This window comes from Oryza sativa, chromosome 12 (assembly GCF_034140825.1).
Source record: "Oryza sativa Japonica Group chromosome 12, ASM3414082v1".
In the NCBI taxonomy this organism is placed as follows: domain Eukaryota; kingdom Viridiplantae; phylum Streptophyta; class Magnoliopsida; order Poales; family Poaceae; genus Oryza; species Oryza sativa.
The window spans coordinates 6823986-6895261 of record NC_089046.1 but is presented as its reverse complement, the minus strand read 5'-3'; the positions used below and the strand labels follow the sequence as shown (position 1 = coordinate 6895261).

At 44.2% G+C, this 71276-nt stretch overlaps 3 protein-coding genes and 1 long non-coding RNA gene across 9 annotated transcripts; 3 read left to right on the top strand and 1 right to left on the bottom strand.

The window, feature by feature from the left end:
* Positions 1-31815: 31815 nt before the first annotated feature.
* Positions 31816-36046, top strand: LOC107279601 (uncharacterized). Of its 4 annotated transcripts, none has more exons than XR_010738479.1 (7): positions 31817-32071; positions 33470-33898; positions 34319-34774; positions 34863-35028; positions 35117-35394; positions 35482-35585; positions 35672-36046. It is a non-coding gene; the product is annotated as an uncharacterized lncRNA (long non-coding RNA). The 4 variants fall into 4 exon arrangements; XR_010738477.1 differs by having other exon boundaries at positions 33039-33898; XR_001541947.3 differs by having other exon boundaries at positions 31816-33898.
* Positions 36047-36619: 573 nt separating this feature from the next.
* LOC4351811 (protein FAR1-RELATED SEQUENCE 5) lies at positions 36620-41725 on the top strand. Of its 2 annotated transcripts, XM_066306345.1 has the most exons (5): positions 36620-36848; positions 36967-38733; positions 38831-39126; positions 39822-40016; positions 41162-41725. In XM_066306345.1, exons 2-3 carry the CDS (start codon positions 36990-36992, stop codon positions 39055-39057), a joined length of 1971 nt encoding a protein of 656 aa, XP_066162442.1. In that variant the 5' UTR covers positions 36620-36848; positions 36967-36989; the 3' UTR covers positions 39058-39126; positions 39822-40016; positions 41162-41725. The 2 variants fall into 2 exon arrangements, with proteins under 2 accessions (XP_066162442.1, XP_066162439.1); XM_066306342.1 differs by having other exon boundaries at positions 36967-39126.
* A 124-nt stretch (positions 41726-41849) lies between these two features.
* Positions 41850-45905, bottom strand: LOC4351810 (outer envelope pore protein 37, chloroplastic). 2 transcript variants are annotated; one of them, XM_015764860.3, is made up of 7 exons: positions 45387-45905; positions 44275-44421; positions 43464-43553; positions 43154-43324; positions 42939-43033; positions 42390-42510; positions 41850-42164 (listed from the first exon to the last, which is right to left on the bottom strand). In XM_015764860.3, exons 1-7 carry the CDS (start codon positions 45807-45809, stop codon positions 42033-42035), a joined length of 1179 nt encoding a protein of 392 aa, XP_015620346.1. In that variant the 5' UTR covers positions 45810-45905; the 3' UTR covers positions 41850-42032. The 2 variants fall into 2 exon arrangements, with proteins under 2 accessions (XP_015620346.1, XP_015620347.1); XM_015764861.3 differs by lacking the exon at positions 44275-44421.
* Positions 45906-50056: 4151 nt separating this feature from the next.
* Positions 50057-57427, top strand: LOC9269121 (la-related protein 6B). The gene is made up of 10 exons (XM_015764687.3): positions 50057-50572; positions 53114-53195; positions 53619-53713; positions 53878-53949; positions 54047-54126; positions 54212-54308; positions 55594-55641; positions 55723-55791; positions 56280-56420; positions 56736-57427. Exons 1-10 carry the CDS (start codon positions 50195-50197, stop codon positions 57108-57110), a joined length of 1437 nt encoding a protein of 478 aa, XP_015620173.1. The 5' UTR covers positions 50057-50194; the 3' UTR covers positions 57111-57427.
* The last annotated feature ends 13849 nt before the right edge of the window (positions 57428-71276 follow it).

Below are 71276 nucleotides of genomic sequence, written 5' to 3'. Positions count from 1 at the left end.
CCCCTCAAAATAACCTCCAATTCTCCCCGAACAAAAATCAAGAAGAAATTAAAGATTTTGAAAAAGACATCCAATTGCCAATGATATCACCAAGATTCTCATGAATTGACACATATCCATTTGAATTAACAAAAACTACAACTTCAAATACTAGCATATGAAAAAGCTAGTAATTAGAGAGTAGAACCACTTAAGCATCTAGGCCCCCGGTCTTAATTTTGGTAATTAATGACAAGCGCTAATTGTAGACTAACCGTTGTCTTTGAGCTATACATTTTAAGTTAGGTCCACGTCATATGTGCGCATGGATGATTATCGATGGATTAAAATTGACGGTGCAAAGCAAAGGGAAAGAAGACGGTAAAACTAGCGCTTTAATTTAGAATTGATCGAGGTGTAGGGCGATTAAATTTGCTAGTTTATTTTTAGTTTCGCCGTACTATTAAGAGGGGTAATGACCTAGCAAAGAGATGATTTTAATTGCCACATTAGGTCATTATGCATTTAGACTTGTGCTCACATTTCACACACACACACTTCACTGGGTTCGGCCTGATCAGGGGCGGTCAGACCGGCCACATAGTGGCGGTCTGACCGGCGTGCCCTGGCCGGTCTGACCGGCCGCAAGAAGGCGGTCTGACCGGCGGCACATGCGCGGTCAGACCGGCCCCCTGGAGGCCGGGATGGTGCTGCTCGGGATGGCCGATATAGAGCCGACGGAGCCGTATTCGGTCAGACCGAGCCGATGGCGGCCTGACCGAGCCGAGGCCGGTCTGACCGGCCACCCCATGTCGGTCTGACCGGCTAGGCCGATGGGGCCCTCTGTCAGGGCTACAACGGCTAGTTTTCTAGCCGTTGCAGAATAGCACGGTCTGACCGGCCACATACCTCCGGTCAGACCGGCAGAGCACAGAGTTGGGGGATTTCGCCCCCAACGGCTAGTTTTGGTGGGTGGGAGTATAAATACTCCCCCACCAGCGGCAAGGGGGCTCTCTTGGCACCCAATTCAATTGCATACACCCCTTGCACCTCTCTCACACTCACTTGAGCTTTGTGTTCATCCATCTAGTGTGTTAGAGGGTTGTTTAGCCAAGAGTCAAGTGCATTTGCTTCCATTGTAGAGCTAGTGTGGCACTTGATCATCTCCACGCCGGGTCATTGCTTGTTACTCTTGGAGGTTGCCGCCTCCTAGACGGCTTGTGGAAGAGTTGCCCGGTGACCTCTCCGAGAAGATTGTGGAGGAGGCCCGGCGCCGGTTTGTGAGTGGTTTGGAGTTCATCACCTTCGGAGTGAAGGAAGAACTACCCTAGTGATCGAGGCTTGGGTAGTCCTCTCCGTGGGCCGGCTCCCGCCTTGCCCACCCCTTGACGAAGAGGGCGTGCGGTGGCTTCGTGGTTGAACGGTGGAGTTGGGCTCGCCTCAACGGGGAGTAGGAAACCGGCGAGTTTCCGAACCTCGGTGAAAAATCTCTTGTCTCCTTGTCTCATTTGATTGTCGCATTTACATTTGTGCAATTTACATTTCTAGAGACATACTTGAGATCATTTCACCCTAGGATTGCAAAACTTTGACATAGGAGTGTGATTTACTTTCCTAGAGATATAATTGAGCCACTATCACCCTAGGTTTGCAAAACATAACTTAGTTGCTTAGTTAGAGTTTACCCTCACCAAGCCTAGCAACTTAGGTTAGTTTTTATTAGGTGTTATTTAGTTTTAAATAGCCTATTCACCCCCCTCTAGTCGACATCTCGATCCTACAAGTGGTATTAGAGCTTGGTCTCTCTTGATTGGGCTTCACCGCCTAGAGAGAAGATGTCGAACGAGGTGAACCATGTAGGGAAGGCTCCCATGTTTAATTGCACAAACTATTCCACTTGGAAAATTAAAATGTCTACTCACCTCAAAGCTATGAGCTTCCATATTTGGAGTATTGTGGATGTAGGCTTTGCTATCACCGGCACACCCTTGACGGAAATTGATCACCGCAACCTCCAACTCAATGCCCAAGCCATGAATGCCTTGTTCAACTCTTTGAGCCAAGAGGAGTTCGATAGAGTGAGCAACCTTGAGACCGCATATGAGATTTGGAACAAGTTGGCGGAGATCCATGAGGGTACAAGTGAGTACAAGGATGCCAAGCTTCATTTCCTCAAGATCCAATATGAGACATTCTCCATGTTGCCTCATGAGAGTGTGAATGACATGTATGGGAGGCTCAATATCATTGTGAATGATCTCAAGGGGCTTGGGGCAAACTACACCGATCTTGAGGTTGCCCAAAAGATGCTTAGGGCTCTACTAGAGAAGTATGAGACCCTTGTCACCATGCTCATCAACTCTAACATGTCAAGAATGACACCCGCAAGCCTCTTGGGGAAGATCAACACCGATGACATGTACAAGTTGAAGAAGAAGGAGATGGAGGAAGCCTCACCTTCCAAGAAGTGCATTGCTCTCCAAGCCGAAGTTGAAGACAAGAGCAAGAGCAAGGTGAATGAAGTTAATGAGGACTTGGAGGAAGAGATTGCCCTTCTTGCTAGAAGGTTCAATGATCTCTTGGGGAGGAGAAAGGAGAGAGGAAGGGGCTCCAACTCAAATAGGAGAAGAAATAGAAGACCCAACAAGACTCTCTCCAACTTGAGGTGCTTTGAGTGTGGTGAAAAGGGACACTTTGCTTCCAAGTGCCCTTCCAAGGATGACGATGGAGACAAGTCATCCAAGAAGAAGAGTGAAGGTTACAAGCTCATGAAGAAGCTCAAGAAGGAAGGGAAGAAGATTGAGGCTTTCATCGGGGAATGGGACTCAAATGAGGAAAGCTCCACCTCATCCGGGTCCGAGGAAGAAGGTGGTGGTGATGCAAGATCCAAGAAAAAGAAGATGGCTGTTGTTGCCATCAAAGAGGCTCCATCACTCTTCGCTCCACTTTATCTCATGGCAAAGGGCTCCACTAAGGTAACATCTCTTAGTGATAGTGAGAGTGATGATGATTGTGATGATGTTTCCTATGATGAGCTTGTGAGTATGTTTGAGGAGCTCCATGCTTATAGTGAGAAGGAGATTGTCAAGTTCAAGGCCCTAAAGAAGGATCATGCCTCTTTGGAGGTCTTGTATGAGGAGCTAAAGACCTCTCATGAGAGACTCACCATTTCCCATGAGAAGCTTAAGGAAACTCATGACAACCTCCTTTCCACTACTAAACATGGAGCTCACATTGATGTTGGCATATCCTGTGATTTGCTTGATGATAGTGCTACTTGCCATATTGCTCATGTTACATCATCTAGCATTTCTACCTCTTGTGATGATCTTGTGGATATGCCTAGCTCTAGCTCTAGTTCTTGTGTTTCTATGTGTGATGCCTCACTTGTTGTTGAGAACAATGAGCTTAAGGAGCAAGTGGTTAAGCTCAACAAGAGTTTGGAGAGATGCTTCAAGGGTAAGAACACTCTTGACAAGATTTTGAGTGAGCAACGGTGCATCCTTAACAAGAAGGGACTTGGATTCATTCCAAAGAAGGGTAAGAAACCTTCACACCGTGCCACTCGTTTTGTCAAGAGCAATGGTAAGTATTGCTCCAAGTGTCGTGAGGTTGGGCATTTGGTGAGTGATTGCCCCGGTGGTAAGCCTTCTAAGACATGCATGTTTGATTCTCATTATATGATTAGGAAGGCTCATGATGGTAGTATTGTTGCTAGATATGTGGGTTCCCCTATACTTGGTGGTAAAAAGAATGTCATTTGGGTGCCCAAAGCTTTGGTTTCTAACCTCCAAGGACCCAAACAAGTTTAGGTACCTAAAAGAGCTTGATCTTCTTTTGTAGGTGAACTACCGCACCGGTGGGAGCCATTGGGTGCTTGATAGTGGATGCACTCAACACATGACCGGTGATAGGGCTATGTTCACCACATTTGAAGTAGAAGGGAATGAATAAGAGAAAGTGACTTTTGGAGACAATAGCAAAGGAAAGGTAATTGGGTTAGGTAAAATTGCTATCTCCAATGATTTGTCAATTGATAATGTCTCTCTTGTTAAATCTCTAAATTTCAATTTGCATTCGGTTGCTCAAATTTGTGATCTTGGCTTGTCATGTGCTTTCTTCCCGCAAGAGGTTATTGTCTCTAGCCTTCTTGACAAGTCTTGTGTGTTCAAAGGTTTTAGATATGGAAATCTCTATTTGGTTGATTTCAATTCTAGTGAAGCAAATTTGAAAACTTGTTTAGTTGCAAAAACTTCATTTGGTTGGCTTTGGCATAGGAGGTTAGCCCATGTTGGCATGAATCAATTGAGCAAACTTTCAAAACGTGATCTAGTTGTGGGCTTGAAAGATGTGAAGTTTGAGAAAGATAAGCTTTGTAGTGCTTGTCAAGTCGGCAAGCAAGTTGCATGTTCTCATCCTACTAAGAGTATCATGTCCACATCTAGACCATTGGAGCTCTTGCATATGGATTTGTTTGGCCCAACAACCTATAAGAGCATTGATGGTAATAGTCATTGTCTTGTGATTGTTGATGATTATTCTCGCTATACTTGGGTGTTCTTTTTGCATGATAAGTCTATTGTTGCCGAGCTTTTCAAAAAGTTTGCAAAAAGGGCCCAAAATGAATTTAATTGTACTCTTGTGAAAATTAGAAGTGACAATAGTTCCGAGTTTAAGAATACCAATATCGAGGACTATTGTGATGATCTTGGTACTAAACACGAACTTTCCGCTACCTACCCTCCTCAACAAAATGGTGTAGTGGAGAGGAAAAATCGTACATTGATTGAGATGGCAAGGACTATGCTTGATGAATATGGTGTTTCCGATTCCTTTTGGGCGGAAGCCATAAACACCGCTTGCCATGCAACCAATAGGCTTTATTTGCATCGTCTCTTGAAAAAGACTTCCTATGAGCTAATTGTTGGGAGGAAGCCAAATGTTGCCTATTTTTGAGTTTTTGGTTGCAAGTGTTATATTCACCGAAAGGGTGTTAGACTAACCAAATTTGAAAGTCGGTGTGATGAAGGGTTTCTTCTAGGTTTTGCCTCAAATAGCAAGGCATACCGGGTCTACAACAAGAACAAAGGTATTGTGGAAGAAACCGCTGATGTTCAATTTGATGAGACTAATGGCTCCCAAGAGGGGCACGAGAATTTGGATGATGTAGGTGATGAAGGCTTGATGAGAGCTATGAAGAACATGTCTATTGGAGATGTCAAGCCTATTGAAGTGGAAGACAAGCCATCCACCTCCACTTAAGATGAGCCATCTGCTTCCGCTACGCCAAGTCAAGCTTAAGTTGAAGTGGAGGAGGAGAAGGCACAAGATCCACCTATGCCACCAAAGATACACACCGCTCTTTCCAAGGATCACCCAATTGACCAAGTGTTGGGTGACATTAGTAAGGGTGTTCAAACTCGATCTCGTGTCGCTTCGATTTGTGAACATTACTCGTTTGTTTCTTGTCTTGATCCAAAACATATAGATGAAGCTCTTTGTGATCCGGATTGGATGAATGCTATGCATGAAGAGCTCAACAACTTTGCAAGAAACAAGGTGTGGACTTTGGTTGAAAGACCTAGAGACCACAATGTCATAGGGACAAAGTGGGTCTTTAGGAACAAACAAGATGAGAACGGGTTGGTTGTCAGAAACAAGGCAAGACATGAGGCTATTCGCATCCTTCTTGCATTTGCATCATGCTTTGATATAAAACTATTTCAAATGGATGTGAAAAGTGCTTTTCTAAATGGTGAAATTGCCGAACTTGTCTTTGTTGAACAACCTCCCAGTTTTGAAGATCCTAAAAATCCTAACCATGTTTATAAACTCTCAAAAGCTCTTTATGGTTTAAAACAAGCTCCTAGGGCTTGGTATGAAAGATTGAGAAATTTTCTTTTGTCAAAGGATTTCAAAATTGGAAAAGTTGACACCACCATTTTCACAAAAATCATTGGTGATGATTTCTTTGTGTGTCAAATTTATGTTGATGACATCATATTCGGTTCTACTAATGAGGTATTTTGCAAAGAATTTGGTGATATGATGTCTAGGGAATTTAAGATGTCCATGATTGGAGAGTTGAGCTTCTTCCTTGGATTTCAAATCAAGCAACTCAAGGATAGGACGTTCGTGAGCCAAACCAAGTACATCAAGGATCTACTCAAGAGGTTTGGCTTGGAGGATGCAAAGCCCATCAAGACACCTATGGCAACCAATGGGCATCTCGACCTTGATGAGGGAGGTAAACCGGTAGATTTAAAGCTTTATTGTTCCATGATTGGTAGCTTGCTCTACCTTATTGCATCTAGGCCGGATATCATGTTTAGTGTTTGCATGTGTGCACGGTTTCAAGCCGCTCCTAAGGAGTGTCACTTAGTGGCCGTGAAAAGGATTCTAAGATATTTGAAGCATTCCTCTACTATTGGCTTGTGGTACCCAAAAGGTGCTAAGTTTAAGCTTGTTGGCTATTCCGATTCGAATTATTCCGGTTGCAAAGTGGATAGAAAGAGCACATCCGGTAGTTGCCAAATGCTTGGTAGATCCCTTGTGTCATGGTCATCCAAGAAACAAAACTCCGTAGCCCTCTCTACCGCCGAGGCGGAATATGTTTCAGCAGGTAGTTATTGTGCCCAATTGCTTTGGATGAAACAAACCGTGTTGGACTATGGCATATCCTTCACCAAAACACCACTCCTATGTGACAATGATAATGCCATAAAGATAGCCAATAACCCGGTCCAACATTCTAGAACCAAGTATATTGACATTCACCATCACTTCCTAAGAGACCATGTTGCCAAGTGTTACATAGTCATTAGCCACATAAGAACCGAGGATCAACTAGCCGACATCTTTACCAAGCCTATTGATGAAACCCGTTTTTGCAAATTGAGGAATGAGTTAAATGTCATAGACTTCTCTAATGTGGCTTGAGATGGTGTACCATGGTTGCTTCTTTTTGAATATTGTATATTTGCTCTCATTTGCTCTTATGTTTTGGATTTATTGCCATTTGATTCTTCATTGTGAAAATGGAGCATGTCACATTAAGGGGGAGTTTTGCACTCTTGCATGTGCTCTACCTCCCTTTATATGTGAGCAAATCAACTAGTGGTGCTAGTAGTATTTTCAAAATGCCCAAGTCAACATAAGTCAAAACTTTTGCAAAATCAATGTAATTTGAAAACTATCTCTTGGAAAATGTTTCAAAAGGTTCCCTATATGTTTTCTAAGCCTCACATTGCTAGAAAAATGATTTTTGAATGAAAATGCCATTTTGGCTCTCTTTTGAAGAAACTAGATTCTTGTTTTTGGCCAAAATGAGATTAAACCCCAAAATGAGTTTGAGAAGGAATTTGAGAAAAGTTTCAAAATAAAATTGGTAGAGAGGAGGATTTGAAATGTTTTTGGTATTCAAATCATATTCAAAAACCAAATATTTCAAAAGTTGTTTGAAAATCAAATTCGCCCAAAAATCCCTATAGACCATAAAATGTCACCTCCTAGCACTCAAGTGAGTTTTGTTGCAAATCTTCATAAATTTCAAATATTATGAATGGTTGGCAATATTTCAACTCACATATTTCAAAATTGCTCCAAAAAATCAAATTTTTGTTGAATTTTATTGAGTGAGGGTAGCCGAACTGTGCAAGGGCTGTGCACAGTCGGCTGGGGGGCCAGGCGGTCTGACCGGCGCTATATGCGCGGTCTGACCTGCCTGGTGGCTGCGGTCTGACCGGCCACTAGAGCCCGGTCTGACCGATGGCACCCCGGCGGTCTGACCGGCCGCTTATAGCCGGTCTGACCGGCCGGGGATGGTGGGCCCAGGAAACTTTCCTTTTCTTCCCTCCTCTTCTTCATCCCGCACCTACCTCTTCTCTTCTCATCCCCATTCATCCCCATCACGAAAAACACTCATCTCTCTCCTCTCCCAAACCCTAGCCACCTCCCTCCACCAAATCTATCCGGTTCAACCGTCAAAATCACTCCGGTTACACCGTAAGTGATTCTCCTCCGCTTCCTCTCTCTATTCCATGGATTGATTTGTGTTTTGATTGAGTTTTTGATCCATGGCATGGAACCCTAGGTGAAGGAAGAGGTGTTCTTCGATTTGCACCAATAGAGGGTAGTTTCTTGGTGTGATTCAACTCCTTCAACCGGTAAATCACTCTCCCTCTTGTGCACTGCTCTCAAATTCGGTCTATTTCAATCTCTAGGGTTTAGGGTAGTTTCCCCCTTGATTCCAATCTTGATGAAATAGGCCATACCCTTTGATGTTCAAGTTCAAAATTTGTGCAATATCGTTCTAGCAATATTTTAGACTCATTTGTGTGATTGTGGAAGGATTTGGTTGAGCTCCTGTCAGTGGCGGTCTGACCGGCAGGCGGTCTGACCGACACCAAAGCGGCGGTCTCACCGGCCTAGGGTAGGCGGTTTGACCGGCCAGGGGCCATTGCCGGCGGTCTGACCGGCCCTAGCCCCCGGTCTGACCACCCCTGACAGGCAGCACCCCCATTCCTCCCTCTTCACTATGTGGCTTCTAAAATTGTTGCTTATCCATCATTTGCTCCTTGTTTTTCAGCTATGCCTCCCCGCACTCGCCATGGTCGTCGTTAGCCCACGCCCGATCCCGTCAATGAGAATGAGGAATCAAACAGAGATGAATATGTTCAAAGTGATGATGAAAATATGAAAAATGTTCAAGATGATGAGATGGAAGTAAGTGATGATGGTGATGACAATGGGAGTGGCAATGGTGAAGATGATGAGGCAAGTGATGATGGGAGTCCTCTCGATTCCACCATCCAATTTGTGCTTAATTTGAGAAATGCTCAACAATACACTATCCTCCGTCATCATGATCAATTCCGGAGGCCTAACGATTGTAATGATCCAAGATTTCATACACGGTTCCAAAAGTCCGTGTATGAACAAGTGTATGCCAACAAAGCCTTCGCCGAACACAAGTGAATTTCTTGGAGGCATATTGGTGAGACACCGGAGTTTGAAGATTTGCAAGAGATGTTCCGGACCGTTGGGATTGATAGAATTGTCACCATGAAGCAACCTTTTGATGAAGATCTCATCCGGCAATTCTATGCCACCGTATGGGTGTCCGGCGATTGTGATGCAATGAAGTGGATGTCGAGGACCCTTCGATGCTCTATCAACCGCCGTGAATTCAAGGAGCTCTTGCACATTCGCTTCAACAACGGGGATGACCTTCATGATGAGCACACCCACAACCCCTTCTCCATTGATCACTTTTCTCAGTTTTATGAAGAAGGGGGAAGGCACACATATGGAAAGGTGGCAGGTTTGAGGGCTCTCCCAAGTGTAATCAACCGCATAGTAAGGGCCAACATCCTCCCAAGATGCGGAAACAATGATGACATACGCGGAGTTGCTTGGCATGTCATTGATGCCATTTTGGATGGTCGTCGGTTTGATGTTATCAACCTTATGATGAAGGAGATTGCCATCTCAAAGGGGACTATTGGACAAGGAATCTATTATGCTCCCTACATAATGAGGTTGATTCAAAGCAAGTTGGGACAAATTGGTCACAATTTAAAAGAACATAAGGAGTACAAGCCTCGTCTCCAACTCTACACTCCTAGAGCTCCTCGTGTGCGCCAACCAACTTTTGATCAAGGTGCAAGCTCAAGTGCAGCCCCTCCTCCTCCTCATGGGTATGATCCAAGTGCTTTTTTCCATCCACAATATGCATACTTTGGAATGCAACCCAACGAGTACTTCAACCCGGTACTTGGGGCTATTAATACCCTAAGTGAAAGCATTCAACGCTTGTCTACCGGACATGAAGCTTTGCATGAGGATGTTCGTGGCTTGCGCACCGATGTTGGCAACTTGAATACTTCGGTGGAAAGATTGCATACTAGGGTGGGTGTCTTGGATTCTCGAGTCCAAACTTTGGAGAGTACCCAAAACATTTGTGTATCATCGTCGTCGTGATGCTCATCATCCTTCCACTTAGGCGTGTCCTCCTTCTCCACCACAAGAATGAAGACCTTTTTGGTACTTGATGCCAAAAGGGGGAGAAAAGTGTGTTTCTATGTCTTGTGGGTTGGGACTAGTGGTAGTGAGGTTAGTCACCTCATATCTAATAGGTTAAGGAGGTTTGGGCTATATTATGTATGGGTATGGGCTATTACTCTATATTGTGTGTTCCTTTTCATTTTGTTGATCTCTATGTTATTTGGATCCTTCGTGGTCTTGTAATAGCCTATATTTATTTGTGAGCCCTTTATGTGGTCTTAATGTGAACTTGTGCTATGATGGATGGTTGGTGTGACATTGATATACTTGTGACCATCTTATGCATTCGGTTGATTCATATGTGAAGTTCACATTATAATTTGTCTATGTGTTATGCTATGTTGATTTGTGAAATTGAATTGTGCATTGGCTCCATATTTGCTATTTGTGATTGTTATGCACATGTTTAGGGGGAGCTTTTGCTTGTCAATGCAATATATGTCCATGTGCTCTATGTTTGATTATATATATTTGTGGTGTTTGTCATCAATTACCAAAAAGGGGGACATTGAAGCATCTAGACCCCCGGTGTTAATTCTGGTAATTAATGACAAGCGTTAATTGTGGACTAACCGTTGTCTTTGAGCTATACATTTTAAGTTAGGTCCACGTCATATGTGCGCATGGATGATTATCGATGGATTAAAATTGACGGCGCAAAGCAAAGGGAAAGAAGACAGTAAAACTAGCGCTTTAATTTAGAATTGATCGAGGTGTAGGGCGATCAAATTTGCTAGTTTATTTTTAGTTTCGCCGTACTATTAAGAGGGGTAATGACCTAGCAAAGAGATAATTTTAATTGCCACATTAGGTCATTATGCATTTAGACTTGTGCTCACATTTCACACACACACACTTCACTGGGTTCAGCCTGACCAGGGGCGGTCAGACCGGCCACATAGTGGCGGTCTGACCGGCGTGCCCTGGCCAGTCTGACCGGCCGCAAGAAGGCGGTCTGACCAGCCGCCCATCCGCACCTCTTCACCAGTTCCTCCGAATCTCGGGGCCGAGATTCCGTTTAAGGGGGGTAGGTTTGTCACACCCCGAAGTTTTCCTCCCTAGCTAAAATCGTAATTTACAAATGACCCCAAGAAAATGCAGGTGAAATCAGGAGAAAACCCTAAGAAAATAATGCAAATAATAATCGGACTTGACATGTGGGATTTTTCTTGAGTTCTACATGTCAAAATTCATTAACAGGATTTTTAGTGGAATTTTCAGAACTCTAGAAATAATTTTAACCAATTAAAAGTGAGCAAGCAATATTTTATTCCAGGGAAAATCCTTTTTCCTTTTTCTTTTTCTTTTTCCTCTCTTTTTCCTCCTTTTTGTCAAATGGGCCGTCGGCCCATTTCCCCTTTTTCCTTCCCTCCTCCTTGCTGGGCCGGCCGCAGGCCGAGGCCCAGACCGGCAGCCCAGGCCGCCCCGCCGCCTCCTCTCTCGGGGTCGCCGACAGGTGGGGCCCACCTGTCGGACCCGTCTCCCACCTCCCGCCGATTCCGGCGCGTCGCCGCGCCCGCAACCGTCGCCGCGCCCACGTCCCCGCCTTCCTCGGGCCACGTCGACCACGCCCGCGCGTGCGCCGCGCTCTCCGCGCCCATTCCCCTCTCTCTCCCGCTCGCGCCCGCGCCCGAGATGGCCGGGATTCGAAAACCGAATCCCGCCTCTCTCTCCTCCCCACTCCCCCGCGTCGGCCGGCGATTCCCGCCTCTCCCGGCCACGTCCGGCCCTCTCTCCCCCTATTTAAGCATCGCCGGCACTCCCTCTCACTTTTTCCCCATTGCGCCGACCTCTCCCGAGCTCCCCATCGCTCCCGCGCCGTGCAACCACCCGCCGCCGCCGTTTTTGCTACTTCGGCCGCCGCTAGCCGCCGCTAGGCTCGCCGCCGTCTTGCGCCGTCGTCGCCGTTAGCTTCGCGCGGTCGAGATCTACCTCGTCCACCCCTCCTCCGCTGAGGTTCGCCGCCGGAGACCCAACCCCGTCGTGCGCCGGTGAGTGACGCCATGGCCGCCGCCTTCGGCCGGCGCCCTCGCCCTCTCGCGCCTTTCCCTCCCTCTCTAACCCCTCTCCTTTTGTTCGTTAGGAGGCTCCGGAGCTCCTCCTGCCGTCGTCATCGTCCTCCGACGCCGCCGTCGTCGACCGTTGTCGGTGAGGCCCTCCTCCTCGTTTTCTCTCTCTCCCGCACCGTTTAACCGCCGCATCGCCGCCTAGCTGTGTAGCCGCCGCTCCTCCTCTAGCCGCCGCTCTCCGCCGCCGGTCGGTCGCCGTCGGCCGTCGCCTTGCGCCGCCGCCGCGTGAGCGCCGCGCCGCCGGCGCCATGGTCGCCGGTTCGGCTTGCGCCGCGCCCGCGCGCCCCGGCCGCGAGCTCCCGCCGCCGTCCGATCTACCCTTGGGTAGATCGGGGCCGTCGGTTCGGCCGCCACGTGGCGCCGCCGCCCCTTCCTTCTCCCGTGCCACTGACCAGTGGGCCCGCGAGCCGCCACCCCTTTCTCTCTCCCGGGGTCGCTGACCGGTGGGTCCCGCATGTCGGCGCCGCACTTCCCCCGTGCTGACGTCAGCCCTGGTTAATATTGCGCAATAAATTATTTAAGGATTTCTTTTATAGTAATAAACACAGTGAATCTTCTAAAATTCATAACTAATTCATCCGAGCTCCGTTTAATCCCATTCAAGTCTCAGTAAATCAAGAAAAATGTGTAGAATCCATTAAAAATGGTTTTGTTCTCTGTTTCAGTAGTCTTATAGCCTGTTTGCAATGTTTGCTTTGTATGTCGTTAGATTCCGATCCCTCCGACGCTCCGGTGTACTTCGAGATAGTCGCCGAGGTCCCTCCAGCAGCAGAGCAAGGCAAGTCATGCTTGTCACTTGAACATATTGATCCTATATTGCAAATGCTCTATTGTTTCCTTTCAAATACTGCATTGTTTTATAATATCATTTTGGGATGGTTACCTATTGTTACAGCCATGCTTTTGGATCCCATGCTCCTTTGTTAGCTTGGGTCATAACATGATTAGAGTTAGGACTAGGGTTTGCTTAGCCATGCTTAGTTCAACTAGCACACAATGGGGAGATCTCATTTAAAACCTAGACTATAGGTTTATATGATAATGTTGGATTAGTACCACCGCTCTGGTGTTGGTTAATTAAAATGAATCACATGGTGGGCTGTGGGTGCATGGTTTTGCTGGTCGCACCCATGGCAGTTAAGGACCGGTTCGCGGGATGCCCTGGAAGAATTTATCGTACTTACCACAAGCCAGCGTGGGCAACGGCTGGGCTTGTAGTGTAGCTTTCCTCTAGTCGACGCATCCAGGCAAGGGTGGGCGTGATGGAGCGGGGCGGGCCCTGCGACGGCCTCTGTCGCTTCCGGATTCACCTAGGCACGAGAGGGGACTGCCCGTTGCCCGCTGGGGACGGGGGTGAAACCTGAGGTGTGGTGTGCTTGGCTAGAGGGGGTTATGCGAAGGGTCCTGTCACGGCCTCTTTCCGGTATGCCGTGGTGGCATGTCGGCGCACGGAAACGTGTCGTGGGGCTGTGTCTTGTGGGTACAGTTGTACACCTCTGATCAGAGTAAAACTATTCGAATAGCCGTGCCCGCGGTTATGGGCGGTCAACCAGATTCACCGTGATTAGTCTCACCCTAGTGTAATCTGTTGAACTTGGATAGTTTAGGTGGATGGTTGGGCCTGTCGCAACGTGGGTTAGCGTTGGACAGCGGATGTTTAATACTGCTTAATTATTACAACTGTTTTCGCACTAAATTCCTGTTTATAAATGCCAGTATTTATGCAAATGAACCACTCTAGCTCTTTTTTGTTAATTCCCTGCATCATACCCCTATTCCGGTATGACTTGCTGAGTACAGTGGGTAGTACTCAGTCTTGCTCTACTTTTCCCAACCCCAGAGGACGGGTATGTGTCAGATGGCGGGTTCTCCGAGGAGTAGGCTTCGTCCGTGCCGTCGAGGATGCCTGTGGAGTGGTGTTCCCGCTGCTGTTTAGTCAAGGCTTAGCTCCAGTTATCTTTGTTTTCCGCTGCATTTATGTAAGATTTTACAATGTTTGTAAGACGTGGATCTGTATGTCAACATTGTCGTTTGTGTACCCCGGCTGGTCCTGGACGGGGATTTTAATGCACATTCTGCTTGGAATTCTATTCGGGAATTTCTGGGCGTGACAAGTTGGTATCAGAGCCGACCTTGACCGTAGGACAAGCCAAATGGAAACCTAAGAGCCCTCTAAACCTAAGAGCCCTCTGAATCCTTTTCATTGCATATGTTCTTTGCAATTGGATTTGTTCCGGGAAAATTGGGATCTGTTCTTGTGGTTCAAGGGAAAAATCTTGGTCGCTTGTTTAAGTGAGATTTTTTCAAAACAAGTCAGTTTAGGGTTTTAGTAAAATTATTGGGATTTATTCGTCAGTCAGTTGGGGTTTGATGGGTGAAATGCATTAGGTCCTAGCTCTATAACATGGGTTGCAAGGTGTTTATGCTTCGTTTGTTATTATTAATATGTATCTAATTTCTCATTACTTTGTCGTTATGTGAGTCTGTCTTATTTATTCGCTCTCATGCAAAACGATCTATGCATAAAATTTCGCTTTTATTCGTTTCCCTTATTTGAGTCTTTATTGTTTATTTAAATTTGGATTTGAGCATGCATTGATCCTACTCCTTTGTCTTCTCTAGATGGCCGGTCACCCACCCAACCACCGCGGAGAAGGCATGATCGACTTCGTGGCAGAGCTGGCACGTATGACACTGGTGGTGGGCTACCCCGACGCACCGGAGTACACGACCATTCCACCGCTCAGTGGCGAGCTTCCTCACCGTGTCCGTTTGGAGGTCCATGGCTACGTGGGGACTTGCCTCGCTAACATGGCGGTCGAGGCATCTGGAGGCACAGCAGATCACGCCTGTCAGGAGACAGCCTACCTGATGATGGCCAGACTACGGGAGCGCCACAACTACATCTTCCACGACACGGCGTACCGCTACCACCCCAGTCGAGCCCATGGTGATGGCGTCAGCTCCTTTCGTCCGACAGCTGGCGAGAACGACACCACCTTTGGTCACATGTGTGCTGTGATGAGGGGATTGGACAGGATGCACTCGGACTTGCACAAGGCGACCAAGGCCTTGAACGATGGGAAGCTTATGAGGATCGTCGCTCTGAAGGACGAGATAGCGCGCCTGAAGAAGGAGAACGCTCAGCTAAAGGGGCTTCCAGCGCCAGGAGGAGTCCGGATCCGCACCACGCCCCGTAAGAGGACGACTGCACCCGTGCGCATCCAGCTTGCGCCCAGGAACCCACCTCCAGCAGCAGCTCCCGCAGCACCTCCAGTTCCGCCCACAGTTCCTGCAGCTCCAGTTCCAGCTCCCGCGTTCACTCTCTCCTTCGCTCCAGCATCAGCCGCCAGAGGTTCAGCCAGTGGTACCGGAGGTTGGTTGTCTGCTACTCCCAGTGGCAGCGGCGAGACTGATCTGTCAGGCTCCAGGAGTCGTTCAGAGGGACCGGGTGACGAGCAGGAGGACGCCTTCGACTCCACCGACCGCAGGAGCCGTTCCGAGCATTAGGCTCGTTTTTTCCCATTAGTTTATCGATGGTCTAGCTTCTGGTTGTTAGTTTGTGTGTTTAGGTTGCTTGTTTGGGGTCAGTTGACGGTCGATATCATGTGCCTATGATATGGCTGTCTTAATAAGGATGTTTGCTTGCTCTTTTAAGTGTTTTTAATTCAGATCAGAACAATTGCAGTTTTAATTCCTTCATAATAAAGCTTAGTTCTTGAGCATCTGTTTTTCTTCTTTTCCCCGTCTGCTCTTCCCTCCAGATGGTCTACACCAGGACTGGTAGCCGCGCAACAGGCGAGGGCAGCAACGGCGAAGAACGTGCTGATGGTGTGCACCCCAACAGTGATTCTGGCAATGGTCCGCCACCACTTCCCGAGAATCCGACCCTTGCCCAAGTTATGGCACATCAAACTCAGATGATGGCAGCCATGATGCAGCAGATGCAGCAGCAGCACCAGCAGATGCACCAAAGGATGATGCAGCACGCCGAACAGCAGCATCAACAGTTTGGTCCCCCTCCCCCTCAGTCCAAGTTGCCAGAATTTCTACGCGTCAGGCCACCCACCTTCTCCAGCACCACCAACCCCATGGAGGCGAATGACTGGCTCCATGCAATAGAGAAGAAGCTGAACCTCCTGCAGTGCAATGATCAGGAGAAGGTCGCTTTCGCCACACACCAGCTTCAGGGTCCTGCGTCAGCTTGGTGGGACAACCACATGGCCACCCGCCCACCGGGTACTGAAGTCACGTGGGCAGAGTTCTGCCGTAACTTCAGGAAGGCACAGGTGCCAGACGGGGTCGTGGCACAAAAGAAGAGGGAATTCCGGGCGCTCCATCAGGGCAACAGGACTGTGACAGAGTACCTTCACGAGTTCAATCGCCTCGCGCGATATGCACCAGAGGATGTCCGCACCGACGCCGAGAAGCAGGAGAAGTTCATGGCGGGTCTGGATGACGAGCTGACCAACCAACTGATATCTGGGGACTACGCCGACTTTGAGAGGCTGGTTGACAAGGCAATCCGTCAGGAGGACCAACGCAACAAGATGGACAGGAAGAGGAAGGCCGCTCAGTTCAGGGCACATCAGGGAAGTCACCAGAGGCCGCGCTTCACTCCCGGGCAGCAGGGTGGACCTACCACCATGATCGTCCGTCAGCACCGCCCGTTCAACCCTAGCAACTTCCACCAGGGCACTAGTGGTAGTCAGAACCACCATGGAAGTCAGCCCAACCGCGGTGCAGCTCCACGCCCATCAGTGGCACCGGCACAGTCAGGCCAGCCCGCGCAAGCCAAGAAGGAGACTGGAGCAAAACCAGGGTCCTGCTTCAACTGTGGCGAGCTTGGCCACTTCGCTGACAAATGCCCGAAGCCCAGGCGTGCCGGGCCAAGGTTTATCCAGGCTCGTGTCAACCACGCATCTGCGGAGGAGGCACAAACAGCACCGGAGGTCGTACTGGGTACGTTTCCTGTTAACTCAATCCCTGCAACAGTACTTTTTGATTCTGGTGCAACGCATTCTTTCATCTCGAAGAAATTTGTCGGGATGCATGGGTTAATAAGAGAGGAACTTAGCACACCGATGCGGGTTCATACCCCAGGGAATAGCTCCACTTCGGTTCAATTCAGCCCTTCTATAACAATAGAAATTCAAATGTCACCATTTCTAGCCAACCTCATTCTTCTCGAATCCAAAGACCTAGATGTCATTCTTGGGATGGATTGGCTGACCAAGTTTAAGGGAGTCATCGATTGTGCGAGTCGCACAGTCACCTTGACCAACGAGAAGGGAGAAACCGTGGTGTACAAATCTCTAGTCTCGCCAAGGAAAGGGGTCTCGTTGAATCAGATTGAGACGGAAATCCGAGTGGATACCGTAGAGAAGAACTTGAGAAAATTGGAAGATATACCCATAGTCTGCGAGTACCCGGAAGTGTTTCCCGAAGACCTTACTACCATGCCACCCAAGAGAGAGATTGAATTCCGGATTGACTTGGCACCGGGAACTGCTCCAATCTATAAGAGACCATACAGAATGGCGGCCAACGAATTAGCAGAGGTCAAGAAGCAAGTTGATGAGCAGCTGCAGAAAGGGTACATACGACCAAGCACTTCACCTTGGGGCGCTCCGGTCATTTTTGTGGAGAAAAAGGATAAGACGAAGAGGATGTGCGTCGATTATCGCGCACTTAACGAGGTCACAATCAAGAATAAATATCCTTTACCGCGAATCGACGATTTATTTGATCAACTGAAAGGAGCTAAAGTGTTTTCTAAGATAGACCTGCGATCAGGCTACCACCAGTTGAGAATCCGGGAAGAGGATATTCCGAAGACGGCCTTCACCACTCGGTACGGACTATATGAGTGCACGGTTATGTCTTTCGGACTTACCAACGCACCCGCATTCTTCATGAATCTGATGAACAAAGTGTTCATGGAATTTCTGGACAAGTTTGTTGTGGTGTTCATCGACGACATACTTATCTACTCAAAATCCGAGGAAGAACATGAACAACATCTCCGTCTGGTACTCGAAAAGTTGAAGGAGCACCAGCTATACGCCAAGTTCAGCAAGTGTGACTTCTGGTTGACGGAAGTCAAATTTCTGGGTCATGTCATTACAGCTCAGGGTGTGGCAGTTGATCCATCGAACGTGGAGTCAGTTACCAAATGGACCCCACCTAAGACCGTGTCGTAGATTCGAAGTTTTCTAGGACTGGCAGGTTATTACCGCCGATTCATCGAAAACTTCTCCAGGATCGCCCGACCCATGACTCAGTTGCTTAAGAAGGATGAGAAGTTTAAATGGACAGCTGAGTGCGATAAGAGCTTCAAGGAGCTCAAGAAGAAATTAGTATCCGCACCGGTTTTGATTCTGCCCGACCAGATGAAAGACTTCCAAGTCTATTGTGATGCATCCCGTCACGGACTTGGATGTGTCCTAATGCAAGAGGGCAGAGTGGTTGCATATGCCTCGCGGCAATTGCGTCCACACGAAGGAAATTATCCAACTCATGACTTGGAATTGGCAGCAGTGGTTCATGCTTTGAAGATCTGGAGGCACTATCTGATTGGAAACCGCTGCGAAGTATATACGGACCATAAGAGTCTGAAATACATCTTCACCCAACCGGATCTAAACCTTCGACAACGAAGATGGTTGGAGCTAATCAAAGACTATGACATGAGTATTCACTACCACCCGGGTAAAGCCAATGTGGTGGCAGACGCTTTAAGCCGGAAAAGCTACTGCACTGCCCTATGCGTCGAGGGCATGTGTGAGAAATTGCGGCAGGAGTTTGAACATCTCAACGTGGGAATTGTTGAACACGGGTTCGTAGCCGCTCTGGAGGCACGGCCTACTCTCGTGGACCAAGTCAGAGCAGCTCAAGTAAATGATCCGGAAATAGCAGAACTGAAAAAGAACATGAGAGTCGGAAAGGCTCGGGATTTCCACGAAGATGAGCATGGCACAATCTGGATGGGAGAAAGATTGTGTGTACCTGACGACAAGGAATTGAAGGATCTGATACTCACCGAGGCTCATCAGACCCAGTACTCCATTCATCCAGGCAGCACTAAAATGTATCAAGACCTCAAGGAAAAATTTTGGTGGGTCAGCATGAGGAGAGAAATAGCTGAATTCGTCGCACTCTGCGATGTTTGCCAACGAGTGAAAGCAGAGCACCAAAGACCAGCAGGTTTACTCCAACCTCTCCAAATCCCGGAATGGAAATGGGAGGAGATTGGAATGGACTTTATAACAGGACTGCCCCGAACATCATCGGGTCACGATTCAATCTGGGTAGTCGTGGATCGACTCACTAAGGTTGCTCACTTTATACCAGTACATACCACCTATACGGGAAAGAGATTGGCAGAATTGTACCTCGCAAGGATCATGTGTTTGCATGGGGTACCCAGGAAGATAGTATCCGACCGAGGTAGTCAGTTCACCTCAAAGTTTTGGCAGAAACTGCAGGAAGAACTGGGGACCCGTTTAAACTTCAGCACGGCTTATCACCCGCAAACTGATGGTCAGACCGAGCGAGTCAATCAAATCTTGGAGGATATGTTGAGAGCTTGCGCTCTTGATTTTGGTGGAGCTTGGGACAAAAGCTTGCCATATGCGGAATTCTCGTACAACAACAGCTACCAGGCCAGTCTACAGATGGCACCATTTGAGGCTTTATACGGCCGGAAGTGCCGCACACCTCTCTTCTGGGATCAGACAGGCGAACGTCAACTGTTCGGAACAGAAGTATTAGCGGAAGCAGAAGAGAAAGTCAGAATCATCAGGGAAAGGTTGAGGATTGCTCAGTCTCGACAGAAGAGCTACGCGGATAACCGTCGAAGGGAGCTCACTTTTGAGGCAGGAGATTACGTGTATCTTCGTGTCACTCCGCTCCGGGGAGTACACCGTTTTCAGACGAAAGGCAAGTTGGCACCACGCTTCGTGGGACCATACAAAATCTTGGAACGAAGGGGAGAAGTTGCCTATCAGCTAGAACTTCCATCCAACATGATCGGCATCCATGACGTGTTCCACGTGTCCCAATTAAAGAAGTGTTTAAGGGTACCTGAGGAACAGGCGGATTCGGAACACATTGATATCCAGGAGGACCTAACATATGTTGAGAAGCCGGTTCGCATACTTGATACCAGCGAAAGGAGAACCAGAAACAAGGTTACCCGGTTTTGCCGAGTACAGTGGAGTCATCATTCGGAAGAGGAAGCAACCTGGGAAAGGGAAGATGAGTTGAAAGCCGCCCATCCGCACCTCTTCACCAGTTCCTCCGAATCTCGGGGCCGAGATTCCGTTTAAGGGGGGTAGGTTTGTCACACCCCGAAGTTTTCCTCCCTAGCTAAAATCGTAATTTACAAATGACCCCAAGAAAATGCAGGTGAAATCAGGAGAAAACCCTAAGAAAATAATGCAAATAATAATCGGACTTGACATGTGGGATTTTTCTTGAGTTCTACATGTCAAAATTCATTAACAGGATTTTTAGTGGAATTTTCAGAACTCTAGAAATAATTTTAACCAATTAAAAGTGAGCAAGCAATATTTTATTCCAGGGAAAATCCTTTTTCCTTTTTCTTTTTCTTTTTCCTCTCTTTTTCCTCCTTTTTGTCAAATGGGCCGTCGGCCCATTTCCCCTTTTTCCTTCCCTCCTCCTTGCTGGGCCGGCCGCAGGCCGAGGCCCAGACCGGCAGCCCAGGCCGCCCCGCCGCCTCCTCTCTCGGGGTCGCCGACAGGTGGGGCCCACCTGTCGGACCCGTCTCCCACCTCCCGCCGATTCCGGCGCGTCGCCGCGCCCGCAACCGTCGCCGCGCCCACGTCCCCGCCTTCCTCGGGCCACGTCGACCACGCCCGCGCGTGCGCCGCGCTCTCCGCGCCCATTCCCCTCTCTCTCCCGCTCGCGCCCGCGCCCGAGATGGCCGGGATTCGAAAACCGAATCCCGCCTCTCTCTCCTCCCCACTCCCCCGCGTCGGCCGGCGATTCCCGCCTCTCCCGGCCACGTCCGGCCCTCTCTCCCCCTATTTAAGCATCGCCGGCACTCCCTCTCACTTTTTCCCCATTGCGCCGACCTCTCCCGAGCTCCCCATCGCTCCCGCGCCGTGCAACCACCCGCCGCCGCCGTTTTTGCTACTTCGGCCGCCGCTAGCCGCCGCTAGGCTCGCCGCCGTCTTGCGCCGTCGTCGCCGTTAGCTTCGCGCGGTCGAGATCTACCTCGTCCACCCCTCCTCCGCTGAGGTTCGCCGCCGGAGACCCAACCCCGTCGTGCGCCGGTGAGTGATGCCATGGCCGCCGCCTTCGGCCGGCGCCCTCGCCCTCTCGCGCCTTTCCCTCCCTCTCTAACCCCTCTCCTTTTGTTCGTTAGGAGGCTCCGGAGCTCCTCCTGCCGTCGTCATCGTCCTCCGACGCCGCCGTCGTCGACCGTTGTCGGTGAGGCCCTCCTCCTCGTTTTCTCTCTCTCTCCCGCACCGTTTAACCGCCGCATCGCCGCCTAGCTGTGTAGCCGCCGCTCCTCCTCTAGCCGCCGCTCTCCGCCGCCGGTCGGTCGCCGTCGGCCGTCGCCTTGCGCCGCCGCCGCGTGAGCGCCGCGCCGCCGGCGCCATGGTCGCCGGTTCGGCTTGCGCCGCGCCCGCGCGCCCCGGCCGCGAGCTCCCGCCGCCGTCCGATCTACCCTTGGGTAGATCGGGGCCGTCGGTTCGGCCGCCACGTGGCGCCGCCGCCCCTTCCTTCTCCCGTGCCACTGACCAGTGGGCCCGCGAGCCGCCACCCCTTTCTCTCTCCCGGGGTCGCTGACCGGTGGGTCCCGCATGTCGGCGCCGCACTTCCCCCGTGCTGACGTCAGCCCTGGTTAATATTGCGCAATAAATTATTTAAGGATTTCTTTTATAGTAATAAACACAGTGAATCTTCTAAAATTCATAACTAATTCATCCGAGCTCCGTTTAATCCCATTCAAGTCTCAGTAAATCAAGAAAAATGTGTAGAATCCATTAAAAATGGTTTTGTTCTCTGTTTCAGTAGTCTTATAGCCTGTTTGCAATGTTTGCTTTGTATGTCGTTAGATTCCGATCCCTCCGACGCTCCGGTGTACTTCGAGATAGTCGCCGAGGTCCCTCCAGCAGCAGAGCAAGGCAAGTCATGCTTGTCACTTGAACATATTGATCCTATATTGCAAATGCTCTATTGTTTCCTTTCAAATACTGCATTGTTTTATAATATCATTTTGGGATGGTTACCTATTGTTACAGCCATGCTTTTGGATCCCATGCTCCTTTGTTAGCTTGGGTCATAACATGATTAGAGTTAGGACTAGGGTTTGCTTAGCCATGCTTAGTTCAACTAGCACACAATGGGGAGATCTCATTTAAAACCTAGACTATAGGTTTATATGATAATGTTGGATTAGTACCACCGCTCTGGTGTTGGTTAATTAAAATGAATCACATGGTGGGCTGTGGGTGCATGGTTTTGCTGGTCGCACCCATGGCAGTTAAGGACCGGTTCGCGGGATGCCCTGGAAGAATTTATCGTACTTACCACAAGCCAGCGTGGGCAACGGCTGGGCTTGTAGTGTAGCTTTCCTCTAGTCGACGCATCCAGGCAAGGGTGGGCGTGATGGAGCGGGGCGGGCCCTGCGACGGCCTCTGTCGCTTCCGGATTCACCTAGGCACGAGAGGGGACTGCCCGTTGCCCGCTGGGGACGGGGGTGAAACCTGAGGTGTGGTGTGCTTGGCTAGAGGGGGTTATGCGAAGGGTCCTGTCACGGCCTCTTTCCGGTATGCCGTGGTGGCATGTCGGCGCACGGAAACGTGTCGTGGGGCTGTGTCTTGTGGGTACAGTTGTACACCTCTGATCAGAGTAAAACTATTCGAATAGCCGTGCCCGCGGTTATGGGCGGTCAACCAGATTCACCGTGATTAGTCTCACCCTAGTGTAATCTGTTGAACTTGGATAGTTTAGGTGGATGGTTGGGCCTGTCGCAACGTGGGTTAGCGTTGGACAGCGGATGTTTAATACTGCTTAATTATTACAACTGTTTTCGCACTAAATTCCTGTTTATAAATGCCAGTATTTATGCAAATGAACCACTCTAGCTCTTCTTTGTTAATTCCCTGCATCATACCCCTATTCCGGTATGACTTGCTGAGTACAGTGGGTAGTACTCAGTCTTGCTCTACTTTTCCCAACCCCAGAGGACGGGTATGTGTCAGATGGCGGGTTCTCCGAGGAGTAGGCTTCGTCCGTGCCGTCGAGGATGCCTGTGGAGTGGTGTTCCCGCTGCTGTTTAGACAAGGCTTAGCTCCAGTTATCTTTGTTTTCCGCTGCATTTATGTAAGATTTTACAATGTTTGTAAGACGTGGATCTGTATGTCAACATTGTCGTTTGTGTACCCCGGCTGGTCCTGGACGGGGATTTTAATGCACATTCTGCTTGGAATTCTATTCGGGAATTTCTGGGCGTGACATGGAGGAGGCCCGGCGCCGGTTTGTGAGTGGTTTGGAGTTCATAACCTTCGGAGTGAAGGAAGAACTACCCTAGTGATCGAGGCTTGGGTAGTCCTCTCCGTGGGCCGGCTCCCGCCTTGCCCACCCCTTGACGAAGGGGGCGTGCGGTGGCTTCGTGGTTGAGCGGTGGAGTTGGGCTCGCCTCAACGGGGACTAGGAAACCGGCGAGTTTCCGAACCTCGGTGAAAAATCTCTTGTCTTCTTGTCTCATTTGATTGTCGCATTTACATTTGTGCAATTTACATTTCTAGAGACATACTTGAGATCATTTCACCCTAGGATTGCAAAACTTTGACATAGGAGTGTGATTTACTTTCCTAGAGATATAATTGAGCCACTATCACCCTAGGTTTGCAAAACATAACTTAGTTGCTTAGTTAGAGTTCACCCTCACCAAGCCTAGCAACTTAGGTTAGTTTTGATTAGGTGTTATTTAGTTTTAAATAGCCTATTCACCCCCCCTCTAGTCGACATCTCGATCCTACAACCACATGTATGTCAATCCAAAAATAAATTGATGTTACCTTAAAAAGCAATCGTCATCTCAACGTTGAATGCACATGGGGAGTATGCCACAAAAATACCTACGAACGAGAAGATGTCGAGGCCTCCGTGTTGGGGTTAGAAATAAGAAATTTTGAAATCCAACACTGAGTCACACGACCAGTAGAACCAGTAGGTACATATGCACTAACAAAATCAGAACCTTTCTTACCTGAAAACTTACCTTGTCGCTTCACAAAGGTCCGATTTGAAGTATGTGCAAAATCACCTCGAGGCCGGTCTGACCATCGTTGTCCCTGCGGTCTGACTGGGCCTGGCTGCCGATCTGACTGCCGGTTCAACTGCGGTCTAACCATGCTCCTCGAACAAAAACCCAATTTTTGCCACCGTCGTTTCGCAAAAGCAATTTCTCTTTCCTTTTTCTGTTTACGAGCGAGTCGAAATCAAAAACCAACCAAATGTCCATCTTTTCCAAAAAAGAATAAGTGTACTTCTCACGACAAGTTTGTGAGATAGATGGCTTTGAAATCAATGGTTTTGCATCAACAGGAGGTTTTGCATGCACAACATTAAATTTTGAAGAAGATGCATTCAAAGAAGACATGATGCCAGCAGATTTAAACACAGTGTTCTTAGGCTCAGTTTCAATCAAAATTTCACCTCTCCTAGCAACACCCAAAACAGTAGGAGGATGACTAGTATGATGAGCATAAGAATCAAAACCTAAACCACGATTGTGTGTGCTAACCTTAGATTGATCAAGAATCATGTTGAGGTTTTTTTTTTACCATCAGAAAATCTTTGCAAGGAACTTTTCAAATAAGAAACCTCCTGAGTAAGAATAGCACAATTTTTGCACGCATCCAAAAGACATTTTTGTTTTCTACAAGTTGAGCAAGAAAACACCTCATCTTTTTTAACAATCTCTTCCATGTGTTTAACACGCCCTAACGCATCTTTCAACTTCAACTCATTCAAAATACACTTTGAACAATCTTGAGAAATCAAAACACCATTGTTTTGTGTTGCCTTATTTGCACATGAAGCATTGACCAAAGAACTTGCACAAAAAGAAACTTTGTATTTTTTTTCAAAACGTTCTTTGTCAAAATCAACTCATCAACAACACGAGCATGTAAAGCAAATCCAAGAGCAAAAGAAGATTTCAACTTTTTAGATTTTTCAATCTCAAATTCCAATTTCTTGCAATTAACAGAATTGACATCTCGCAAAGCATTAATTTCAGAAAATAAAACTTCACAGGATTGACAATTATCATCATTAGGAATCAAAGATTTTAATCTAGCAATTTCAGCATTTAGAATATCAATAGTGTGATCCTTCTCATCAAGCACAATAGAACATGTTTGAAGTTTCTTAGCAAATTTGTAAGCAGCATATTCTAGTTGATCATAACTAAGCTTTTCTTCATTATCATCATCAGATTCGTCAACATCAGAACTTGCATTACGAGCAATAAAATCTAGATTAACAACTTGCTTACCTTTGCTCTCATCTTCATCTTCCGATTCATCAAAAACTTTTATGAGTTCTTGGATTAACCACTGCATACAATGCTTCTTCTTCTCCTTCTCTTTCATGTTCTTCTTCTTGTTCACATCATCATCTTTGATTCTACCATCATCTTCCTTCTTTCCTCTCCCAAGCTTAGGACAACGCGAGCGAAGATGATCAAGTGCTCCACACTCAAAACAACGATTCGGTTCTCCTCTTTTCCTGTTCCTAACATTTTTCATAGCTCGAGAAAATTTATTAGATAACAAAACCAAGTCCTCCTCCTCGAACTGTTCAAGTTGATCATTGGACATGACATTAAATAAAGCAATAACAGAAGACTTCGATGAAGAAGCACCAACATCCAAAGAAGTCGAAGACGAAACCAAAGCACTAGACTTAGAATCGACTTTACGAGCAAGAATATTCATCTCATGAGTTTTCAATTTTGTGTAAAGCGAATCCAAAGTCAAAGTAGACATGTTAACAGACTCCTGAATAGATGTAACTTTCACCTCCCAAATAGACATGTCAATACCATTCAAAAAGTGGTGAGAAATCTCAGATTGTGGATAATTTGCATCATAAGAAGAATCAACAGATCTAAGATCACTCAAAATTTTATTAAACCAAGAAAGATAATCATCCAAAGCTCCTCCAGGTTTCATCTCAAATTTAATATACTCCTTTTTAAAAAGATCACGACGAAGTTCTTTAATGTTATTTGTTCCCTGATGAAAATTACTCAAAGCAATCCAAATCTCATGGGCAGTTTGAAGATGAGCAACACGATCATAATCAGAACGAGAAATCCCACTCAAAAGAATATTGCGAGCTTTGCAATTTTGTTCAAACTCAGTTTTTGCAGCATCAGTACTAATAACTTCAGGAATCACATAAGGATGAGAAACTTTTCTCCAAATATCATAATTCTCAGCCATAATGTAAGATTGCATCCTACTACACCAAAAAGAAAAATCCGTTCCGTAAAAAACATGAGGCTTAGTTGAAAACCTAACAGGAGCAGCCATGGCAAAAACTCTAGATCGATAAAAATCCAAAGAAGAAAACAAGGCTCTGATACCACTTGTAGGATCGAACACAAGAAACCAAGCCTACCTGTCACACCCTGTAGTTCTCCTCCCAAGCCTGAAATTTAATTTATAAATGACCCTAAGAAAATACCGGTGCAAATCAAGAGAAAACCCTAAGAAAGTAATACAAATAATAATCGAATCTGGCATGTGGAATTTTTCTTGAGTTCTACATGTCGAAAGTCACTAACAGGATTTTTAGTGGAATTTTCAGAGCCCTAGAAATAATTTTAACCAATTAAAATTGAGCAAGCAATATTTTAATTCCAGGGAAAATCCTTTTCTTCCTCTTTCTTTTTCTTTTTCCCCCTTTTCTTTTCGAGTGGGCCGCCGGCCCATTCTCCTTCCTCCTCTCCTCCCGCTGGGCCGGCCGAAGGCCAAGGCCCAGCTAGGCCGCGCGGGCCGGCCGCCCGCCTCCTCTCACCCGGGTCGCCGACAGGTGGGCCCCATCTGTCGGGCCCGTCTCCTACCTCGCGCCCGCACCGCCGCGCCAGCAACCGCCACCGCGCCCACGCCTCCGCCTCCTCCGGGCCACGTCGGCCACACCCGCGCATACGCCGCACCTCCTGCGCCCACTCCCCTCTCTCTCCCGCCCGCGCCCGCGCCCGAGATGGCCGGGATTCGATTTTCGAATCCCGCCTCTCTCTCCTCCCCCACTCCCCCACGTTGGCCGGCAATTCCCGCCTCACCCGGCCACGTCCGGCCCCCTCTCTCCCTATTTAAGTTGCGCCGTCGTTCCCTCTCTCCTTTTCCCCATTTCGCCGAACTCCCTCGTGCTCCCCATCGCTCCCGCGCCATGCACCCACCCGTCGCCACCTTTCCCGCCGCTCCGGCCGCCGCTAGCCACCGCTAGGCTCGCTGCCGCACCGCGCCGTCGCCGCCGTCGGGTTCGCAAGGACGAACTCCACCCCGTCCGCCCTTCCTCCGCCGGGATTCGTCGCCGGAATTCGCATCCCCTCGCGCTCCGGTGAGTTCTACCTCTACCGCCGCCTTCGGCCATGGATGCCGGCCGCCGTGGTTCATCTCCCTCTATCTAATCTCTCTCTCCTCCTTCCTTAGGGCACCCCGAAGCTCGTCCGCCGGTTGCCGTCGTCCTCCGGTGGCTTGCCGTCGCCGTTCGCCGTCGTCTTCCTCCGCGCCGGCCACCCTCGGTGAGGCTTCCTCTCCCCTCTATTCCCCTCCCTCTCCTTCCTAGCCACCGCTTAGCGCCGCCGCCTTCGCGTCGCCTTTGCGCCGTCGCCTCCGCCGCCGGTTGCCGTCGCTGGCAATGCGTTCGCGCGAGCGCACCGTCGCCATCACCGTGGCCGGTCGGCCGGCCTTGAGCCGAGCCGAGCCGGGTCGCCGCCGCCCGTCCGATCAACCCCGGGGGCGATCTGGGCCGTCGGTCCCGTGGACCGGCGGTGGACCACCCGCGTGGTCCCGGTCCACGGTGGACTACCCCCCCCCCCCCTTTGAGCCGCTGCCGAGTGGGGCCCGCTTGCCGGCGCCCCTTTTCCCTCTCTCCCGAGCCGCTGACCGGTGGGCCCCGTATGTCGGCGCCGCGCCCCCTTGATGACGTCAGCCCTGGGAATTATTGCGCAATAAATGATTTAAGGACTTTTTGTTATAGTAATAAACACAGTGAATCTTCTAAAATTCATAACTAATTCATCCGTGCTCCGTTTAAGCCCATTCAAGTCTCAGTAAATCAAGAAAAATGTGTAGAATCCATTAAAAATGGTTTTGTTCTCTGCTTCAGTAGTCTTATAGCCTGTTTGCAATGTTTGCCTTGTATGTCGCTAGATTCCGGTTCTTCCGACGCTCCGGTGTACTTCGAAATAGTCGCCGAGGTTCCTCCAGCAGCAGAGCAAGGCAAGTCATGCTTGCCACTTGAACATGTTGATCCTATATTGCAAATGCTCTATTGTTTTTCTTCAAATACTGCATCGTTTATAATGTTATTATGGGATGTTTACCTATTGTCATAGCCATGCTATTGTTGTACCATGTCCCTTTGTCAGCTTGGGGTTATGACATGACTAGAGATTGGACTAGGGATTGCTTAGCCATGCTTAGTTCAACTAGTGCACAATGGGGAAAATCCTATTAATGTTTAGACTGTTGGTTCTAATGGTATTGTTGGATTAGTGCCACCGCTTTGGTGTTGGTTAATTAAAATAAATCACATGGTGGGCTGTGGGTGCATGGTTTTGCTGGTCGCACCCATGGTAGTTAAGGACCGGTTCGTGGGATGCCCTGGAAGAACTTATCGTACTTACCACAAGCCAGCGTGGGCAACGGCTGGGCTTGTAGTGTAGCTTTCCTCTAGCTGACGCATCCAGGCAAGGGTGGGCGTGATGGAGCGGGGCGGGCCCTGTGACGGCCTCTGTCGCTTCCGGATTCACCTAGGCACGAGAGGGGACTGCCCGTTGCCCGTTGGGGACTGGGGTGAAACCTGAGGTGTGGTGTGCTTGGCTAGAGGGGGTTATGCGAAGGGTCCTGTCACGGCCTCTTTCCAGTATGTCGTGGTGGCATGTCGGCGCACGGAAACGTGTCGTGGGGTTGTGTCTTGTGGGTACAGTTGTACACCTCTGATCAGAGTAAAACTATTCGAATAGCCGAGCCCGCGGTTATGGGCGGTCAACCAGATTCACCGTGATTAGTCTCACCCTAGTGTAATCTTTTGAATTTGGATAGTTTAGGTGGATGGTTGGGCCTGTTGCAACGTGGGATAGCGTTGGACAGTGGATAGTTAATATTAATTAATTATTACAACTGTTTAAATCTTTCAACTTCTGTTTATAAATGCTCGCTTTATGCAAATGAACCACTCTAGCTCTCCTTTGATAATTCCCTGCATCATACCCCTATTCCGGTATGACTTGCTGAGTACAGTGGGTAGTACTCAGTCTTGCTCTATTTTTCCCAACCCCAGAGTACGAGTATGTGTCAGATGGAGGTTTCTCCGAGGAGTAGGCTTCGTCCGTGCCGTCGAGGATGCCTGTGGAGTGGTGTTCCCGCTGCAGTTCTAGTCAAGGCTTAGCTCCTGTTGTCTTTCGCTTTTCCGCTGCATTTATGTAAGACTTTTATGATGTTTGTAAGACGTGGGTCTGAATGTCAACATTGTCGTTTGTGTACCCCGGCCGGTCCTGGACGGGGATTTTAATGCACATTCTGCTTGGAATTCTATTCGGGAATTTCTGGGCGTGACACTACCAGAGGGGGGTGAATGGTAGGGAAAACCAAAAACCCAAAAACTTTTAGCGAAAATAAAAGTTACCCTCAAATCGATGGAAATCTCGATGTAGTCCTGTCGCCGCCGGTCGGACCGCTCACACGCCGCCGGTTGAACCACCTTGCTGCCGCCTGAACCCGAAGAAACACAAAACGAAGAACGCTCAAAATAGATGACAACTTTATTGCTTCTCTCTATGTTTACAAAGTGCAACAACAACACTCCATACAAAAATCTCGACTAAACTCGAAACCCTAACTAAACTATCAACTCCACGCTCTGAAAAGCGATACCAGGAAGCCTCACGCTCCCCCTCTATTTATACATGAGGTAGGCAGCCTAAAGCCACGAACCAAACTCATACTAAGAGTCCTAAACACCTTAGGAAACCCTCTAGTACAAGACACAAACTTTACATAACCAATCGTACCAAATTTGGACTCCTTCCAAATTCGACTCCGCATCCCATACGCACACAATACCTCCATCGTATGCCATATGGAATCTTCACCAATCACGTGCATCAACTCTAGCCTTAGTATTCTGCATGATATCTGACCACCACGGACATCGTCTTACCACCAAGCCGACTCCTGGTCCATCACCGCAAATACTCTCCCGAGGCATCGAGTCACCTACACATGAAATAAACAAAGAAACCATATTCCGAGACCAAGCTATCTCCAACTTGACTCATTAGTAGCAAACAATAGTATTACATACGTATAGTATCCATCTAGAAGCCATAACCATGAAACAATCACGGATATCTAAAGAAACAACCCGAAACCGAAACCGACACAGCGTCGGCCAGTCAGACTGCGAGCCTGGCCGGTCTGACTGCACGCATAGCGCCGGTCTGACCGGCAACCTCCGCCCGGTCGGACCGGTCACATAAAATAACAGTGAATCCGATCATCACCTGAAAATTGATTATTTACAAAACCACTTCGATGATAATCTCCAAATATCAAAACCAATAATTACATATGCCAATTGTTCATCACAGAATAAGAATAAAAACACATTTTGATCTTACAAAATTGAATGTTCATAACTTCATATATAAGTTAAATTATACTAAGGCTCGGTTTAGCATTTTGATAGGTTATGATAACCTAGTTTGGTGATGCTTTTAGGCACTTTGGTGTTTGGTAAACTATTTTTCTTTTAATCTAAGTCACAAAATTATTGGATTCCTTTTTGTGACTGATATTATTGAATTCTGAAAATATGAAACCTCTGAGAGACATGACACTAAACCATTAGTATAACCAGGGACAGAGGTCACATATTAGGTATAATTATAGTACCCCCTATATTTTGTGCTTTAATAAATTTCTCCATTATCTAAACAAATAGTACTCCTATATCTTTTTTGAAGATATAATTGTAAACATGTCGTTATAAAATAAGACAAATTGGAAAGAAGGTGTAGCATTCATCTATGTTATGCTGCAAGCAACACTGTGTTTTTGTTTTGAAGGTAATAACCATGCTGCCACTGAATCCTTAGTCCTGCCACATAAAGGCGTCGGCAAATCTAAATTCCCTAGGAACAATCAGCCTTATTGATAAATTTGCAAACTAGAAAAAAGCTATCCACAATTTCAAACATTCTAATCTATCCTTTGATATCTGATCTGGCTAAGCTAGGATTTTGTTGAAAAGACTGCATGCCAACTGAATATATTCTACATATCTATGGAGAAGGGTCAAAACCCAACTGTGGCATGCAACTTGCAAAGCATTCAGAAAGAGATCAAGGCATCATTATCTGATCCCTATCCCCACCCTCTTGTCCACACTATAAATACTTGGTGCACACTAGCTGAAATGGCAAGCAATTAAGGGCAGTTAATTAAGCAGAGTAAACTTGTGAGGAGGGTAGCCTTACATGGAGATGAGGAGATTGCCTCTGTTAGCCAAGAATGGCTTGCCTATCTCCACTATTTGGTTCATCACTGGAACACACTTGGGGTTCTCAGATGGTGGATGAAATATGGAAGATGGTGAGCCTTCCTGGCTAAGAGAGTGATTCTCATCCCCCATGCTAGGCTGTATCCCTCTTTCTAGCTCTCAACATCTCGCGATCTTCGGTAGGTGATTCTTTCAGTTCTTTGATCTAATTCTAGGTAAGATTCCATTCTTCAGATCATCCATCACAAATTCAGAGTATGGTGTGAAGAATTGAGGTGATAAGGGAAGTACAGAAAGGCTTGAAATGCAAGCTGAAAAGGAACAGTGATATGTTCTTGAAAAGATAGAACTGCTCAACTCCTCATTTGTTTCTCCTTCTCCTAAGCTGTGGAATATGTGTTGTCATTGCATCAAACCATTTCCGATGACACGCCATTTTAAGCCAAATAATTTGGTTCTGATAATTATTCACTCTCATATCATTTCATTGCATAACTTAGTAGTAACAATGCATATGGTTGAGAATATCATTTTAGTGCTTTATGTGGAGAATGAGCTCCCAGGCAAATGGGAGGGGAAAGTGATTTCTGACGCGTACTTGTTGAAAATGAGCTGCCTTGGGCCGGGCTTGCCTTAGCTCTCTCATTCCAAGCTAAAGACCTTTTATATCTTTGTAAATATTTGGTTTTTCCATGATGATATTCATGGGCTTTCTCGGGTCTAGACCCTGTGCTGAAGCCCTAGCAGAGAGCTCAGGCTCATCTTGGCCCCTGTAAACCTCTCCAGATGGTACTAGTTACTACAAAAGCTGAAAATACATATTTTTGCCAGCAAGAAATTTTGACCATCATATCCTGTTCTTTCCAGAAATGCGATCCATCAAGTTCCCAAAAGGTTATAAAAGATATAGTACTGATGAAAGTGAGAAAAAAATATTAATTGATTTACCTGGTGTAGAGTACTAGAGTACAATGTACCTTTTATGAACATCATTGCATAGTGATTTTGTGCCATTTTGTGCAGCTTGAACCATATTACATGAGGTTGCATGAAATTTACCCTTAAATAATTTATACATAAATTTAGCAGTTTTACACCACTATTTGTGGGTCTATGTGCTCAGTACCCAACATTTTACATTCGCAGGTCAAAATTCACGCTGCAGAGACAAAGATACCACTGATTTGGGGGTGGAAAATCCCCTATCGGCACTAAGGAAAACACATTTTTGGTGTTTCTGCGATAGCAGGATGCCTTATTTAGATGCCAACATTTCACTATCTATATACTACTATAAAAGACAATAGTGATGGTGGTGGTTCTGCACCGACCCCCACCACCACTACATTTGCACGTCTTACAAATTAGTCGTTGATATTTTATAATAGTATATAACACCTAATATTTGTTTGAATCAAGTGAATAGCATGTATTCAAATAAGTATGTGCATTTTACCATAGCAAAGCATTGGCATTTTGTTAGTGATCCTAGAAGTTGGGAGAGATATCAGTACAATTAATTGAGCCTTCCAAGTTCAACAAGTCCATCTCACACAAGGTACCCCTTGATAATGCAGCATGGTCTTGCCAAGTCACTAATCCTTATGGGATGCACATACGTACCACTACTGGAGAAACCATCTTTAGCGAGTCGGCCAAATTCCACAATAGCCCCGGTTCTTTAAAAAATCGGGACTAAAAAGCACTTTTAGTCCTGGTTTATAACTGCAATGGGACTATGTGATCTTTAATCCCGGTTCACCTCATGTCAGAGGCTGTCAGACCGCCGGGGATCTATCTTAACTTTAGCCCCCTAAAGTCCATGTAGATCTTTACACTCGGATGATAAAACCAACTGGAGCTAAAGTTAGCAACCTTTATATAGGTCTTCTTCCTCCTCCAGTTCGAGCCATGCTTCAAAATTTCAAGAGGAGGAGGGGAGGTGCTGCCAAAATTTCTTGTAAATTTATTTTGGTGATAATATACAAATCGGAGGGATCTAAAAGGTTAGCAACTTCATCCTCCAATGATTTTTGCTTAGCATATTACATTTAGAGATATGTTTTGTATACATTATTGCCTCTAAAAACTTTGATGAAAGATGATGAGAGAGAAAATTTGTTTAGGGAAGAAAGAATATAGAAATTTGTTTATTTAGATTTTTATTAAAAAAAAGTGATAAAAGAGATGAGAAATAAAAAATATAGAAAATTAATCTAAAAGGATAGAAAACTAAGTTAATTTAGATTTAAAATACGTACAACACATTAAACATTCATTTATAGCTTTAAAAATAATTAAAACATGAACAATATGTGGGATTATTGTGTATTTATTGTATGAATAATTATATATAATTACTGTATGATTATTTACTTGGTTTGACCTTTGTGGATTTTTTTTATGATTTTGTGCATTTCATGTAGATGGATTGGCAATGGATATACACCGCGGACCGATGGTCGAAAGAGTTTGTTGACGGCGTGCATTTTTTTTTAGTGTGGCCGATGCTAACAAGCATAAGGGTTTTATATGTTGTCCATGTGATAAGTGCAAAAATCAGAAGGAGTATTCTACATTAAAAACTATTATTTCCGCTTGTTTAAGTCGGGGTTCATGTCTAGCTATAATTGGTGGACCTAGCACGGAGAGCTAGGGGTTGAAATGGAAGAAAATGAAGTAAAAGACGAGAACATTCCGAACTGGGCTCGGTACAGTGGATTTGAAGAAAATACAACGGGTGATGTGGATGGGGCTGTTGAAGATAACAACGCTATAAATGATCTTGGTCAGATGTTGCGGGACATCAAAGAGAACTGGGAAAGTGAAAAGGAGGTCCAGCGGGACGCCCTCGACGTCTCTCTTCTCAACGCATGGGCTTTGTAAGTATTGTTTATGTTAAATTTATTTGGTTCCTTAGCTCCTTGTATGTAGCTCATAAAAATTCCTTTTATCTGTTGTGGAATGGAGATTCAAAAGGGCCGTAGGCAAGGTAATTACAATACTGGATTCATCGACCCCCACAAAGTTAACACGAAATGATCACCAAGTATGAGAAAGACACAGAGGACAATCTTCTCCATTTCCTAGTGCAACAGCATTTCAAGTCGTTCATATTACTGCCGTACAACACAGAGTGAGTTTTTACTGCCTTTCGTACAAATTTCCTTCTTGTACATCTACATATATATAGTTTCATATATATCATCTGACGCAATTTGCAGATTCCATTGGGTCCTTTTTCTTTTCGGCCTTGACACATGCAGAGTCCATGTATATGACTCAATGGATAAACCGGAGTCTACGTTCACAAAGATTTTTGAAGTGATAGACAGATAATGCCATCTATTCCACTGTCATTATGAAATTTGCTATTGCTACTATGCTGATCTTAGATAATAATTAATCAGAGCTTGCAACTGTACGTATGGTATGGGCTTGGTTCCGTGAATTGGTCACAGGGTCTTAGAAAGAAAAACTTAGTCAGAGGTTTGATTTTCCAGTGAGTAGATGCTCCAAAATTATATTGAATCATTAATTTGCTCTAAAATAGAAATGTATATTAAATCTCTCATCGTTTCTCCTTTAGTGTGCAAAGCAGGACCAGGGGAATAACTTCTGCAGCTACTACATCACGTCTGCAAGTATACCCACTGCCTATCAACCCAAATCTACGGTAACAAGGAATTGAATGTACGTAAAAATTATTCATACATGAATTATGTCTAGATTTCTTGTGTATTTCATATATTTATATCTCATGTTTTTTCAAATGATAGATTATTTATATGAGGGACAGACTCATCCATGAAGATTTTATAAGGGCAGTCCAAGAACAACTGATGGGTTTTATCAACGAACAAATTATTGATCCTGCGGGTGAATTCTACTACGACGGGTAGTGTCGGTCCTTCTTCTTCTGAGATAACATCGAAGTAGTATATGATGGAAACATTAGATATAAGGTCTGAAGGAATTGTAATATATGTATATATTTATATATGTAGACATTTACTTAATTGTAAATATATATTTTGGTAATATATGTATATATTTAGTTAAGTGCTTATATATGTGTGCTAAGGAGTTACACAAAAATGTAATTTAAAATAATTAATGACCTCCTAATATTTCATCATCGTCTTCTGTGCAAAGGTGTGTTGCTCCAATGCTACAATCATCAGGACCATTCATGAGGAGAATCATTCACATCCTACACGTGTAGAGCAATCTAAATGTCCAAACACAAATATTTCTTTGTGATAATTGCGCGTGTCGCTGGTTCTTATGATTTATGATCATACTTAGGTGCTTCGATAAATTATTGAGGTCAAACTTTATCCACCTCGCAATTGGTACTTATGATCATATTTAGGTGCTTCAATGAATCATTGAGGTCAAACTTTATCCACCTCATCATTATTCAGTGCAATGCACATACATTTTACTAGTAAGAGAAGTTTGAAAAGCATTTAGGTGAAAATATCACCATATACTATCTCCATCTAAATAATATAGCAATTTTTATCTAAATCTGGATAAGCAGTCGTTCAAATTAGTAGTTAGATATAAAACGAATGAAGTAAATTTAATGTTCATATTTTAAGACGAATGAAGTGAATTTTTTTTTTACGAAATACAAGATTTAGCAGTTTAAAAAAAAGTGATACCCAAAACAGAAATTTTGTATCTTACTCCAAAACCAAACGGGCCAATGACTTTCTCTTGAGAATTTATCTTTCGCAAAGAAACCCTCGTCTCTCACCCCTCCTCTCTCCCTCCCTTCCCCCGCCTTCTCCCTCGCGCTCGCCGCCGGCGAGCAGCCCCGGCGGCGCGCGCGGTGTGTACGGCCTCCTCTCGCTCGCGCCCCCATCCTCCTCCCCCTGCCCCGCGCGCTCGGCCGGCGAGCAGGTCCCGGCCTCCTTCCATCTCGGCTCGAATCGAATCGAATCCAAGGTATCCCTCCATTCTTCCTCCCTCCCTCCCTCCCTCCCTCCGCCGCAGACACACTTGGTTGTTTGGAGATCCCCCAATCGAGCATGGATTGATTTCTTGCCCCCCTCCAATGGACTAGGTTTTCAACCGCTGTGACAGACGATGGAGGATGATGAGAGGGGGGATGGCGATGAGCTGATTGCCGACTATGTCGACTGCCTCATGTCCCTGGACACCAACTCCCGCTCTTGCCAGAATGACGCCCTGATTCTTGAAGGAGCTCCAGATGATGTAGACGACGACGCCGCTGCGGCGGCGGCCGCGGCGGCGGAGCAGGATGTGATGAGAGATTTTGCTCCTGGTGATGGTGATGGTGATGCTGATGCTGAGAATGATCCCAAGGAGCCGGTGCTCGGCATGACGTTCGAGTCCGACGAGGCGGCAAAGATGTTCTACAATGAGTACGCCAGGTGGCTCGGGTTCCCCTTCCGCGTCGGCCGGTCCCGGCGATCGAAGGGCATGGAGGAGGTTGTAATCATGAAGAGGTTCGTTTGCTCGAGGGAAGGGGCGCACAAGAAGAAGCAGCCATCGACGTCCGGCGAGGCTACCAGTAAGCGTGAGAGGGCATCGATGCGGGAAGGTTGCAATGCCATGATGGAGGTGGTCAGGGACAAGGACCATTGGGTTGTCTCCAAGCTTGAGAAGGCTCACAACCATAGCCTTGGCATCGGCACCAGATACGGGTATCTTCGTGCCAGAGGATTGCCTGATGTGTCCAACAAGATCGCTGCGATGGGCTCTGACGGGACCGCCTCTCTTAGGCAGAATTTCCTTGGGGAGACCGGTGACGGCCAGGGTCTTCTTGATTATCTGAAGAAGAAGCAAGCCAATGACCCCAGGTGTTCCCATGCCATACAGGTCGACAAGAATGGTTGTCTGATGAATGTTTTTTGGGCTGATTCTAGAGCTAAAGAAGCCTATCGGCATTTTGGGGATGCTGTCACATTTGACACGTCATATAAGAAGACCAAGTATATGATGCCCTTTGTTACCTTCTCAGGTGTCAACCATCATCTTCAGACAGTAATTTTTGGTTGTGCGTTTCTTATGGAAGAAACTGAATCCTCATTTTCTTGGCTGTTTGAAACTTGGTTAGCAGCAATGGGTGGGAAGGCACCAGGCTCGTTAGTCACTGACCAAAATAGGGCTATGAAGGCTGCAATTGGAAAGGTTTTTCCAGATACCTGTCACCGCTTCTGCAAGTGGTATATTTTGAGTAGAACCAAACAAAAATTATGTCATGCATACTCTGAGCATCCGGACCTGAGGGATGAGATAGAAAGCTGTGTGATTGAATCTGAAACTATCTCTACTTTTGAAACATCATGGATGTCAATCCTCGAGAAATATGACTTGAGAAAACATGCATGGCTTCAAGCAATTTACAATATACGCCAAAAGTGGGTTCCTTTGTACATGATGGGTACATTCTTTGCAGAAATATCACCCACACAAAAATTGGAGACCATGAATGACTTTTATAAGAAATACTTCAATACAAAGACAACGCTGGAGGTTTTCCTTAATCAATTTGATTCGACCATGACAAGTCGATATGAAAATGAAGCACAAGCAGATATAGACACTCGGTTAAATGAGGCAACTACAAGGACTGCATCGCCAATAGAGAAACAGGCAGCAAGCACTTACACAAAAGCAGTCTTCAGTAGGTTTCAAGAAGAATTCACAGAATCCTTGGGTTATATCATTCAGAAAACTGAAGAAGGCAGAGTAAACAAATTCAGCATCACAAAAGATGAAGATGATCCATCAGACACATTCTGTGTGACTTATAATGCTTCCAGTAAGATGGCAAAGTGTAGTTGCAAGTACTTTAAGTTCTCAGGTATTTTATGCCGTCATATTCTTGGAGTATTCATAATAGTTGATCCACGCACACTTCCACCTGATTACTTTTTGAAACGTTGGACGAGGAATGCCAGACATGATGAATTGTTGGAAGACAACAGCAATAACCACAAAGATGCTACTTGTCAATCCATTACAAGCCGTTACAATGTCCTGTGTGCTGATGCCATCAGATGTGCTGACAAAGGATCTGCATCAAAGGCTGTGTATAAAGCAGCAAAAGACATCTTACAGAAGGCATATGAAGAAATCATTGCCTATGAAAGAAATCCTGGCAGAGGATTACAAAGGGATGCTATAAACATCAATGAGGATATCACAATAGATGATACCATGAATGATCAATCTTTGCCAGATTTCTGGACAAAAGGTATGTTAATCTAAATTATATTAAACGTTGTGTAGATTATATTAAAGGTATTTGGCATCAGAAGTGCAAGGTTTGTAATGATATTGGGTTACTGACGTTTATTGTTTTCTTCAAAATTACTCCTGAAGCATAGTCAGAATCATTCACTGATTGTAACACTTCCTAACCCAAATTAATGTAAGCAGAAGTCAAACTGTCATGCCAACCTTTTGAAATGAACGCAATATTGCTTTATGAAACTTGCTTCTCATGTTATTGGTAGAAGATACATCATCAGGCTTAGGATCTAGAATTGAATTGTAGATGTTTTAACAGGATTAAATTGTAGAATATAAGATTGAACCTGATTATATAGATGTATTTCCCTTTATACCATGCGTCTTCACTCTTAATAATGGTTTTTAGTTGTGCTTTAGATTTGAATAAATAATTGGTGAATTTTTACAATTGAGAGGACATATGCAAGCAATTATTTGTATTTAGTTACTGGAATCAGTAGAATTAGATTTAGTTATGATCCTGATCATACCCAAAAAAAGCACGCTAAAAAGAGTGCAGAGTCACAGATCTCTTAGACTCAAATTGAGATGACAACCATCATAAAACATTGTGTGATGTGCATTGGTACCATATCAAATGCTTTCTTATCAGAGTCAAGCCATGCAAAAAATGATGCATTTTCTTTGCCTTTACAGGAACCTAAAATCTTCTAGGCCAGCTTCTTGGCAACTCTCGATCTCCAATCTGAATGTATATATTTTTGTCTTCTCTTGGAGATGCGATGCAAATTACCACCATTGCATGGTGTCATGCTTGACATGCAATTTCCATGTTGAATTGACCAGTGGAGAACAGCATATGGACCAAGATGAAAAGAGTTTCCACCGATGGTAAATGAAAAATGTTATTATATGACTATATGCTCTTTAATTTTATTTTCTGCTACTTCAGTATCAGTCTTGCCAAAAAAAAAAAAAATCAGATAGCTCTTGTTACCCTTCATGTTTAAAGCTTAAACAGCATAACAGCATAAGATGCCTTATTATGTTGCCATCACGCAAATATAAGCCCGTTAAAATTTATTTTGGAAAAAGTATGGAATATTTCCCAAAGAACATATTATTTTGCTTTATAGCCAGTCTGTTTAAGAGTTAGATGTCTTCTTAGGAAGTTACAAGAGGAAGGTGTTTTCAAATCTAATTTTCCTTTCTTGATTACTTTGCCAAAAGTGGATCTTAAGAGGGAAAATGGGGGGCCTAATGTGACTTAAGGGTGGGTATTTAACATAATTTTCCGTACTCTCCATGCTAGCAAATTATTTTCTTCTGCCAGTTTAGATTTTTTTTAAAACATGAAAATAGTTTAGAATTTTCTTCTGCCATAGGATTTTTTTCAATCTTCAAAAGACGCTCGTACTTTCTTGATCTTATGAAGAAGGAGCTTTCCTTAGCTGCGGACTTTGGGATCTTGAGAGTAGACCATCCATGTCTTACGTTAGGGAATCCGAATAAATCCAAATCCTCTGACACTCCTTTTCAGCTGCTATTTGAATACATGTTCAGATGCAAAAGAGCTCGACTTCGAGTATGGTCTTGTTCTTAACTGCTTGAGAGACTCCTATGGTAGCCAGTTTAGAACTTTGTGTCGTAACTCCTATCATAAATCAATTTCTGACCCTTGAACTCTTCTGAAACCCACATGGTTGTTTTTGACTGTCAACTGATAAAATCTGAAAAATGACACCTTTGATCCACATTCCACAACTGTTTCCGTTGATATGATAGTGATTTTCGCTAGTGTAAACTTATATTATGCATGTTCTATTGATGTGAATGCTGCTTAGTTTGGTTCACATCAAAGAAATTCAGCCAATAAGAGTTCAAGTCTTCAAAAACCACAAACATGCTAAACCAAAATCGTGGTGAAATAGGGTTCGAGGCATTATTTGTCTGGTTTTGGAAGTTTAGGGGGGGAAATATGACCATATTTTTTTTCTGGGTGAAAGTAATAACGTGCAATATGTCTTGTTGCACAGGATTCGGATCAACAGCAACAATATGGGTTGAGACTTGGAAGCTCCCTTTTGAAATGTGCATCAAATCCACCCTGCTTGCCAACTTTAATCCTTGAGATCACTGCGCCTATGAGATTCATTTGGGCATTTGGCCATTATGGCTAGTTGATAGTTGTTCGTCAGACATCAGCCGTTGTTGCATCAACATCTCAGATGTTCAGAACGCACTCAAGTATCAGGAGTACTGACGCAATCAAACAATACTTCCAAAGATTTGGATTAAGACTAGCCTAAATGATGCTTGAACTGAAATTAGTACTGAGTGTTCATGGAGATGGAGGCGAGGGTTGTGATTCTTTGATGATAGGATTAGGCTGTTAGGGTAGGAAGCTGTGCAACCATTGATTACTTCTTTCTTTTTCTTTTTGTCCAAAGATGAGTTAGTAGAAGGAAGCAAAACCAGTGTAGCCTATGTCAATGTTGTTAATGAATTGTAAATTGAGGTGAAATGGTTGAGATCTGTATCGTTAACCTTGTAAAAGGTGTCCTGTTTCATCATAGTTTATCTGGGTATTTACCAGTTCACGTAACCTTGTAAAAGGTGTCCTGTTTCATCATAGTTTATCTGAGTATTTACCAGTTCACGTATTAACTTTGCACTGGTGTAAACAAAAATATTTACATCGGTCTAACGACAATGATAAACAGATTTGCGACAAAATTATTTTCATAGATCGATTGTACACCAAAATGCCATTCCATTCTGCAAGAGAGATGAGCTGAACGGATTACATATGGACTCGTGCAAATGCATCCATATTTTTCTTTATTCTTCCTTTATTTGTGCACTAAATTTAGTTATGTGCACATGTTGTAACACACAGTTTATAAACTAGAAATCCCATCTTTTCTTGACATTGAACATTATGGCTGAATTCTTTACATTGTCTTGTGGAACTTTAAGCGTCAACTGAACTTTAGCCTTCATAGGCACCTCCTTCGTCTTGCCCCCTGCATCTCCAACCTGCATGCCAGGACGCAATTTGCGTCAACTTCTTACAGTGCAAAAATATAGCAAGGAAAAATTATTTGGCACCTAATTTAACTGAGGTTTGTAGCTTATGCAGTTCAGGAAATGCTAGACATACTGGAAAAATGCTATTGCTAATCTATGGTCTCGGTTGTTTTCTGATGAAAATGCGATCTCGGATGTTGACATTGAAAATTTGAAATATAGGTGAACGCTTACCCAAAGAGATGCCCATCCAAGCCTTTGGTCAGACTCATAACCAGCTTTCCACTTGACATGCTTACTGGCCTTGTGTTTATAGATAAAACTCCAGTAGTTTGTGTCAAACTGGTACCGGTAGCTGAAAATGGTAAATACCATATAAACATATTAGCAGGGTACTCAAGCTTCCCATAGTGTCCAGAGCTAGGCATTCTTATAGGTGTGCAATCTCATCCATAAAGCATGAACAGTACATAAGTGTCTAGATTGAGTTTATGTTACATTTCCTTAGTTTTAAAAATGAGTTTTATGGGTCAAGTCATCCCAACTATATAAGGATGGATTGTCTCTCTTTTCACTAAGCGATAAAGATGAATTAATCTAGCATCCGCGAAGGTTCTTCATCCTTGTTCCACAGTCTCCTCAAGCTAAAAGATCTATCCCCTTCAGCTTTGCTTAGCTAGGTGAACTAAGGTTCATCACATGTATTGTCACATATGGTGTTTCTAGCATACACAACTATTTCAAGCTGTATTGGTGACGATGACTTGCACTAGAGCAGCTTACCTTAACTTGTCTGAAGGAGTGAATTGGCGCTTAAATGCAAAGGATAGTGAATTGGATGGTAAAGAGAGGCTTGGAATAAATGATAACTCTTCATCCTATAAAATACAACAAATATCCATCATGAGTGGCACAGTAAAATAAATGTCAATGGAACTGTTGTGGGGCAGGAGGCCAAGGCCCATGACAGAAACGAAGGCCAGCTGAGAGATGCTTACCTTGTAACGATATTTTATGTTCATCTCATTGTCACTGTACAATGCAGTGCAAACTCCATTCAGAACATGAGACCTCACTATGCCGTTTACTGACAAAATCCTGTCACCTTCATCCAAATATTTCTGCTTAACTGAAACTTCACCATTGGGAAAGATGAAGGTTGTCCTCGGCTACATACAAATAAGATCAATGAACTCATGCATGGTGTTTTCTAGTTTCACATTATCAATAACAGCAAGGGCTACAGTGCATTTCCAATAACTATTTTTTTTCACTTCATCTTAGTGACTTGGTTGCATAAATACTGACCAATCCATCAGGTGGAACCACAGATGATAACTCAATCTTGCATGGTGAATCACCCAAATTTGCTCTCACCGCCACTTCCCCTTTTTGCTCCTAATTAAGAGAACAAAAAATGATCACATATACTATGCGGTATCTTACATGTATCATGAAGACATATTTCTATAGCACAACAAAAGCTATGCTATATAATAGCAAATAGATACAAATTACCAACTTATTGTTCCATGTTAAATAATTTTGGCACATACAAAGGCCTTTTATAGACTCATGCCTTTCGAAAACAAGTATAACGTATATGCCACAGATGTGTGACTTCCAAGAACTCATTTCATTCACTAATTTACAATAAAGAATAGATAGATGTTCATATTAAATGACCATCACCGCATTTCATAGGGTCTTCCAGAAAAAAGAATGAAGGCGTTTCTCGATGGATTCATTTTGACTGAATGAGTGACTGACTATTGCAAGTATAAAACTAAAAAAAATGTCCATCAAATTCAACAAGAATCATTGAAGTTCATAATTAAGCAAATTGATATCATTTGATCAAATTGCTGCTGAGTAACAACCAAAGAGATCCCCACAGAAAAAAAAAAGGAACATACATTGAGAATTCGTTAGTCATATGGCAATTTATAAATGTGTTTCAGACTTTCAGCAGATGTTTCTTCAAGTTCAGTCCCAATGCTAATTAATAATTTCAAGAATGGATGGGAAAATGCAAGCTGATAAGGAAACTGCTCAAAAATAAAATCACTGCAAACAAAACAGATGCTATCAGAATAGCTTCTCCATATACATAACACACCTTTCTACTGTGGTACTTCAATTGAAAGTACCTATCCAAGTGAATACAAGAAACAGTTGATTTGTCATATTCATAATTGCAAGACAGAGACAAAAGGTGGGTCGAGCAGCTGATATGAAAATATGATTGCTCTCCATTCTGGCAGTTCTGAAACATAAGGTAGTCTCAAAATCTCACAGTACTGCTTTATGAAAAAAGAATGAGCATCAATAGCAACGTAAGAGTTTATAAATCACGCATATTTACTGATGGATCTTTACATAGGAATCATTCAAGCAGAAAATGGCTCTACAACAATGATTTTTACGATAATGATATATCGAAGGACATCTGAGAAACTCAAAAGGTTACAGTAAGGACAGAATGGATGACATCAAGTTTTAAAGCACTAGTACTTGATATTCATAAAATGCAACACATAGTGCAATACATAGGATCTCACAATTTCTAGCCAGTGTTCCATATGTTTCCCAACTCAGCTCAAGAACTCCAAATATAACACCGATTCAGTTGTACCAAACTGTTGCACAAACTTAACCAATACATCCTAAACAAAACCACTTGCATCTGTTGGCAATGCCAAAAGTGCTCATATTATGCAGAAGGTTCGACTATAGAAAATAGTTTTCAAATTTTGAAATTTACGCAGTCATATCACAAGTATGCATGATTATGCCCAGTGATGTATTTCGGCACCTAGAATCAATATTAACTCATAAAGCTAAACCCAGAAAGCAGGCCTGCAAATGACATGTAGACTTTTTATTCTTCCTCCCCCAACAATGCAAGTATATCTGGTCCTTTGTGTTCTTCACTCAACAGCTTACTTTTAGCTGCCTACTAAATCTCAAGAAAACAGAATATTTCACTGACACCCTTTTGCATATCCCGTTTCTGTCATTCCGGACAAAGTAAGGTCCTGGATTAAATTCCTCTGTTCTTCAAAATGAGATGAATTTATCTGTTTTCCCTTCTCTTTCATAACCCATATGGCTAGATAAATGTCAAGAGCCAGATGCAAACAGCAGCGAAGACGCCCAATCACATTTCACATTAGGGTCAATCGTTCCCAGCAAAGCACTAAATTAAATAAATCAATCAAGAGGTGGCACCTTGGTGTCGTGCTTGGCGCTGAGGCGAAGCGATCCGGCGAGGTCGGCGGCGCCCCGCAGCATGGCGCTTCGGGCTACGGTGTCGACGGCGACGGAGAAGTTCCGCGCGAGGAGCGCGACCTCGGGCGGCGGCGGCTCCACCGCCGCCGCCCCGGCCCCGCCGACCCCGTGGTGGACCCGGACCCGGAGCTTGGCGAGGCCGTCCATGACGCGGCAGGAGAGGCGGTGGGAGAAGAGCCGGGCGTCGCTGTCGAACTCCGAGGTGACGCGGACAGCCGACCGCCTCCGCCGCGGCGGCGGAGGGGCTCCCTCCGGGGACGGCGGAGGGGCGGGGCCCGGGAACGCGTGGTGCGCGCCCGCGCTGGCGTCCTCGTCCATCGGAGGGGGCGGGGGCGGGGCGGAGAGGAGCGCCGGGGCCGCCATTGCGCGCGACGGCGGCGAGATGAGGGTTGGGTTGGGGAGAAGATGAGAGAGAAGGTGGGGGAAGTGGTGTGGAGTGGAGTGAAGAAGACGCGTGGCGAGCGTTTGCGTCTTCTGCTCACACAAAGATATGGTATCGTATGCGTATCTCCAAATTTTTTTTCCTTTTTTTTTCATCACACGAAATAACGCATATGCGTACACGGATTGAGATTTCAAAACACCGTACCTTTATTATTAATAGATGGGTTTATCATTCATGACAAAATTAGATATATTACCGAAAGTTCTCGTTTTTTGGTTTTATAGCACCGAAAGTTTCTAATTCATTTTATTAGCTTTCAACTTCCCAATCCGTTACTATCTAGAGCACTTCCATCATTTACAGCTCTATTGCTATTAGATTGATTAATTCTGACTGAACCATTTGATCCTACCTTCTCATTCACTCCTCTTTCATTCCCCCGAGTCACCGACTAGCACACGCTATTTGTGTATTATTTCTGTAATTGTGTTCTATTATATTCTAACCTAATCGATCTACCCCTTCCCCCACCCCCAGTGCGTATCGTCAAGCTCATTCCGTGTCGCATATATATCTGGATATCCCTCTCTAGGCGCGGCGGCAGCAGCGGTCCGCTTTACCCCCACCGCAACTGCCCACCCCTTATGTCCTGTTACCACTCACCAACAGCCACCCATCCATCCTATCACTAGCAGCAACGCGACGCTGCTGCTGCCAATCGATCATGTTGCTGTTCATTCTTCATGTAGGAGAAAGATTAAAAAACTTGTTGCTGTGTTCAGATCGGCAACACATAAACTAAACTTTTGTCATTCTGTGTCGCTTAACTTAGCTTTTGTCATGTATCTGAATTTCCAAACAAATTGCAACGACAAAACAAAAGTTTCTGTGATTTTATCCTGCACAAATCTGCAAATGCTAGCACTAGGAAAATCAATAAGATGCATGTAGCAAGAAGACATGGACAACTCATTTAAACTTCAGTTGGAGTTCAAGCAAAACACTCTCTAGCTCAGTACAAAGCATGAATGATTCAATCGAAAGGGGGCAGACTAGCATAGGTGGAGGCCAAGCAACAACACAGGCTTCGACGAGCGAATGACGCGTTAGGAGTGGTGCTCAAAAGGTGAGGGTGCAGCATCGGCTTCACGTCGTGCGCCACGCGAGGGGGAGCAGCGCCAGTCGGGGACTCAGGAGAGAGAAAGAGGAGAGAATTAGAAGGTAGGATCAGGAATGCTCTAGGTAGGCTGTGTTTAGTTCACATCAAAATTGAAAGTTTGGTTGAAATTGGAACGAAGTGACAGAAAAGTTGGAAGTTTATGTGTGTGGGAAAGTTTTGATGTGATGGAAAAGTTGGAAGTTTGAAGAAAAATTTGCATCTAAACACGGCCGTAGTAACAGATTGGAAAGTTGGATGCTAATAAAATGAACAAGAAAATTTCATTGCTATAAAACCAAACACAAAAACTTTCATTGCTATATATCCAATTTTGCCTTGATTCATTGGACCTACATGTCAGTAACAAAGACATGTGACTTGTTTATGACATTGGATCTACACGTACACATCACCAAATCATATTTACGCTTTCGGATTGCATAAAAGATACATTGCAAACACACCACCCATATCCCTACACTCGCGATATTATAGACATTGCTAATAAAGCATACTTTTATGTGTATGTTTTTTTTATTAAAGAGATGAGTAGAAACAATTATGGTGCTAGTAAGGCTTAAGCCCAAGCTCTTAGCTCTATAATGTTAACACCTTAACAAATTACTCCCTCTTTCCCAAATTGATCATCATATAAGTTTATGCACCAAGACCAAGAACAATTTAAATCACATCAATCAAGACACTATGCACACATGCATTCTCCCACAATACATGTATCGATTAAGGCTATTCCCAACCCTAGACACTAGACATAGTTTCCATAAACTTCACATCATCAAGAAACTAGTACTAGACACTACTATTCCAATGCAAACACCACTATTCTATACTTAAATTTAATGCTACTTATCTCACATGATGTCTTGGATGTTGTGTAAAAACCATATCTCGTGCAAGACATGGTTTCCTCTCTTTCCTCGTTTATTTACTTGTCACATCATTTTTCGTTCTAGGTGGTAACTTATTTAATGCTATGAACAACATCCTAGTCATTGGGTTGGGAATGGCCTAAAACCTTATGCCAACTACACCCACATATTCTCTCATATTGCATTAATTATATTCTGATAAAATCCATGTCCATGTAGTTATATGATGATCAATTTGAGAAATTTTGGATTCTATTACATGATGATCATTTTGGGAATGAGAGAGTACTATGCAAATTTTGGAGATGTGGAAGTACACACTAACTCAAGCTCTCGATGCGATTGAATTCTGGTTCCATGTGCTAGCAACCTAACCATTGCAGCTTAGATTTAACAAGGAGGAAATACAAGGTCTTAGAGTTTTATCAATAAAACAAAAAAAATGCTTCGTAAGAATATAAGTAGCACATTTGGTGGGTGTGAGCCATGCGACTCAAGCGATCCCTTGCACCCTTTCCAATCCCCTTCTTCATTTTTCTCCGATGTCCATGGTACCGTGATAGTGGCAATGGAGAGGGGATCTATCTCTCGTTTTAGTTAAGTAAGTCTATAGGGTTTCTTTAATTGCTTTTAATACTTCCTCCATTTCATAATGTAAAACTTTCTAGCATTTCTCACATTCATATATATGTTAATAAATCTAGACATACATATATATTTAGATTCATTAATATCTATATGAATATAGATAATGCTAGAAAGACTTACATTATGAAACGGAGGGAGTAGTCTTTATCATTTAAATGTATTAGATAGTCCGGAGTATGCCTTTTATTAATGGAATTATATTCACTTAGGTTTATGTTCTCTTTCTATCATTTTTCATAAGTACTTTATTTGTGAGGTGGCTAGTTCATATATGAGATTCTCGAAGAATTATACTAGCTAAGATCCTAAAAAAAAATAGAAAGGCTTTATTTGTTAAGCGAACGGGTGACCCAATCTATAGCACTAACTTTTGGTACCGACTTGTTATACGGTTATACCGGTTTATTAACTTTCTCAAATAGATGAAGAAAATGCCTCCTGCTTATTCATTTGCATTTTCATTTCATGGAGTTGGTCAACACTTAGGCTGTGTTCGCCAATCCATGTTCCCAACCGAAATAGTACGCGCGGAAAATAGAACAGTCTATTAGCGCGTGATTAATTAAGTATTAGCTATTTTTTTTCAAAAATAGATTAATTTGATTTTTAAGTAACTTTCGTATAGAAAATTTTTGCAAAAACACACTGTTTAGCAGTTTAAAAGGCATGAGTACGATAGACGAGGGAGATGGATCGGGAAAAGGGGTGCCGAACACAGCTTTATTGTGCTCCCATCTCATGCAACAATCCAAATTATGAAGTCTCTTTGTTCTACTTTATAAACTTTTATATTTCTCAATAGGGTAACAATAGATTATAATATATTCTCTTATTTAATATAGAGTAACACTAAATAAATTTGGCCATTTTAAGAAAAATAAACACTAAGGGCATGCACAATGGTTGTCAATAGTGGTTTCTTAGTGTAGCTAATTAGGAATACTTGTTGACATAGAGGAAAGAGAAAAATAAGAGACAAAACATCATTGTTATGTATAACAACGGCTTAACAACGACTCTTAATCACTATAATATGGAAAAATGGTTGCACGAAGGTGAAAAAAGGGAAAGAATATTAATAAAAAAAATATTTTTCGAGTTAATAATTAGAGCCTTTGTTATCTCAACTATTATAAAAACATGGTCTCTAAATAATCATATAAAATATTATTTAAGAGACCATACTCTAGTATTGAACCTGCCCAAAGAGCAATATTTCTGTCCTTATTTTGTTTAGAGAGAGCAAGAGATATTTTCTGTTCCTCTCCTGTCCCCACACACCAGGGGTCTCCCTCTCTCCTCTCCTCTTCCTTCCACTCTCCTCGCTGGGTCGCGCGCTTCCCTGCTCTCTACACCGCGTCCATACCCCAGTTAAGGCCATCCCGAATCTCGAGGCAGATTGGACGGCTCCCATTCACCCCCACCGTACACCGGGTCCACCCACCCACCCCCACAGTCGCCGCCCCTTCCCCCGCCGCGAGAGTCAGCGCCCTATAAATACCCGACCTCACCGGAACCCTAGATTTTTGAGAGCTCCCCTTCTCCGCCACCGCAAGCTCTCCCCTGTACCCACCCACCGCCACCGCGGCTACTACCCCGCCGCCGCTATCGCCGCCGCCATCACGAGCTACTAGTAGCTACCGGGCTATCGCCGCCGCTTGCCCTGATGCCGCAGCAGGAGGTCGCCGACCAGATCGCCGCCGCGGCGGCGGAGCGGGGCCTGCAGAGGAGCGGCTCGGCCAGCCGCCTCAACGCGGGGGCGCCGGAGTTCGTGCCGCGGGTCGCCGCCCCCGTGGTGCCGCCGCCGCCGCCGGTGATCCGCGTGTTCGCCGCGGCGCCTCCCCCGCCGCGGGCGGCCTTCTTCGCGCCGCCGCCGCCGCATCACCGGCCGTACGAGTACTACGCGCCTGTGAGGGGCGGTCAGTTCGCCGCCGCCGCCGCCGCCGAGGAGCAGGAGGCGGAAGTGGACCCGGATGCGACGGAGGCGGCGGAGCCACTGGTCGACGGGTTCCCCGACGAGGTGGTGCACAAGATTACCAAGCAGGTAGGCATCTATTTCCCCGTAGATAGATGTATCATAAACAGTAGTAGTATTCAGCAAATTATATTGTGATGATTTAGGGGAAAAATCGATTAGAATGTTTAGGTTTTGGGTTTACTGATCATGTATTGTCTTAAACAGCGTTCTGAGTTGGCTCAAGTACTGAGTAGATGCTGTTTGTAGTGGCTGATTACGCTAATTTTAAGAATGCACAAACATTTTGGGATGCAATTTATGAAAAATTCCTAGTTATGTGTAGAAACAATGTATCGCTAAATTCCCTTAATTGGTGAGGTGTTTGGTGCTGTTCAACTTAGGTTCTTCATATGTGATACTCCTTCTAAAAAATGATCTGTGCCTAACAATTTCTAATATTGATCGTCGCATTACCCATGGGCCCACCCGTTGCGTCTCGGGTGCAGGCCACTCGCCCTTTTCGGTTCGCACGCAGAGTTACTCTGCCAGCACGTTTTGCATCTCAGGAGTAATGCATTTCACGGCTCTATCAGATCCCCAAAAATCGATGTTTTGGTTCGCCGGCTAAACAACAATCAACTAAAAGAAAGGAAAACAAAGTATGTAGCTGATCTCATGCAGAACGGATGTGCATGGCTCCTTTTTTTCGTGAATGTAGCATGGACGATGTGTCCCCTAAGACTGATTAACATGGGGAGTTAATATCTCCTTAGTTTCTCAAGATGGAACGTGCTGATCAAACCTGGATGGAGGGAGTAGTCTGTTGTGCTGAGCATCGAGAGCACCTGTGGTTGTGGATGGTTATTTGAAACATGGTTGTTGTGGCGTTGTTTGCTCCGTTCTGCTTGGTTTGTTTCTGTTCTGTTCAACGTTGCCCATGTATTCTCCTCCATTCTGCTTTAGGCCCTGTTTGGCATGGTTCCAACTCCTAGTTTCTTGCAGAAATAGAATTTACTATTTAAAATAAAGTGATCTAATAATCTAATTTTAGCCTAAAGCGTGAACAGAATATCTCACACTAACAACCTTTGATCTAGCCCCAGTTCCAACTCCAGAATTTTTGGAGCTAGTAAAACCCAGCTCAAACAAACTTGGAGTTTGATCTGTACCTAGGAAAATTCAGTTCCAAAAAACTTGGAATTGGAGCTGTGCTAAACAGGGTCTTAGTTCACCTTACCTTGCCTCAGTGACACTTAGGTGCCTGCCCTGGATGCCTTGGCATCCTGGCGCCTTTCAAGCACATGGTTGCCTTGCAGCCTTGGTTTGGAAAACATTTAAGTGTACTAACATAGTGAAGTTCTAAATTATTTGGTGAAATTTTATCTAATCAGCTGTTTGTTTAGTGAATCTCTATCATGATTGAGGGAAACATTCCTAATAGGCTAGTGTTATAGCAGTGAGCATCTAGTCTACTTTATAAAACTGCAGAATACAACAGAAATACTTTTGTCCTTCATGACTTTATTATTGACTTTATTATTTAGAATTTAGTGGAGGCAGCTGTTGCAATCAGATCATACATAATTGTGACTCAGCTGTGCAAAATATGTTCCTATGTTTTATTTGTGTATTCAATTTTCATTGGACTGCTTTTTAAATAGACACAGGCTTGTAAATAGGTAGTAGGAAAGTATGGTTCTGTTTGGAACTGATGTGCAGTGGTCAAGAGTTAGGACATTTAAGATATTTTTTACACAAATAGTAAAACATTATTGCTTATGTAATCTGTAATAACTAATCAGTTGACAAATATGTAAATCTTTAAAAAGCTACATTAAATGGAGTTTTTTCGGATGGTCATAAATTCCCAAAGGATGCCAAGTCCTGTCAAATAGCGTTAGTCGTGTTGTTTTGTAGTGTCTAGTAGATCAGTCAGAGAGAGAAGGATAATGTGCTTATTTTCGCATAGATATAGTTATTTAGAGTTCGTCTCATGTTTACCTAGGTGACTCCTCTGTGTTAAGGCTCTCCAGGGAGTTAGTTAGCCATTGCCTATGAGGTAGATGAGAAAAGAGACGGGAGAAGGGGACTGTAGGTAAAATTGCCTTGATTTGATAGGGGATCAATAGATCTGATGCTGGGTATACCTCTTATTCATTGCTGCGGGCTTGCTGCCAGGGAGTCGCACTGCTGTCAGATGTTAGCCTTATAGGGCTGTACCTTGCTGTATCTGTTGCTGCCACTATCCTTAGTTCCCTATAGTTTTTTTCATGGTGCTGGGCAGCGAACATTGTTGTCGACTTGTAGCAACTGTGGCAGTGTGGCTAGTTCTCTACCTAACCCTGCTGTATCGTCCCTGTTCTGGTGGCAGCAAGCCTTCTGGAGTTCTGGTTGTTACTAGTTGTCTCTTCAGAGCATAGAGTTTTGTTTGTGGGACTTTCTGGGCCAGTTGGTGTGGATTCTTTGTGCCTTTTCTCTTTTTTTTTTCATCTACTCTTCCAGTTGATGCCATAATCAAGTTCATATGGTTTCATACTTGCCTTGCCATCTTGATAATCATGTTGACACCTCCTTATCTTTTCTTTTGTGTTTTCTCTTGCCTGAAACTATTTGAGGACAATTTTGTAGGTGGAGTACTATTTCAGTGATATAAACCTAGCAACAACAGAACACTTGATGAGATTTATTACCAAGGACCCTGAGGGATATGGTGAGTTGTGTATAATTATTTGAATGAATTTAATTTTTGGAGAAATTGATTATTTTTTTACATGATTATAATGATGTCTAAAAGTAATACATTTTTTCAAAACAAAATGGCTGTGGGTAAACATTTTTCTTACAATAGTTTGCTAAGCTTTACTAGTATAAACAAACTCTTTTTTGCTAAGCTTTACTAGTGAAAAAGAACTATCTCCTATTATTTCCAAAAGTGGGAATTTTTTTTGGTCCTCCTAGATGTTGGTACATGGATATGCTTGATATTGCCAGATGAAAGATGATTGTTTTTAGGTTATTAATTATTTTCCTAAATATTTGGGTTAAGAGAGGGAATATTAGGTTTTGTTTGGAATATTATATTTTATAACAAGCCATGTTTGGTGGTAACATTTCTTCTTTTTCATGAATGCAGTGCCAATAACAGTAATTGCCGGCTTCAATAAAATAAAAGCTTTAGTGCATAATAATTCAATGCTTGCCGCCGCTCTTCGAACCTCATCAAAACTTGTAAGTTTCTTCATTCCGTACTGTGGTATGCTCACTTTATGATGGTTATCTTTGAAGGACAACATATGTTTATTTTTAGGAGTAAAACACCAATTTTTTATCTACTGATATTTCTAGCCAAAAAAAAATTCCTGTTTTATCTACTTATTCCATTCACATTGCAGGTTGTAAGTGATGATGGAAAAAGAGTAAAGAGGCTGCAGTCATTTACTGTATCTGATATGCAGGACCTGCAGGTATTCATGAATCTCAATCGCATGCTGTTTATCTTATTTTTTTGTAAATTTGTGATAATCTACACTGATTTATATGGCTTCTTCATCTTTGTTGTAGTCCCGAATAGTTGTTGCAGAAAATCTTCCTGGTGATCCCTGTTATCAGAATCTTATGAAGATCTTTTCAACTGTTGGCAGGTAGGAGTTTGCAACATGTGAGCATCCTATTTCCCCTTTTGAGGATCTTAGAAAAATAATATATTGCGACTTTTTAATGTTCTAGTGTGAAGACCATTCGAACCTGTTATCCTCAATCTTCAAATGGCAATAGTCCTGCTACTAATAGATCTGCCAAGCTAGATATGCTGTTTGCCAACAAGGTAATTCCCATTCAATTGTTATAAATTATGTTATCATAAATTCATAATATTGTTGGTAAGTGAATACTAATTATTTTTTATTCTTATGGAATTGTATCAATTACATTAGAATCATTCCCAAACTTTCATCCTCTAGCAGTATTGCCCGAGTGCATTCTACTGCAGATAAATTATATTAGAACATTTATCAGTAAGAAGGCTTACGGATGTATGCTTGAGACTTGTCCCTTATTTAAGAACTAAGATAGACTTCCCCATTTAGCGTTGGTTTCAACTTCAGTGACAGCTAGATGTACTTATGTTTTTGATAATTGCTGAAATCAATTCTGAAAGCTACAAGAAGTTCTATTTTGCCAAGCTGGGTAATAGTGGCTGTTCACTCGAGGTGAACATTTCTCTTGGATCTATGGGGCACAATATTTGTTAGTTTTTGTCATATTCTTGCTTGATTTACTTGCTAGTTTGAACACATTGTTAGCCCTCATCCATATGCTTTTCTGCTGTAAGCCTGCAATTCTTTTTTTCCTTTTTTGACACCTTTATCATCATGGAAGTTTTTTCACTTAGCTATAAGAGATGAGGTCTCATTCATGTTGTGTTTCAATGTGCCAAATCATTTATTTTAAAACATGCGTGAAATTTTCTTGTTTATTTTTTACTTCTTTTTAGAAAATGTGCAACATAGTTGAAGTTGTCATTATACTTTTCCTGAAAATTTGATGTTATTGTTACTTTTCCCAACAAAACAAGCAACATGGTTCAATGTTTTCAAACTGGCTAGTTGAACCTACTCGTATGGCTACCAACTAGACGATTAGTCATGACTAATCAGTGATAGGGGCAGAGTAGCTACTGAGAGTAAGAGGAGCAGAATAGCTTGAGAAAGAAGAATAATCATTGGAGGGGGAGCTGGAGTAGCTCATCTTCTCCTGCTTGGCACCTTCAGCAGCTTGAGAAGGGGAAGTGAGGCAGGGCCAGAGTGCCACTAGGTCCAGGGAGGGGGCTGTAGCCTTTAGGCGCTCAAGCCCAACTAACATTTTCCTCCCCTTCTAGTTGCCGACTATTATGGATGACTAGTTGCTGACTGGTCAGATGACTAGGTCTATAGTTGAGCTAATAGCCTCGGAGCACCTAATCAATATAATCACAACACTGCATGGTTGAAATTATCATTTGACACTCTACAGTTCTTTGAATAATCCTTTCTGCTTAGTCTTACGTTTTTACAATAGCATTTGTTCATTGGTTTGTTAATGAAGTGATATTTATTTTTCTTTGGGAATAGCTGCATGCTTTTGTGGAGTATGAGACCCTTGAAGATGCTGAGAAAGCGGTACGTGTTAATTGTTTTGAATTTCATGAAGCAGTACTTCTTTGACCATATATTCTTATTACTTTGTCTGATCCAATGCAGATTCTGGAGCTTAATGATGAGAAGAACTGGAGAAATGGGCTTAGAGTTAGGTTATTGAATACTTGCATGGTAATTAACTAATAATCTTGTTAATTAACTTTATAGTAGCACATATGGTAGCTTTCTATTTTTCCTGTTGATATATGCACTTGTACGAGTTGACCATGCATGAATATGTTTATCGGTGAAATGCAAATTTCTGGCCGCTGAAACCTAACGTCTGCTTTTGGATATTGTATTTTGTTGTTTCCTTCAGAAATGTATCATATGTGGGCTGATTGATATAAATAGAACTTTTTAGCTCTACAGTTACTGGCGTGTTTGTTCAGGGGACCTTTGTCACTATATGCCCTTTTAATGCCGTCATCAACTGTGACAAGCCCTCCTTTTTTATGTACTTGTTATCTGTTATACATATTAACCAAATTTCTCGAAATTTATATGATACCTGTTACAGTGCAAACAGGAATTGCATGTGTGCATCATGGGCTGCTTTTAATTTGACGTGTAAGTACAGTCTCATCTTCCAGTTTTGGTGTTATTTTTCTAAAATGCAGACAAAGGGGGCAGGCAAAGGGAAAAAGGGAGTGCATGAAGCTGATGGAAATGGCGAGGAGGATGTCTCCACTTCAAACCAATCAAATGAGAAGCAACTCGAAGAACCCTCTCAATTGTCAGATATGTTGCCAGATCACTTGGTAAGAACTAGAGCGAACCAAGATACATAATGTCCTACCTCAAATAACACACAGAAAAACTCCCTGATAAGCTTGCAATATCTCGAAAGCAGATAACAAACTGGCTGTCATATACTGTACATAAAGTTTACCGAGAATCTGCTATTTACTGCCAATCCACCAAACCATGTTTGTTTGAGTCTTTTTACTGGTCCATATTCATTTTGCATCTTATCTCTGCTTTGTGCAATCTTGCTCTTCTTCCTTGTGAGTTGTGATGAATGAAAACTCCTATGAGCACCGTAATGGGTCCCTAACACGTTTGATGTTGTACAGTTTGATGACAGTTCCAATGATAAGGAAGGTCCAAGACGTGGCAGAGGTCGTGGACGTGGTGGCAGAGGGCGAGGGCGTGGCTACCATCAGCATAACAACAACCATTTCAACAACCAGAACTACCACAACGGTCAGCACCACAATCACCACGCCAACAACCACCACCACCAAGGTGGCAACCGTGGTGGCGCTCATCATGTTGGGACTCCGCCCAATCAACAGCAAACCAAGCCTGAGCAGCACCCGCAGCTGCCAATTGGAGCCACCAAGCAGCCTCCCGGCCCTCGCATGCCAGATGGCACGCGGGGTTTCACCTTGGGCAGAGGGAAGCCGCAACCGTTTCTACCGGTTCTGTGTGCAGCCGTCGAGCCTTGAACCCTATTCATCGTCACGATAGGGTATGCGGCGGCGAGTGCTGGTGTTGATAGAGATGGTTGGAGGTCTTCTCTTTTCGGAACATGGTTTACTTGATTTTGATGGGTGTGTGCCTAGGCCAAGTGTTTTGGAACCGTCTGTTATGGTATTGTCATGTGTTTTGAAGCCAAACATTGTTGTTCTGGTTGGTACAGACTTGGTGAGTTGCATGGTTAAGTTGGCTACCACTACTACCATTTTGGACCCAAGTTATATATGGGGAAGGGTGTAAGACATTATTCATGAAAAATGTTACAAAAAAAAAACATAGAAAAACATGGAGATGCTCGTCTTAGTTCTTGATAGGTCTTCAGGAAATTGGGTCATTTTGACAGAAGGGTGCTCAACAGATTGGATTGGATGACCGAATATATTTTCACCTGCTGCTTGCCTACTCCCATTCTCGTTACTTTGTTTGGTGTGAGAGAACGATAATTACATATTATTTTAAATATAATGGATGTTCCATTCAGTAATGAAAAATATCCGGCCGTTGCACTACTAGGATGTAAAAACACACATGTTCATGGGTGTATATTTGTATCACCTCGTTGCTGTTGTGATGAATATTTTCCTGAATTTCCTGAATATCTGGACGTCATCACAAATAGCGTCCATCCTATTTTCCTGAATTTCTCAGCATTTACTACTTACTTAATTACAATAATATATAATAATTACGATAAATAAAAAAAAATCGGTTACTCTCTCAAACTGTTTAATTTAATTGGATCACTTAACCCATAAATTATTATTTTTTCTCATTTTACTCTCTAAACTTTTAAAAATAATTTATGCTTAATAGCAATTCTCCTTTTCATTTTCTCTTTACACAAGTATCATTTTAAGCTGAACCTTTTTTCGACCCATAGATGATACCCCTTCGTCACACTTAATGCGCACACATTTTACCGATAAATATTTTTATTATAAATTAAATTTTATTTGATGAAAAAATTTTTATTGGATTGTCATTTAAAATTATTTTTATGTCATTACTATTTTGTTGCCAACATTATAATATAGAAAAAATTTAAAGAAAAGATTAGTTTTACGGACTGTGCCAAATTTGATCGCGTCTTGGCGAGTGGGACGGAGGGAATACCATTATCAAAGGTTCAAAATATTTGCAGATTTCATCATGATTGTTTGCTTATAACTAAGTTTTGATGCTTAAATCAATCTTGTTTTTTGTAAACAGTGATAAAAAAAATTTAAGTAATGTTTGAGATGTAAGTTGTAAAGCATATACCAATGTACATTATATAACTTATATATAGAAAGAAATAAATTATTAGGGGTTGAGTGCTCAGACAAAATAGTTTGAGGGAGTGAAGTAGACCCTTTTTTTTAACTATATTTATAAGACACAGTACCATAAAACTACCTATTTCTCTACTTCTTTACCTTTTTATTTACATACTTAAAAGATTCGTATTGTTTCTGCCGTCCCACCTGACAAAAATCTAATCTAACTTAGTCTAACGAGAAATCTAATCTAACTTCTGTCCTATTCCCTCCCAACCCCACCTGACATACAGACCAAATCACAAGGGAAATCAAAATACCAAGTTCATGTACTACCTATTTATTTATATTCCTATTTAAATTTCTATTAGTCCAATTCCTGTTCCTATTTCAATTCACCAACGCAACAAATATATTTGGTACAGAGTTGAACATGAGACAAATATAACATGTAACTGGTACAAAGTTAACAAGAATTCAGAAATACTCGTACGATACGTCTCTACAGTACAGTACTCCTTAAGTATATTGTTTCACTATCTTCACAATTATGTCTATCCTAGATAAAGCTCCAATCCTGAGATGCAGTAACGAAAATTACCATATGAATTCATGCATCATGTTTACCATGCTCAAAGTTTACGCAGTGAAAGAAATCTTCATATCGTATATCGGATGAGTGATTTAAGAGAAAAATTTATTTAAAGTATAGAAGGTAAGAATATATTTTCTATTTGCTAAGGAAGAATCGGGACAGAGGTCTCTCGTTAGCAACAAAACGAGAGTCCACTTAGCAGCGATCGCCCGTGTCACAGTCAGTAACCAAAAAGAAAAAAAAATAAAGGAAAAAAACCGATCGGTTGGCTTCCTTTCCTTTTCTCTAATTGCGCCCTTCTGTTGCACGCCTTTGGCATTCACGGCGTCTCGCCGAACAACCAGTGGTGTCATGCTGCGCCGAGAGGCATTCTGACAGGGTTGATTCATCAATCAATCAATTTCCATCGCTGCACTGACATGCTTCGCCGCCTCAGGCGGGCACCTAGATCCAGGACCATCCAAACCCATCACGTAGCATCTCACCGCACTGTTAGTTCTTCCACCAATTACTCCCTGCCTAATCACTTTGAATCTTAAATTTCTGCCTAATCACATGGGATCCGTCGCAATTTAACTTTGCGATTTTCTTAATCAAGGGCCTTTTAATTTGCTTTGCCTAATTGTTGATGCTGTCGAACCTATGATATTGATTTATCGTTGCAAGAATGTTGTTATGCGCCGCATGCATTATGCAGTGCAGTTCGATCGCCCATTGGGTTTGTTCGGCTGCAACACAGCTATATATCAAGCATAGTAATTTGTGTCTGTACTCTGTAGCAATGGATCAAACAGCCGAACAGAGCCATCTGAAATTTGCTGTCTTTCTTGTGCACAATGCACCAAGAAAAATGCTAATTGGAAATAAGAGTTGTACCTGTGATGTAAACTCGTGCACTTGGATGGATATCATTTTTGCAAAGATACATGTAAATATTAGATGTACGCAAACTATAGCTCTCTTCATCAATGAATGTTGATGTATTTCTATGGTTTACTTTCATCGTGTTTTCCTTCCCTATCAGTGAGGATAAATAACCATTTATACAATTTTAGTAAGTTTTTGTAGAAGAAAAAAAAGGGGGTAAACATGAGTTATTGAGTATAGGTGAAAAGTGATTGATAGATTAAAAAAATAGTTAATTGGCTTTCTGGCACGGGCAGTTTTTATAGTGATAATAAATTAATAAAAACATGATTTAAGTCTTAATAATGTAAGACTATAAATCTCACAATATTTTTTTGACGAAAACTAAACAGAATATAGATATAATCTGTCTTCGTTATGGTGATTATCAAATAATCCAGAAATTATGCCATTATATGTAAATAACTGTTCCATAGATACTAGACCAAAGTTGGTCGGTCCAATCAACAATGTCATCAAGCTTAAACCAAAAAGTTTCTAACTACATTCGAACCATAAGGTATAATAGTGAAATATGTACCTTCTGTGATAAAATTGATGGGACATACATAATTTATAATACAATGTGTCAAATCTAAAATTTCATGATAACTTTTGTTTGAAATATGTAGTTATACAGTACAATTGAAATATTTCACATAGTTTTATGTCAAAAGTACTTAATTACTCACAAAAATTACAGTATCTTTTACTAGGTATGCCCTGCCTAAAAGATATTTGACAAGTTTTCGTCAAACTTATAAATTATGAATTTCTGACCATCGATACTTTCTCAAATACTTAGTGTTAAAAATTAAATAAATATTGTACATAGAATTACCAAGTAGTATACTCCCTTCGTTTTAAAATAATACATTATTTTTATTCGTACAACTTTGACCATTTCTATTAGAATATAACAATAATATCAAATAAAATAGTAATATTGTAAAAGTACCTACGAAGGAGTATTTATAATTAACAAACAAATCTACCTATATTTATAATACTTTTAGTCATTGATGGCAAATCAAAATATAATCCAGTACCATCTATAGCCATGAACGAACACGCGGCTGCAAAAAGCCCCAAATTTTTGAGGGCCCACCTCGGAATGAGCTAATCCATCTGTTCTAAAATATAAGAGATTTTGGATAAATGTGACATATTCTAATACTACGAATCTGGACAAGATATTATATGGCTAGATAGGCCTGCTAGGGAGCAAGCGAGAAACAAAAAAAAAAGACAGCCCTAGGCGAACACGTCGCTTCTCTCGCAACTCGTGGTAATCGCGTGCGTGCGTCGAGGCTAAGACGTCACGACTCCTCGCAAGTCCAATTCAGCAATTCCCGACTATTGCACGCTTGTGCCTGCGTGCGTCTAGAGAGAGCGAAGAGACGACGACGATGATGACATGACGCCGAGCTACGAGGTCGGGAGCAGCTAGCGAGCGGCGGTGGGACGAGCCGAGTGCCTAAGCCCTAGCGGCTGGGGGATGGCTGTGGCTGCCTTTGCCTTCTTGTTTTCCTCTTCTCCTCGTCCTAGACTCCTCAATCCTCATCAGCCCTGAATTGGTATTTGAATTAAATTAGTAATTTGACCAAAAGTATGCCATATTTATATTAGACATATGAATTTCTCAAAACTCTTTTAGAGTGAAAAACCCTCTCACGTCGCACTCCCCAGGGGCGGCTCGGGAGGCGACGACCCCGCCGCCCCTCTCCCCCACCCCCACCCCCTTCTCCGCCTCGCCGTCGCCCGAGCGGCCGCCGGCGAAGCCACGCAGCCACAAGGACGGCGGCGGCGGGGCGCTCCTCGTCTCCTCGCGCTCGGGCAGCCTGGGGAGCCGCCCGGAGTGGCGACGGCGGTGTCCGCCAGATCCGCGCCGTTCCGGCCGGATCTGGCAGGATGGGCTGGCGGTGGGGAAGCCGTCGGCGGCGGGGACGGGCGACGGTGGCGGTCGAGGCGAGTTGCACCGGGTGGTGTTGTGGGTGATGGCGGCGGGGATGGCGACGGCATTGGGGTGGCGATGGTGGAGGCCTGTCACACCCCGAAGTTCTTTCCCAAGCCTAAATTGAAGCTATAAATGGTCTTAAGAAAATACCTGTGTAAAGCAAGAGTAAACCTTAATAAATTAATGCAAATAATAATCGGAATTGGCAGGTGGAATTTTTGTTGAGTTCTACATGCCGAAATACGCTAACAAGATTTTTAGTGGAATTTTCAGAGCTCTAGAAATAATTTTAATCAATTAAAATTGAGCACAGACAATATTTAAATCCTTGGAAATTCATTTCTTCCTTTTTCTTTTTCTTTTTCCTTTTCCCTTAGTGGGCCGCCGGCCCATTCCCCTCCTCTCTCCCCGCGCCTTGCTGGGCCGGCCGGAGGCCACGGCCCAGCTCAGCCCGCACCCCCTCCTCTCTCTCAGGGTCACCGACAGGTGGGGCCCACCTGTCGGGTCCTCCCCCAACCTCTAGCCGCTCGCCGCCGCGCCTCGCGTCCGCGCCTCCCGGGCCACGTCGTCCACGTCGCCCTCGCACCCGCGCCTCCCGCGCCCACTTCCCCCTCTCTCCCGCTCGCCCGCGCTCCCGAGACGGCCGGGATTCGATTTTCGAATCCCGCCTCTCTCTCCTCTCCCACTCCCCCACGTCGGCCGGCGATTCCCGCCTCTCCCGGCCACGTCCGGCCCCCTCTCACCCTATTTAAGCTCCGCCGCCACCCCCTCTCTCTTTTTCCCCATTTCGCCGAACTCTCCCGAGCTCTCTATCGCTCCCGCACCGTGCATCCACCCGCCGCCGCCTTTCCCGCCACTCCGGCCGCCGCTAGCTGCCGCTAGGCTCGCCGCCGCACCGCGCCGTCACCGCCGTCGGGTTCGCGTGGCCGAGATCCACCCCGTCCACCCCTCCTCCGTCGAGGTTCGCCGCCGGAGCGCCATTCCCACCGTGCGACGGTGAGAGCCGCCATGTCCACCGCCTTCGGCCGGCGTTCCCGCCTTCTATGGCCCCTTTCTCCCTCTCTAACCTTTTCCTTTTCGTTCTTTAGGTCGTCCTGGTCCCCGTCCGCCGCTTGTCGACCTCCCTCTGTCGCTCCTTGTCGCCGGTCATCGCCGCCCCCTCCGGTGAGGACTCCCTCCCCTTTCCTTTCCTTCCCCGATTCCCCATGCGCCGCCGCCACCCGCGCTCGCCGTCGCCTTCGGTCGTCGCCGCCGCCGGGGCGCCGTCCGCTGCCGCCGCCCGCGCCGCCGCTTGCCGTCGCCGGTGGACGCGCGCGCGCCGCCGCCCTTGCCATGGCCGGCCGGCCGGCTTTGTGCCGAGCCGAGCCGAGCCAGGCCACCGCCGCACCGTCCGATCGGCCCCGGGCCGATCCGGGCCGTCGATCCCGTGGACCGGCGGTGGACCACCCGCGTGGTCCCGGTCCACGGTAGACCGACCACCCATGCGCCGCTGCCATGTGGGGCCCACTTGTCGGCGCCGCCCCTCTCTCTCCGGGATTTATTTATTGCGCAATAATTCAATTAAGGATTTTTCCATTTATAGTAAAAACACAGTGAATCTTCTAAAATTCATAACTAATTCATCCGTGCTCCGTTTAAGCCCATTCAAGTCTCAGTAAATCAAGAAAAATTTGTAGAATCCATTAAAAATGGTTTTGTTCTATGTTTCAGTAGTCTTATAGCCTATTTGTATTGTTTGCTTTGTATGTCGCTTAGATTCCAGTTCTTCCGACGCTCCGGTGTACTTCGAGATAGTCGCCGAGGTTCCTCCAGCAGCAGAGCAAGGCAAGTCATGCTTGTCACTTGAACATGTTGATCCTATATTGCAAATGCTCTATTGTTTTTCTTCAAATACTGCATCGTTTTATAATGTTACTATGGGATGTTTACCTATTGTTACAGCCATGCTATTTTGGTACCATGTTCCTTTGTTAGCTTGGGTTATAACATGAATAGACTTTGGACTAGGAATTGCTTAGCCATGCTTAGTTCAACTAGCACACAATGGGGGAAATCCTATTAATGTTTAGACTGTAGGTTCTAATGGTAATGTTGGATTAGTACCACCGCTTTGGTGTTGAATAATTAAAATGAATCACATGGTGGGCTGTGGGTGCATGGTTTTGTTGGTCGCACCCATGGCAGTTAAGGACCGGTTCGCGGGATGCCCTGGAAGAACTTATCGTACTTACCACAAGCCAGCGTGGGCAACGGCTGGGCTTGTTGTGTAGCTTTCCTCTAGCTGACGCATCCAGGCAACGGTGGGCGTGATGGAGCGGGGCGGGCCCTGCGACGGCCTCTGTCGCTTGCGGATTCACCTAGGCACGAGAGGGGACTGCCCGCTGCCTTGCGAGGAGTGGGGGTGAAACTTGAGGTGTGGTGTGCTTGGTTAGAGGGGGTTATGCGAAGGGTCCTGTCACGGCCTCTTTCCGGTATGTCGTGGTGGCATGTCGGCGCACGGAAACGTGTCGTGGGGCTGTGTCTTGTGGGTACAGTTGTACACCTCTGATCAGAGTAAAACTATTCGAATAGCCGTGCCCGCGGTTATGGGCGGTCAACCAGATTCACCGTGATTAGTCTCACCCTAGTTTGGTCTAATGAAATTGGATAGTATAGGTGGATGGTTGGGCCTATCGCAACGTGGTATAGCGTTGGACAGTGGATGAATAATATTGATTAATTATTACAACTGTTTAATTCTTTCTACCTCTGTTTATAAATGCTCGCTTTATGCAAATGAACCACTCTAGCTCTCCTTTGATAATTCCCTGCATCATACCCCTATTCCGGTATGACTTGCTGAGTACAGTGGGTAGTACTCAGTCTTGCTCTATTTTCCCCAACCCCAGAGTACGAGTATGTGTCAGATGGTGGTTTCTCCGAGGAGTAGCTTCGTCCGTGCCGTCGAGGGTGCCTGTGGAGTGGTGTTCCCGCTGCAGTTCAAGTCAAGGCTTAGCTCCAGTTATCTTTCGTTTTTTCGTTGCATTTATGTAAGACTTTTATGATGTTTGTAAGACGTGGATCTGAATGTCAACATTGTCGTTTGTGTACCCCGGCCGGTCCTAGATGGGGATTTTAATGCACATTCTGCTTGGAATTCTATTCGGGAATTTCTGGGCGTGACAAGGCCGCGGATCCGGCGGTGGCGCACCCGGATCCGGCGGCGGCGCGGCGGCCGGCGGTGGCCAGAGCACGGAGGCTCCCCGCGGCTGCCACTGGCGTCCTCCGGCGCCCCTCTAGGCATCAGCTGGCGTTGGTGGAGAGGAAGACGGCCGGATCTGGCTCCTTGCCCAGATCCGGCGCGTCCTCAGGTGGGAACGGGGTGGTTGGAGTCCAGTCGTCGTGCAGGTGGTGTGAATATCGCAGGTATCCTCGGTGTGCAGGTGCCATTTGGTGGCTCCCGTCGTGGATGCTATGGTTGATGGGTGCTCCGAGGTGAAAGTCTTGCTCCGCTCTCGGTGCTAGCAACGGCGATGCCCTTGGGCGCCGTTCACCTTCTTGAAGGCGTTGCTACTGGAGCCCTCGTTCAACTCCACTTCAAGAGTTTTCTCCGGGTGAAAACCTAGATTCGTTAGGATCGGACGATGTCGCCGTTGTCGGCGTAATCTTCTTGAAGGCTTCGTTTTAGGAGGTTATCTCTTGTTGGACGGCTGTACTTAGGTTCAGTTTGTCAATGTCGGGGTTTTTGCCGGTTTTCCTTTAATTAACCGTGCTGTTGTAAGGTTTTTAGGTTCGGTTTCCCTTATAAACTGGATCAACTCTCTTCTTCTATAGTGAATTGCAGGAGCTCCCTGCCTGTCCCCTCGAAAAAAAAACTCTTTTAGAGTCTCAATTTGTATTTCATTCGGGTGCCTCCAAAATCCTAAAGATGGCCTTGATATCATTTGACTTGTTAGATTTTATAAACTTATTTCAATATATATAACTGAATGATGGAAATCCTGTTTCAGATACACAAACATGAAATGACTTTTGCTTTTTAACAAGTACATCTTCCATTTCATATTATATAAGTAGTTTTGATTTTTTTTCCAAGTCAAACATTTTTAAGTCTAATAAAGTTTATAGAAAAAATATAATAAAATTTCCAACACAAAACAAATATTTTATAAAAAATATATTCAATGATACATTCAATGAAACTAATTTAGTATTGTAGATGTTGCTAAACAATTTTATAAATCTAATGAAACCTAAAATAGTTTTAAAAAATCAAATCGACTTTAATATGGAAGAGAGGGAGTACTGCAGTTATAACACCCTTAAATACTAATGAGGAATCATTTCTTCTAAATATGGTCACATCAACATCGGTGAAAAGACAATTGTAACACATAGAGCATAATTGAGAAACGAACAGAATGTTGTAATTGAGAGATTTAATTTTACCTAGAGAACATTGAAGATGGAAAGGTCATTTGAGATTGCAATTTTACCTAATCCCATTATCTTTCACTTTCCATTGTCACCAAAGAAGATGTTGTCTTGTGATGCACCTTTTGGATCAAGGGAGGATAACATTGACTCTTCTCTGGTGCATCCGCTATCAATCACCCAACTTCTTCCACCAGATTTGTATTCCTACAAGAGATTTCTAGTTTTAGATACCTAGATTACTTGGGTCCTCTCATGTTAGTAACAAGTGTGTTAGGCACCCAAATCACTCTCTTTATAGAAATATTTTTGCCCCTAGGGCCAACATACTTGGCCACAACACAACCATTAGCCTATTATAACTCTAAAGTGCCTCACCTTATTCAAAACAAGGGTTCTTTTTGGTGGAGAGATGTTATCTGTTATGCTGATGTCTTTAGGTCTATTGCCCAATGTTTGGTGTACTATGGTAACTCTGTTACTTACTGGGAAGATCTATGGAATGGAAATATTAGATGTCAAGAGTATGGTTCTTTATATGCTCTAGCCATGAATAAAACCGATTCAGTGAAGGATGTTGTGTTTAAGGAATTTGAAGACTGTTTTCAATTACCTCTACCTCTTTCGGCTAGGGGTTACCAAGATTTTCTGATCTTAAAAGATGAGCTAAATGTTTTAACTCTAAGTCATTGGGATGGGGACAGCTGGTCTTTTATCTGGAACAATTCAGTTTACTCTTCACAGAAGTTTTATTCCTTGAACTTTGTAAGCCTTTTGTTGGCAACTTTTTGTGACAAGTTGACAAGTATAATCGCAGCACCCAAAGCTTTGCGGTGATCCTAGAGTCGCCAACCACCTCAATCTAGCAAAAGCTAAATCAAGATGGGTTTTGATAAACTAAACCGGCTAGCGGAGCCGATCTAGATAGAACGATGGATAACTACCCGTCTCGTGGGCAAAACGGGAGGTTTTGAGGACAAACCTACAAAGAGGTGAAGCACTCTCGCAGCGGCGACGGACGATTTACAGCGCAAGTCGACAAAGATAGACAAACTAAACTAGAATTAGAAGTAAAAGTAAAAGAACGATTCGACTGATTGATAGTTGGTTGAGAGATTACAATTGAACCAGCCATGTCCCTTATATAGAGGTTGGTCTTGCCCTCTACAGGCCCTCCTCCACGTCCAACTCGGGATAGAAAGGAAACCTCGAAACCCGATAAAACAGACTCGGGCTCGGACTCTGCCAGTCAGACCGGCCACACACCGCCGGTCTGACTGGCCCACTGTCGGCGGTCTGACCGGCCGACAACCAGCGGTCAGACCAACCCAATCAGAGGAAAACCGACAAACTTCTAAACTTTGTCAATTTTCCCTATTTTATTCCTATGTGCCAAATTTAGGTGTAAACACATGCCCCCCTGGCTTTTTGACGAACAACGTGAATCTAAAAGCATAGAGCATGTTTTTTGGTCTTAGGGCGATAATCCAATTACCAGCCATAGAACCTCCTAAGCGTCTTGCCAAACGCTCAGGAAGTATTTCTTCGAGTATTTCCCATTGATTGCTCGCTGAAAACGCCTTGAAGTGTCTCCAAAAAATATGCGTTCCCTCGAACAATACCGCATACTAGATAAGGACCCTCCCAACTAGGATCGGGTACCCAAAGGCAAAATTGTCTTCCAAACCAAGTCTCCAACTTGAAACAACTTTGCTTTCACCCTTTTGTTGTATGCCTTGGCCACCCTCTTCTTCTCTTTCTGTATCTCCTCCAAAGCCTTCAAACGCTTGTCGATGACTTCATCAAGGTTGTCTCCCATCAATGTCTTGTAATCTTCACTTGACAAATCATCTTGCCTGATATAACGAAGAGAACCAAGATTTACTTCAACCGGTAAAACGACTTCTTGACCATAAACCAACTCAAAAGGAGTGACTTTAGTAGCACCATGTTTAGATATCCTATGCGCCCACAATGCTTTAGAAAGCACCTCATGCCACTTCTTTGGGTGTTCCTCAATCTTCTTTTTTACTAGCTTCAACAACGTCTTATTACTCGACTCAGCTTGTCCATTAGCCTGAGCGTAGTAAGGAGAAGAACTCAACAATTTAACACCATAAGATTTGGCAAAACTCTTCACTTCCTTAGACATAAAACAAGCTCCTTGATCCGTAGTTAATGTTTGCGGAATACCGAATCTATGGATAATATGCTTCAAAATAAAGTCAATTACCTCCGTATGAGTCATATTCTTGAGCGGCACGGCTTCGGCCCACTTGGTGAAGTAACCCGTTGCAACTAGCACGAACCTACGCCCCTTTGATGACGAAGGATAAATTTGACCAATGAAATCGAAAGCCCAACCTCAGAACGGCCATGGTTTGATGATAGGGTTCAACACGGTGGCGGGCGCCAATTGAACATTGCCGAACCGTTGACAAGCTTCGCATCCCCTATAATATTTGAAACAATCTTCAATCATCCGTGGACAATAGAATCCCGCTCTTCTAAGCAACCAATTCATCTTATGGGCCGATTGATGAGTTCCACAAATTCCTTCATGCACCTCTCCTATAGCCACTTTAGATTGATCATCATCTAAGCACTTCAATAAAACTCCATCAATATTCCGGTAATCTAAATCTTCAAGCAATGTATATTTGAACGCTTGCCGCTAAATCTTCCGATCAACCTTAAGTGCAAGATCTTTCAAATATCTAATCAAAGGAATTCTCCAATCCTCTTTTGTTTCCTGGGCACAAACGTCCGAATTTACAATTAATTTGGCCTCCGTTTCGAATGAATCATGCCCCTCAGCCTTCTGTCCAGAACCGGTCAGACCGGCCGTGCAAGGCTAGTCAGACCGCCCAGGGTGGCCGGTCAGACCGCCGGTATACAGCCGGTCAGACTGCCTCTGGTCACCGGTCAGACCGGCCGTGCAACCTGGTCAGATCGCCCTTGGTCTGCAATTTTGCCAATTTCGCTCAAAGGTTTAAAATAAGCACCGGCTCTTCTAATATAAAAAATACTCCCCTCTTCACATTATAGCCAGATGCTTGCTGTGCTTAGTCATTTGCTCTAGAATTATCATGCCTAGCAATATGTCTAATAGCAAAATTATCAAAATTGGCAATAATATCCGAGCATTGATTAAGATGCCTATTTAGTGATCTGTCCAAGAATTTGTAAGCTCCGGCAACTTGTTACACCACCAATTCCGAATCACCAAACGCTTCCACGTGTTTAGCTCCAATCATCTCCATCACTTGTAAGACGAATAATAAAGCATTGTATTCGGCTTGATTATTTGTACAATAATATTCCAAACGAACCGATGCCTCAGAAGACATGCCATTAGGTGAAAAATAAAACTACTCCTATGCCTTGACTCTCTTTGCAAGAAGAACCATCAAAATAAATCTTCCAAGGTATAACTTCAACCAAGCAAACCTCTTCCTCATAAGCAATATCTACATGATGGTCTACTATAAAATCAATTACAATTTGGCCTCTCATAGATTTCAATGGTTCATAAGCCAAATCATATTCAATCAAAGCATATGCCCACTTGCCAATTCTCCTACTTAGAATTGGCCTTTGCAACATGTGTTTAATAACATCGGCTTGACAAGCAACTATGCATGTACTAGATACTCTCTCCGTCCCAGAATATAAGAAGTTTTAGAGTTGGACACGGTTATTAAGAAAGTAGATAGAAATGAGTGGTGGAAGGTTGTGATTGGATGAGTAGTGGAGGTAGGTGGGAAAAGTGAATGGTGGAGGGTTGTGATTGGTTGGGAAGAGAATGTTGGTGGAGAAGTTGTTATATTTTGGGACAAATCCTGAGGGCTAAAACTTGTTATATTTTGGGACGGAGGGAGTAACAAATAATGCCGCAATTTGGTAAAGCGTAGTATAGACATAAACAAAGTCTCACTATGAAGACATACCTCGCTTCGGTATCCAAAAGACGGCGGCTCAAATATGTAATGATATATTACTTGCCATCTTCCTCTTGTGTCAAAACGGCACCAATGACTTTGTTTTCGGAGGAATATATAACCGAAACGGCATTCCGGCTTTAGGCACTCGCACCACGGGTGGAGTAGACAAGTACTTCTTCAACCCCTCAAACGCTTCTTGTTGTTTTGCCCCCAAGTAAAATTAGCTTCTTTTTTCAAGCGAAGTATAGGAATAAAGGCATCGATTTTACCCGCTAGGTTAGAAATAAATCTCATCAAATAATTCACCTTTCCTAGCAACTTTTGAACTTCTTTCTTGCATGTCGGTGCTTTGAAATCATGAATATTTTCTATCTTCTTAGGATCAATCTCAACTCTTCTCTCATGCACCATGAATTCTAACAACTTCCCCGCCGACACAACAAAAGCACACTTGAGTGGGTTCATCTTCAAACCATACCGGTGCACAATCTCAAAAGCTAACCTCAAATCGGCCATATGTCCCTCCATACCATCCAATTTGATAACAATATCATCAATATAGATTTATAAGATAATACCTAGCAAATCATGGAAGATCAAACTCATTGCCCTTTTATATGTTGCACCGGCGTTCTTCAATCCAAAAGTCATAACCACCCACTCAAATAAACCAACAAATCCCGGGAACCTAAAAGTTGTCTTGTACATATCCTCTTCCGCCATAAAGATTTGATTGTAGCCGGCATTACCATCCAAAAACCTAATCACCTTATGACCCGATGCATCATTAATCATCATGTCGGCTATAGGCATAGGATATTTATCTTTTGGAGTAGCTTTATTCAAATCTCTAAAGTCTATACAAACTCTAATCTTACCACTCCCCTTCTTTTCCACCGGGACTATACTAGACACCCACTCTACATAGCGACATGGCCTAATAAACCCCGCTTTTAATAACCGATCAATCTCCTCCTTGACTCGGTCATATAACAAAGGATTGAAACGACGAGATGGTTGTTTATAAGGCCTAAAACCCGGTTTAATTGGAAGCCAATGCTCGA

What these genes read in the sequence shown, in the direction of transcription:
- LOC9269121 (XM_015764687.3), top strand. Translation starts at nt 50,195, where the DNA reads ATGCCGCAGCAGGAGGTCGCCGACCAGATCGCCGCCGCGGCGGCGGAG. An exon ending in ATCTTTTCAACTGTTGGCAG is followed by an intron (nt 54,127 to 54,211) that starts GTAGGAGTTTGC and finishes TTAATGTTCTAG; the next exon opens with TGTGAAGACCATTCGAACCT. An exon ending in ATATGTTGCCAGATCACTTG is followed by an intron (nt 56,421 to 56,735) that starts GTAAGAACTAGA and finishes GATGTTGTACAG; the next exon opens with TTTGATGACAGTTCCAATGA.
- LOC4351811 (XM_066306342.1), top strand. Translation starts at nt 36,990, where the DNA reads ATGGAGGATGATGAGAGGGGGGATGGCGATGAGCTGATTGCCGACTAT.
- LOC4351810 (XM_015764860.3), bottom strand. Translation starts at nt 45,809, where the DNA reads ATGGCGGCCCCGGCGCTCCTCTCCGCCCCGCCCCCGCCCCCTCCGATG. An exon ending in TGAAGTACCACAGTAGAAAG is followed by an intron (nt 43,554 to 44,274) that starts GTGTGTTATGTA and finishes TCTCTTAATTAG; the next exon opens with GAGCAAAAAGGGGAAGTGGC. An exon ending in TGGTTCCACCTGATGGATTG is followed by an intron (nt 43,325 to 43,463) that starts GTCAGTATTTAT and finishes ATTTGTATGTAG; the next exon opens with CCGAGGACAACCTTCATCTT.